The sequence below is a fragment of the Arachis ipaensis genome, chromosome B1 (assembly GCF_059453495.1).
Source record: "Arachis ipaensis isolate K30076 ecotype BB chromosome B1, ASM5945349v1, whole genome shotgun sequence".
Lineage (NCBI taxonomy): Eukaryota > Viridiplantae > Streptophyta > Magnoliopsida > Fabales > Fabaceae > Arachis > Arachis ipaensis.
In genome coordinates, this window is record NC_142436.1 from 140979556 (window position 1) to 141050671 (window position 71116).

Genomic DNA, 71116 nt, shown 5'->3' on the forward strand with positions numbered 1-71116 from the left:
GATGGTCTAAATTTGGTTAAGGAAAGTGTGGAAAAAATTAGTGGTAGTATGGTGTATTGGACTTCAACCCCCAAAAGACATGAAACCTTTGTGAGTTGGTGTAGTAAGTCAAATGTTCAATTTACAAAAAAATTAGCTCTTGATTGTCCAACTAGATGGAACTCCACTTATGTGATGTTAGAGACTGCATGGTTATATCGAAATATGTTTCCTCGATTAAGACAAAAGGATCCTAATTACAAAAGTTTGCTAAGCAATGAGGAGTGGGACCTTGCTAAAGAAATTTGTGGTAAATTAAAGTTGTTTTATGATGTGACACAATTATTTTCTGATACTCAAGTTCCAACAGCCAACATTTATTTTAACAAAGTATGTGATATAAATGTTGCCTTGAAAAATTAGTCTGCTTCTCCAAATCCATTGATTAGTAATATGGCATGTAGTATGAGGGTAAAATTTGATAAGTATTGGGAAGAAATTCATGGCATGATGGGTATTACTGTCATTCTAGATCCTAGGTATAAGCTTGCTAGGCTTGAGTATAAATTCTCAATATTATGTCAAAATCAAGATGAGTGCTTAAGTAAGATTGAGAGGATCAAACAGATATGCTATGACTTGCTTCATGAGTACCAACAGAATTCGTCTAATTCAAGCAATGCATTTGAGGATTCTACACAAGAACTACAGATGAATGCAGAGCAAGATGATGATGCTGCTTACCAGTTGTATATTAGACAAAAAAAGAGGGAAAAAGGGTTCATTTGTGAAGACTGAATTTGATCATTACATAGAGAAAGATGTTCATCCTTTTGAGTGCCGACTTTGATATTTTAGCTTGGTGGAAAGTGAATGGGGCTAGATTTCCAACACTTCAAAGAATTGCGAGAGATATATTTGCTATCCCTGTGTCTACTGTTGCTTCTGAGTCTTCTTTTAGCACAAGTAGTCGAGTAATTACTCCTCATCGTGGTAGTCTTCATGAAGATACTGTGGAAGCTCTTATGTGTAATCAAAACTGGTTGTGGACAGCATATCGTCAAAGAGGTTATTTATGTTTTAACTTTTCTATTTGTTTATGCTAATGTTAAATTTATATATAGATTGATTAATAAATAAATTTATTATCTTTGATTTTTAGGTGGAAAACCTGATTATCAAACTGCAAATGATGATGATGATAATGTATCTGAAGTCATAGACTAGTGATGGTGTTGTTGCAACAAATAGAAAGCTTATGGAGACATGAAATTAAATAATTTATTTATGTTTATGTTATTTACTTAGACAAATACTTTTATGTGTAATTTAATATTTGATGGTTATGTTGTGTATGACATACTTGTGTTATTTGTAGGATAATTTGTATTGTTTGAATACTTGTGTTATTTGAATGCTCATGGGATAACTTGTGTTATTTGATGGTTATGTTGTGTATGAGATACTTGTGTTATTTATGAGATATTTGTGTCATTATAATGTTTCTTTTTGTCAACCCGCGGGTAGAGTCGGATACCCGCGGGTTAAGCGCGGGTAGGGTTAGGGTTGGGTATTTTTCAACCCGCGGGTAGGGTTAGGGTTGGGTTCAAACCCTACCCTACCCTACCCTACCCATTGCCACCCCTAGTTCCTGGAGAAGCTACTCGTCTTGCAGAATCTCACAACGTGGTTCTGACTGGACCAAAGAACAAAGATTGGAGAGTTGAGCATTCTAGATACATTATGAGATGGACAAACTGTTTGAGTTCCGTTCTGGTTGGTGATCCTGCACTACACTATCACGTCATGAACATATTGTTGCCAATCAAGTCGTTGGTTCGCACAACACGCAAAGACATGACAACAAGGAATTCGATATGTCTGAAACTCACCACAATCACAATGCCGTTGACGGAGATTCACCGCATGCTCTAAACTGCTGGGCATCTCGCGCACCTCAAATACCTCGTTTTGCCTATCAAACAAGTTAACTTGGATGTTTCCCGCTGCCTGCTGATTTAATTGAAGTTTGTTGATTGCATATTCAGAGAATACATGTCCCGCATTCAGTCGAGCCTCAGCCTCAGCCCTCTTCCTAGTGAACAATTCATTTAGCCTGTAAAAAGTTGCCTTGACAAGTGATGTAATTGGAAGATTTCCCGCCCCCTTTAATACCCCATTGATGCACTCAACTAGGTTTGTGGTCATATAACCCCAGCGATATCCATTATCGAACGCCAAAGCATATTGCTGATGTGGGATCCGATCGAGCCACTTAGTGTAAGCCTCACCACGCTCACGTAATCTTGCATACTGCACATTAAATTCACGCACAGTCCTACAATAACATGTAAAAAAAACAAGAAAAAAAATAAGTATCACCACATAACACTAACGTTAGTATTTCACTATAATTTACGTACCCATATTTACAATAAACTTCTGTAAATACGGTGCCTTGAAATTCCTTAAGAAGTTGGATGCTATGTGCCTAACACAAAACATGCGGATAGCTCTTGGAGGCTCCCATGATCCGTTACTACGTGCTATTGCTGAGGTAATAGAGTTGTGTCGATCAGAGATAAGCCCAATACCATCCCGCGTTACCACATGTATGCGCAAATGAGTAAGAAAGAAGTGTCGTGCATCAGAAGTCTCACACTCAACAACGGCAAATGCAAGAGGCATAATATTGCCATTGCCATCTTGAGAAACTGCAACTAAGAGAGCTCCTTTGTATTTGCCATACAGATGTGTGCCATCTATTTGGACGATTGGTTTGCAGTTCCTAAATGCTCTAATGCAAGGATAAAAGCTCCAAAACACCCGTGTCATATCCTAATATCCTGGACCACCTCATCCCCTTGGTAAGCTGGTGCAGTTTCGATCTCGACTGCAGCTGATAGATCTTTTTGTACCATTACTTCAAACCACGACAGCAAAGCTTCATAAGAAGCTTCCAAACCACCAAAAATATTCACAATTGCCTTTTGCTTAGCCAGCCATGCTTTGCGGTAACTTATCGTATAATTGAACTTCGATTGCACTTCAACAATCACAGATTTCACCTTTAAAGATGGATCAACTTCAACCAATGGCTTTATAACCTCTGCAATCATGTCTGAGTTTATCTTGGCATGATCTTGAGAGATTGTTGTCCTGAGCATGTGTGACTACCATTGTACCGCCTTATGATCCAACAAAACTTTCTCTTAATAAGACTAGCCATGATAAGCCAATCGTAATTTGTTCCAAATTGTACACACTTAGCATAAAATGTGGTTGGCTCAGATTCACACACTCGATAATCCACACCCCGACGAATGGTATAATCTTTAATTTCTGCAATCACAGTTTCTCTAGAACTAAACTCCATGCCGATGACAAATTCACCATCCGTAACAACAACAGGGTTTACACCAGCCATAACAAGAAATAATTCTTACTATTACTAATAATGATAACAATAACAATAAATTAATAATAATAATAAGGGATAAGTATTGTTTTGATCCCTGACGTTGAGGGTCCGAATCGAAACCGTCCCCATTGTAATTTTGGATTTAAAATCAACCTTAACGTTTTTTTTTTGTATTAAAATCGTCCTTTTAATTTTTTTGGACAAAAATACCCTCACCACTACCAACACAATTACCTCCTCCACCACCACCACTACCAACACCAACACCACCACCACCACCACCACCAACACCAACACCACCACCACCACCAACACCAACACCACCTCTAACACCACAACAACCACCACCACCACCAACACAAACACAAACACAAACACCACCACCAACACCAACCACCAACACCAAGAACACCAAACAACAACAACAACACCAAACAACACTAAACTAAGAAGCAGAAACAAAAAACAAGAAAACAAGAAAGCAGAAGCAAGAAAGCAGGAAACAAAAAGCAAGAAAGCAGAAGCAAGAAAACAGGCGGCGAGGTTGCGAGGCGGAGGCGGCGAGGCGGAGGCAGCAAGGCTGAGGCGGCAAGGCAGAGGCGGCGAGGTGGAGGCGGCAAGGCAGAGGCAGCAAGGCTGAGGCGGCGAGGCGGAGGTGGCAAGGTTGCGAGGCCGTCCCCCTCCCCCTTCCCCTTCCCCCCACCCCCACCCCGCGTCCTCTCCCCTTCCCCCACCCCGAACCCGCGTCCTCTTCCTCTTCTTCTCTGGCTTCTTCCACTTTCCCTCCCCTCTCCTGCATCACCACCACCACAGAGCCGCCTTCGCCGTCCCCCCTTTCCCCTTCTCCTCACCCCCACCCCGCGTCCTTTCCCCTTCCCCCCACCCCGAACCCGCGTCCCCTTCCTCTTCTTCTCTGGCTTCTTCCACTTCCCCTCCCTTCTCCTCCATCACCACCACCACAGAGCCGCCATCGCGGTCCCCCCTCCCCCATTCCCCCTTTCCCTCCCCTCCCCCTTCGTATACCCTTTCCCTCCCTCCACCCAAACGTGTTTTCTTTTTTTTTTATTTTATAATTTTTTTAATATAGTAGGGGTAGTTTAGAAATAAATTAAAAAAATTTATTAGAAAGGATGCTTTTAAAATGAAATGCAACATTAAGGACGATTTTAAGTCAAAAATTACATCAGGGACGGTTTCGATTCTGACCCTCAACTTTAGGGACCAAAACAATACTTATCCCTAATAATAACAACAAATAATCGTAATAACAAATAATAACAACAATAGTAATGCGTATTATAATAAAGGCTAATAATAACTATTATAATACTAATCACAATTAAAATAGAAGATTACTTACCTGCATTGACAAACTCAGGAAATTCTGGTGCATTCATAGCATCTAGATCCAAAGCATGCAAAAAAGAAGGCTCTCTAGATAAATGTTGGCTCGTTAGTGCATTTGTCACATCTGCAACGTCAGGCTCAACTATGATATCATCTTCGTCGACATCTTCAGCTGGACCAACAATATGATAAGAGCCCTCGAATTCCTCTTCACTTTCAGTGTTGTAAACCGTCCAGTCGATGTTAGGTTCGGGTAAATTAACCTCAACTAATTCTTCGAACTCAACATATAACTCGATAACTGACACTTGTGCCCGTGTTTGTTGGTAGATCGAAAACATTCCTTGCATACTTGCATCGTCAACCACATACATGATTTGAAATTGAATAAAACCCCCAAATACTAACACAGACTATCTATAAAAAATATTTGTGACTCTTTAATATTTGATTATCAACACATTGACAAAGTATACTCTTAAATTCCTCATATGTTATTCCAAAAGGAATAACAAGATCATATGGATTTTCACATACAAAACTCACACCTTCAGATGTTTGTGGAAAGATTTGATCATTATAATATATTTTCAAACTAACACTTTCCTCCATTTTCTTTTCTTACTCTCTCAACGAAATAAACCACACTCACACTCAACAAATTCGTTCTTCTTTTTATAATACTCGAGGTATATTTTTTTAATCTAAAAAATACAGTACGCCCCTTGCATAATGTCATTCCGCCCCTGTGTTCTAGTAATACGCTGTTCTTGTATTGTCAATACGCCCCCTTGTATTATGTTTTTAATATTAAACTAATACAATACGCCCTCTTATATTGTGTGTTTAGTATTAAACTAATACAATCCACCCCTTGTATTACTTTTTAAAATTTTCGAAAAAGCAATACGCCCCTTGTATTGTCTTTTTTTATTTTAAAAAAAAAAATATTTGGGTAAAGCAATTCTCCCCCTACAGATTGTTAGCCTCCAGAAACATACAAAACACCACCACATCCAATAATAAAGTATTACACCAAATCCTAACCAATATTAAAAAAAATGAGCCGATTATGGATACATATTCTAGACAAATTAATTAACAAATATAATTTGAAGAAACACATACATTAATTACAAGAATTCCACCAAAATTATTAACCCTACTTTTTTCAACGAAGAAACATCTATCCTTAAGCATTTAGCTCTGAAAATCATCCACAATACCTTTTCTCTTATGACTTCATCCATTACTCTAAGGAATTTCAAAATTTCCAAAAAATAATTGAGTTATTTGCACCTCACAAAAGGACTAACAAAAAAATAGGGAAATATGCAGCTAAGAAAATGTGCAAAATGTTGCTAAAAGCACTTATTTTAAGGAAGCTGAATGTTCTGCACCTCAATAACTTCTCCCCAGCACTGCTTGATTGAGTAGAGTTCACCACATCCTTTGTCTTGTTGCTCACTTTCTTGCTGCATCAAACCAAATGAGAATCACGATTTAGAAACGATAATATTAAAAATTATTGGGTTCAAAATTTAAGGGTAAATTAAAATAATAAAAGAAAAGAACGATTCTCGTGAGGAAAGCATGCATGATGACTAAAAAACAAAGAGGAGGCAACTAGGCAGACTTTTGTTTCTTACCTTCCTGGAAATATACAGCTCCCGTGACCTGCAAGGTATTCCCCACAACAAAAAGTAAGAATCCCACTAATCTCTTTTGTTATAACATAATAATAAACCATGGACCCCATTTGCATACTTAAATTAAGTACTTTGATGATTCATGTAACAGTAAGATATTGCACGGTAAAAAAAAAACTTGGAAACATGACAAATTACTACGTTAAGTGAATGTAATCTAGAAACACGGTCCAGAATCTTTGCAATTGTCAGAGGGAACAGGATGCTCTCAGATCAACAAGAATTCAACTAGGGACATGCCATGGGGGCATGGAGTGGTTTTTGTTTGTTTCGCACTGCCCTCAATGCTATTACCAACCAGTCCACTCTATTTCATTTCAGCTTTGCAGTTTGTGTGGGTGCCACACTCGAATGCACCTTCATTTCTATGGATCATTACCACAACCCCAATTCAAAGTTCTAATCATTTCCCTGTCCCCAATTATCATCACTAATAAAGTTCCTTGCATTAGTCACGAGACTCAACATTTCACTGATTCATTCTGCTAATATTACCATAAAGTAACTAAATTAGGCAAATCAAGAAGGACTGTTTGTATTGTTAAGTGTAAACCCATAATAGCCAGCTTAAAATATGAACAAAAAACAACACCAAGACAAACGAAGTGAATGTGAATATGATGAGAAATTAAAGAACAATGAATGAATGCATAATTAGGCACTTACTGGGATCTGTTGTAGTGATCATAGCTACACCTTTGAAATCACAAGTCCCAGGAGCCTTCCCTTCCTTCTGGAAATAGCTATCAAAGGCATAAGAAGCATGGCTCTTCACATTGTTAGGCTGATAACAACTCTCACCGGGCTGAATCTCGGAGCAATTAGCCCGGCCCGGCCCACAAGCCCAATCAAGTGCAGCCTGCAAAGTCTTGGTATCAAAACCATCCATGGCAATGCAGTATGTCTGATTGGTAGTATCATTGGCCATAAAGGTGCCAATCCCGGAGACATGAAGCAGATACGCCGGCGTGGTGTTTCCATAAAAGAGTCCCCAATTCGCCTCCGAGACCGGCGGCGACCTCAGGTCCTCATTGAACAGCTCGTAGATATACACACTGGAAGTTGTTTCCGGATGTAGAGGGGTTCCGCCGTGACCCAAAATATGGCTAATCAAGTTTGAATTGTAGGTGTCTGCATTGTCCTTGGTAGCATAAGGCTCTTTGGAATCACCCTTTGAAGGCCACCCTGTTTCGGTAACAAGGACCACGACATCAGTGATGTTAAGGTTCTTCATTGAGAAATAAGCAGCATCGACCATGGCATCAAGGACATTGGTGTAGTGAAGCAAGGTGTTGGGGTCAACCATTTCCTTAGAAGGAGTCAAGGGTTTGAAGAGAGCATTGTCGATTGGAACCACACCCTTGTTCTGCATGAAGACGTAGTAAGGGTAAAGGTTCATCATCAAGGGGGAGCCGGTTTTGGAGAGAAACTGAAGGAGAGGGACGATGACAGAGGAGAAGCTCTGGTTGAAGAAAGCCTGAGAAGGAGGAAAAGGGTCGAGGATAATGGAAGCGGCGTGAGGGGTTGAAATCTTGATGTGCTGGTGGAGGTTGGAGGCGACGAGGGCGCTGTAGAGGGACTGAATGGCGGGGAGGATGAGAGGGGCGGAGGAGGGGACGGTGGTTAGAACTTCGTCGCCGACAGAAATGGCGGTGATGAGTGTGTCCGGGTAGAAAGAGACGACGTTCCGGTCGATCCATGAGGCGGCGGTGGTGTTGGAAGAGCCAATGGCGAGGAGCTGGTTGTTGGGGACGCTGATGATGACGCGAATCTTGGTGCGTGAGAGTGCTTTGAGTATGTCTGGGTTTGCATCGTAGATTCTTATGTGCGTTATCTTCTGAAGCTGAAGAAACGAAACCAGTTGCGATGGCGGTAGAAGGTTGGAGACGTCCGTGCCAACGTTGACTCCCACGTATGGCTGCTCGCTTTGGTTTTCCTGAGCTGCAAAATCAAGAAAGTGGTTAGTGTCAGTTGTTCAGACTTCAAAGGTAGTTGTGTTTTGTTTAAGTTAGCGTACCCACCCAGTGATGGTGTTGGTAGTTCAGTGCAGAAAAGGAAGAAGAAGAAGAAGAAGAGAAGGGTGTTAGTGCGAGTGAGCTTAGAAATTGCCATGGAGTGATGGCAACTTCACTCCCTCGTGCTCTACTACTTCTTCAGCTCCTGCAGATCCTTGCATTATCTGAAATGAAATATAATAATAATAGTAATGATGGATGGTAGGTGGGAATTTCTTTGGTTGGGTGACGGAAGAGAAGGGGAAGAAGATGAGAAAATGGGAATTGGGTGCCAAGTGGTATAAGATGGGATGGTGATGCTGCTGCAACTCACTCACTCAGGTCTTCAATCTTGTCTGTGGAGGAGCGTACTGCCACTCCGGTGCTCCTTCATATTCACTGGTCCACCACATTTCTCATCTACCCACTCTATTCCCTCTATCTGTAATTCTGTATTAAGTAGGTAACCTTACCGGTGGCGGTGAAGCCGACACTACAAGAAAAAAGAATATATATTTCACTCTAGTTAATATTTTTTGACTCCAGGGTAAATGTTGTGGCATAGTAACTTTGAGTTCCAGTTATAAAAATTCGATTTAGCTAAATTTTTTATTGAAAAATCTCCTCAAACAAAAAAGTTTTAGTTAAAAATTACTAAAATGTATTATTTTTAGTTTTATTTAATGCAGTCTGTAATAAATAAATGTTAAATAAAATAAATTTAGATGGTTTGAATTGTTTTTTTTTTTAGTATTACCGTTAATAAATATATTAAAAATTTGAATTTTGTATGTTTTGATAAAAAAAACATTAATTGATGATCTAAATAATAGCTAACATTTAAATATTTAATAATTAATAGTAGTGGTAGTTGCTTTTAATTGATTGTCTGTCTCCATCATCTTGCTTAACAGTTTAACACTTCCGTTTTTTTTTTTCTTTGTTTTTTTATGGCGTAGACAAAGCTAAAAAGAAACACCAAAAAACACAAAATAAAATTACTCACGGGATTCGATTTGGAAAAGGGTAGGGTTTAGGCACTTTTCGCAAAAGCGAGGAAATATCAAAAATCAAAATAAGCAAAGTTTTCCAAAACTTTTCAGCAGATGGGTATGGAAGATGCATGGGTTGGAGCCTTGGAGGTTAGGAGGATAACCCACCCTACTAGATTTAGGCATTTAGCTTGATAAGGTGGATTGCAATTATCTAGTTTGAATTCGGATGTTGTATGCTGCTAGGGAATGATATGGTGGACCACATCTTGCTGTAATTTTTTCACAAATTAATTGTAAACTAGTTTACAATAAAATGTATCATATTAAATCATTTGAAAAAATAAAAACGGTTTAAACTGTTTTATATAGAAAAGTCAAAAGACCAATTTTTAGCATATAAAACTGATTTTAACTATTTTATATACTAATAATTAGTTCAAACTAGTTTTGCTGGTATTGTTCACCTAGGATGTGTCGATAACACCATATTTTTAAAAATTTAAATAAAAAGTGTATAAAAACTAATTTTTAATAAATTAGTTTGTATAAGTAAAAAACTGTGAAGAGGTGAAGGATGCAGTTTGGGATTAAGAATTATCAAAAGCATCGGAAAGTGATGGATATAACATGAACTTTATTAAAAGGTGTTGGAAAGAGATTGGAGGGAAATTTATTAAAGCTGTGATGACATTCTTTCAGACTGCAAGGCTGCCAGTAGACTCCAATGTCACTTGGGTTGCGTTGGCATCAAAGTTTGTGAGTGCGAAGGACATAAAGGATCTTAGACTAATGATGAGTGGATAATTTATACGCTTTTTGGCAATGTTTTTAGGTAGTTTTTAACATGTTTCAATTACTTTTTATTCTATTTTTATTAGTTTTTATGCAAAAATCACATTTCTGGACTTTACTATGAATTTGTGTATTTTTCTGTAATTTCAGGTATTTTCTGGCTGAAATTGAGGGACCTGAGCAAAAGTCTGATTCAGAGGCTGAGAAAGGACTACAGATGCTGTTGGATTCTGACCCTCGTGCACTCGAAGTGGATTTTCTGGAGCTATAGAAGCCCAATTGGCGCGCTCTCAATTTTGTTGGAAAGTAGACATCTTGGGCTTTCCAGCAATGTATAATAGTCCATAGTTTGCCCGAGATTTGATGGCCCAAACTGGCGTTTAAACGCCAACCAGAGACCCTTTTCTGGCGTAAAATGCCGGAACTGGCACCAGAACTGGAGTTAAATGCCCAAACTGGCATCCAAGCTGGCGTTTAACTCTAGAAAAGGCCTATGCACGTGTAAAGCTCAATGCTCAGCCCAAGCACACACCAAGTGGGCCCCGGAAGTAGATTTCTGCACTATCTGCACTTAGTTACTTATTTTCTGTAATCCTTAGTAACTAGTTTAGTATAAATAGCACTTTTTACTATTGTAATCAGGAGAATCTTATCATCTTTGGACTTTTATGTTACATTTGGGAGGCTGACCATTCGGCCATGCCTAGACCTTTTTCTCTTATGTATTTTCTACGGTGGAGTTCTACACCTCATAGATTAAGGTGCGGAGCTCTGCTGTTCTTCATGAATTAATGCAAGTACTATTGTTTCTCTTCCAATTCACGCTTACTTCTTCTCCAAGATATACTCTCGTACTTAATTCAGTTAAGTCAGAATGAAGGGGTGACCCGTGACAATCACCCACTATCTTCGTTACTCGCTTAGCCAAGATCCGCGTGCCTGACAACCACAAGCGGTCTACATGATGTTCAACGTAATCATTGGACGACAGCCGGAGTATAGTCTCTTGGGTCTCTGATCCACGGATTTGATTTGCCCCTCCTGACAACAGAGCATTCGAATCCGTGAGATTAGAACCTTCGTGGTAGAGGCTAGAACCAATTGGCAGCATTCCTGAGATCCGGAAAGTCTAAACCTTGTCTGTGGTATTCCGAGTAGGATCTGGGATGGGATGACTGTGACGAACTTCAAACTCACGAATGTTGGGCGTAGTGACAGTGTGCAAAAGGATAGAGAGATCCTATTCCGACACAAGTGGAAACCGACAGACGATTAGCCGTGCGGTAGCTGTGCCTGGTATTTTTCATCCGAGACGAGAAATCCGACAGTTGATTAGCCGTGCAGAAACCGTACCTGGTATTTTTCATCCGAGAGGACAGATGATAGCCATTGACAACGGTGATCTACCAACATACAGCTTGCCATGGAAGGGAGCACGCATGATTGGATGAAGACAATAGGAAAGCAGAGGTTCAGAAGCAACAAAGCATCTCCAAATACTTATCTGAAATTTCCACCAATGAATTACATAAGTATCTTTATTTTAATTTACGTTTTATTTATCTTTTAATTATCAATACCTCATAACCAATTGAATCCGCTTGACTAAGATTTATAGGATGACTATAGCTTGCTTCAAGCCGGCAATCTCCGTGGGATCGACCCTTACTCGCGTAAGGTATTATTACTTGGACGACCCAGTGTACTTGCTGGTTAGTTGTACCGGAGTTGTGAAAAGTGTGAGCACAATTCCGTGCACCAACCAATCAGTATGGTTGGATGCATTTATAAGGTGATATCAAAAGTGTTGACAAGAAGAATGAGGAGTGTAATGCCAGGATTAGTTGGAGAATCACAGAGTATTTTTGTCAAGGGCAGAAAGATATATGATGGAGCGTTAATAGCATGTGAAACTGTACAGTGGTTAAAATTGAAAAGAATGGCGTCAGCAATCATCAAATTGGACTTCCAAAAAGCCTATGACAAAGTCAAGTGGAACTTTGTTGATATCGTGCTAGAAAAGATGGGCTTCGGCAGAAGATGGAGAGCATGGGTTACAGAGTGTATGAGGACAACATCTATCTCCGTAATGGTCAAGGGGTCACCGTTGAAACCGTTCAAGATGTAAAGGGGGTTGTGGCAAGGTGATCCTTTATCACCCTTCCTATTCGTTCTTGTTGTAGATGTGTTGAATAGGATGATTGGGGAGGCGGTAAGAAATAGGAGAATCTCCCCTCTTTTAGTCGGAAAGGATAATATAGAGTTATCGCATCTGCAATTTGCTGATGACACCATATTGTTCTGTCCACCGGAGGAGGAAATAGTGAGAAATTACAAGAGAATATTGAGGTGTTTTGAAGTGATGTCCGGTTTGAGCATTAACTTTGAGAAATTTAGCTTGATTCCGGTAAATTGCAGTCAGAAGTGGGTGGATCGGATGTGCGGGTTACTAGGGTACCAGGCGGCAGCTCTACCGGTGAAGTATTTGGGTATTAACCTAGGAGCAAACCCAAGACTGGTAAAAACATGGAAGCCGGTTATCGATAAAGTAGAGGAGAAACTTAGTTTATGGAAAGCAAAGATTCTCAGTAAAGCAGGGAAGTTGGTCCTCATTAAGTCTGTTATCAATAGCCTACCTATCTACTATCTGAGTTTGTATAAAATGCCAGTTGCGGTAGCGAAAAAATTAATTTCATTGCAACGGAGGTTCTTTTGGGGGAAGGACGATGGAAGAGCTGGGTTGGCCCTTGTAAAGTGGGAGTTGATACAAGCACCGAAGAAACTAGGAGGGCTAGGAGTGGGAGATGCCATGATTCACAACACCGCCTTATTGTTCAAGTGGTGGTGGAGATTCTCTAAGGAAGACTGTCCATTATGGAAGAAGGTTGTGTGCTCGTGCAATAATCTGAACCTGAGCCAGTTGCTATCTACTCAAGTTTTACTAGGAAAAGGGGACCCGTAGAAAGACATATGTAACCTGCAAATAAAAGAGCACACTGCTAGATAGAAGATGATTGATGGACTTGCTATGGAAGTAAGAGATGGTAGACTAACCAGATTTTGGGAAGATAGATGGCTACAGTTGGGGAAGTTGAAAGATTCCTTTTCGAGACTTTTCTTGGTTTCAAATAACAAAGGATCCGTAATTAGGGACTGTGGGTTTTGGGATGCGATAGAGTGGGTGTGGAACTTCCAATGGAGGAGAGAACTCTGGCAATGGGAGATTGATAGTTTGAATCAAATGCTAGATATCTTGCACGATGTAAGATTGATAGCAAGTGTACAAGATAGAGTGGTATGAAAATTTGACAAGGAAGGCGTTTATATTACTAACTCATTTGTGCAGGTCTTGCAGGAACATACTTTGACAGATGATATCCTTAGATATAAGTACACAAATGGAATCTGGAAAGGACTAGTGCCCCCTTGAGTTGAGTTGTTTACTTGGTTTGTGCTAGTAGGCCGAGTAAATACAAAGGATCGATTGAGTAGATTTAGAATTATTGATCAGAATGACAATATTTGTGTCATGTGTAACAAGGATCTTGAAACTGTGCAACATTTGTTTGTTACATGTGAGTATGCTTGGCAGGTATGGTGCGCATGGATTACTCATGCGGGTCGGGTTTGGTGCATCCCAAGGTCCACCAGAGAACACTTTGAGAGTTGGAGGACGATGCCGTTGAGAAAAGAAGAGCTTAAAACATGGTTACTGGGATTTTTCTCCATAATATGGAATATCTGGTTGTGTAGGAATGAACTTATTTTTCAAAGTAAGATAGCGGTGGTGGTGGAATGCATTGATAGATCCTTCCGTAGATCCAAGGAATGGAATGAAATAAACTCATGTCGTTGATGACCATGCCGGAGATGACATAGGAGATGTTATGTTTTTTATTTCCTGTTTGTATGCTCCACCTAGTGTGTTGAGCCTGTTATGACTTTCAAAAAAAAAAGTGAAAAACTGTTATTTGATTTGGTTCTTTACTTGAAAAAGTTGGTTTATTTAGGCTAGTCTAGTGCATATTCAATTTGGATCGTTATAAACTGTTTTTGAACATCCCTAACCACACCTGTAATGATGCCTAAATAAGTAAATGCCTAAGGATAGTATAAAAGTATAAAATTCTATCAAGCATACTGCACACGTTGGTATACATACTGTAATAGCGCCTCGCAAAATCTCCAATATAGTAATTAGTTTATCTCAATGAACAAAACAGGCAAATACAGCAAGTAGCTTTAATATTCTAAGAATTAAGTATAATTTTGATTTTGTTGATTTTGTTTTCAATTTTATTTTTAACGTTAAATTTGATTTTAAAATCGTCTTTTTAGCTAAAATTATTTTTTGGATAAAAATATCTGTACATTACTCTTAATACCATTGTTCTTATAAAAATATATTATTCTCATTTTTAAACCCAAAAAAAAGAATAATACGTAATTTTTTTTATCAAAGAATATAGATACAATTATCGATAGTGTCTCGCAATCTACAGCTGTACCATTATCATTGGAGCTACAATCTACTTCTATTGCTGCACCTAAACTCGGGAGTGCAATCGCTGTTGCGATTTTTTCTCTGTGGCAACACCATAGAATCGATTAATCGAACTACCAGGTGAGCTTCTTCCCATAGGAGCTTCTACTGGCGTTGTTACAGTAGCATCCACTGATGACGTCACAACTTTGGAACCGCAGTCACCCCTCCTCTTTCACTTTCTCCCATCACAGTCAGAATCCAAGAAAAGCAAAACATAAAAGGAAGAAAATCAAATTTTTTCAACGCCCCAAGTCCCAAATTCATAGTTGTCAGAATGAGACCGACCCACCTCCTCGTTGAATCGAAAAAATCAGCAAACCGATCACAAGGTTGGTCCGAATAAGTTATCTGACCACACAAGAAAACAAACCGATGAAACTCGGTTCGAACTGGCCAATTTTAACCCAAATTGGTGAATCGACAGATTTTAAAAATTTCTGACCAATTTGGAGCTTATTTTTTTGCCTTCAACCTAAAATGGCATTGTTTCTCTCTTAAAAAAAAAAGAAAGAAATCCTATAATAGCTAACAAAGCCCCAATTCCCAAACCTATCCCGCTTAAGAGTCTGAGACCTGACTCTTTCTTAATCGAACACAGTAACTTTGAGAGACTCACTCAAGATTTTGGAAGATAGTCTGCAATACATACTGTAATCGCACTTCGAAAAATCTCTAATATATAGTAATTAGTTTATCTCGATGAAAGTAACAAAATAGGCAAATGCAGCAAGTGGCTTTAATATTCTAAGAATTTAGTGCCAAGTTGGTTTTTATGATTTTGTGCTCAAATTTATTTCTAACATTTAATTTAATTTTAAAATAATTTTTTTAACTAAAATTATTTTTTGGACAAATATTTGTGTATTGCTCTCAATAACGTTGTTTCCACAAAAACATATCATTCTCATCTTTGAACCCAAGAAGAAGAATGATACGTAATTTTCTTATCAAAGAATATGGATATACAATTATCGATAGTGTCTCACAATCTACGACTGTGCCGTTATTGTTTGAGCCATAATCTACTTCTGTTGCTGCACCTAAACCTAGAAATGCAATCGCTGTTGTGATTTTTCTCTGTGGCAACGCCGTAGAATTGAACTACCAGGTGAGCTTCTTTTCGTAGGGGTCTCCACTGGCATTGTTACAGTAGCATCTATTGATGACGCCGTAACTTTGGAACCACAGTCACTCCCTCTTCATTCACCTTCTCCCATCATAGTCAGAACTCAAGAAAAGCAAAACATAAAAGGAAGAAAATCAAAATTTTTCAACACCCCAAGTCCGAAATTCATAGTTGTCAAAACCAGAGCCATTCGTCTTGATCGAAAAATCAGTGAACCGATTACATAGTTGGTCCAAGTAAGTTATTTGACCGCACAAAAAAATGACCGATGAAATTCGATTCGAACCAACCGATTTTAACCCAAATTAATGAATCGAAAAATTTTAAAATATTCGGACCATTTGGAGCTCTTTTTTTTTTCTCCAACCTAAAATGGCATCGTTTCTCTCTAAAAAAAGAAAAAAAAAATCCTAAAATGGCTAACAAACTAACAAAGTTTCCATTCCCAAAAATATCATGCCTAAGGCTCTGAGATGACCTTCTCTCAATCTCACATAGTGACTTAGAGAGGCTCACACAAGACTTTAGAAGACAGCCAGCAATACGTGAACGAAACACAATGATGTTAAGTAAATTTCTTATTAAAATTAATATTTTATGATTATGATATTAGTATGGTTTAATTTTTATGATTGTGATATACTATGGTGGGAATCTTATGGATGTAGAGCATCAAATTTGCAAAAGTTAGCGATTGATATTTTGAGTCAAATTTGCAGCTCAGATTGTGAGCTTATCTGAAGTATTTTTTAACACATTCATTCAAGGAAGAAGAATCGGTTAGAGCATAAAAAATTTAATGATCTTGTTTATGTTCATTACAACTTAAGATTACAATAAAAAATTTTTTTATTTTCTTTCTTAAAAGTATTATTTTAAATTTTTAGTCATCATAAGAATAATCAAGTAAATTGATAATATAGGAATTGAATGAGAAAGCAAAGTGATGATTCAATTTGTCTTGATGCATTTTAGGATTATTTGGGATGGATATTGAAAGATCCACCACCATTTTTAACTCTTGAAGAAGTTGATGCTTTATGAAATGATTTTGCAAATATGTCTCTTCAATTATTTTTAGATGATTTAGATATATTTTTTAAGGGATGATTTTAGTATGCTTTATAAAATGTTTTACCTTATCTTTGACTTTGATTTGTGAAACATTATTCAAATGCTAGATCAATTGAATTTGGAAGATGATCGAGATGATAACGGAGCTAATAATAATTATGTGAAAAATGCAAATCAGAATGAAACTAATCCGGATGTAGCTCCATATTTTTCAGATGAAAAAAGATACCCAAAATTTAAAATTACTCCTTGAATATAATTCATGGATTATTATTTTTATTGTGTCAAATTAAGATACTAATGTAATAATATTGACAAATTTTATGTTTATTTTTGTACTAATTATTTCTAGAATTTAAGATATAATTTTTATTAAAATATCAGTAAAAATATGTATTTTAAATTTTAATTTTAAGTTTTTTATTATTTTATATTTTTTATTTATGCGAAGTCAAATTAACTGGTTCAACCAATGATCCACCAATTGATACGATCACCGATTCGATTCTAACAATTATATCCAAATTCCTCCCTTTCCTCTTACCTGAAAATAAAAAAAACGCCAAAAGATGAAACCGATTATTACCTCAAACGGAAAGCGTAAAAAAAATTCCTAAACCAGAAAACTCTCCCACCATACACAGACCTAAATGCAACAATAATGAAAAACAAGAAAAACAGGGATAGAAGAGGGGTTACAAATGAGCGCTTACAAAAAGAAGGGGTGATTACAGAAAAAGATGAACAAAAAGAAGAATAAAAGGAAAAAAGAGGAGGTGATTGTGATAAAAAAATGTTTATTCTACTGTTATTGTTGTTGATGTTGAAAGAAAGGAAAATGCGAAAGAGAAAAGAGAGACAATGTTGTCTTTAAAAAATTTGTGACTAATTATTATATGTTAGACTTAGGAATGAGAGAACGAGAGAACGAGAGGGGGGAAACACGAGGGGGGGTAGAAGTAGGGTGGTGCAACCACGCGCAAAGGATCCTAGGATTTGGAATCGAGAAGAATATCATCGCCTGGAAAACGAATCTTTCTCTGTTTTCGTGGATAATCTGCCGGAAGATATCTCGAAGAGGGAATTGTATCACTTGTTTTGTTGGACGGGAAGAATTAACGACATCTATCTTTGCCGAAAACGGAAACATGCCACGATTTATCTATTTGCCTTTGTTTGGTACACGACCAATGGGGGAGCCTTGAAGGCTATAGCGGAGATGAACCACATGCAATTACGGGGTAATGTCATATCCGTGGGGGAAGCTAAATTCAGAAGACATTCACAGGCGAAGGAACGCTTGGTGCAGGTGGATCCTAGACGTCAGAACGTGGAAGAGAGGCCAACGGAATTTCATCGTGAGAAACAGGTGGTTAACGATCAAGTGGTGGGAGAAACGACGCCGGATTTGCAAGCGGATGGCCACAAGGCGAGTGGGGGCACGAAAAGGATTGACGTGCCTGTAGTGGAAGCGAATTTGGAGTGGTTGCTGAGGAGTTTAGTAGGGAGAACCTGGAAACCTATGGACCTGTAGTCTTTGAGAAAAATAGTTTGCAAGAATTTCCCTCAGGTAGAGGACGTTAGGGAGATAGAGGCAACTAAGATGTTAGTAATTTTTGATACGGTAAAGCATGCAGATGAGGCTTTCACCTTCAAACTGGATAATTTGTTTCAATTCTTTCATAAGGTCAGTAGATGGGAAGGTTCTGAATGTTGCAAGTCTCGGAGAGTGTGGTTGGAGTGCTACGGGGTGTCGCTACATGTCTGGTCGCCAAAAATGTTCAAGGCGATTAGTGGACTTTGGGGTGAAGTACTTCAGTGCATGGTATCGACGGAATCAGGTGCATCTTTTAGGGCAGGTAGGCTTCAAGTTGATACAGGCGTGTTTGACATCATTAGAGAGTGTGTCCAGATTAACATTGGGAACTCTGGGTTCGAGGTCTTTGTCAAGGAGATGGAGTTGGTGGCTTGTGGGGAAGATAGTTCTATTGAGCGCCAAGAGGTCTGTGCGGGGATCGAAATTTCTGGCTCACATAGCAATAGCCTGCCGAAGGAGACAGGGCAGTGGGATCCAGCGGCCGCCTTGATTGGCGGTGGTGCAAATGTGGTTGAAGATGGGAATGACAGAATAGTAATTCACGAGGTGCTACTAAATGATTCTAACGTTGATTATTTAAATTTTAAAAAGGATAGGAAGGTTTCAGATTCAGTTAGTTGCACCATCGCTGATGGTGAGGCGGATTTTAAGGGATTTTGTGTCAATGATAAGATAGAGTTTGAACGGACAGTTACGCAGGACTATGTTAACGGTGGAGGAGGGGCTTTGGATGGTCTTTATCAAATGGGCCAGTCCTATTGCTACCCAAATGTGTTGTGTAACTCTAAGGGGGCGTGAGTTGGGCTTGACTCATATTGGCCCAACACACAAACAACAGGAAGGTGGGCTGCGGGTTAGCGAAGGTTGGCAGCTAGGTCGTGTGGCTACGGAAGGGCCTGAACTAGGTTTCAGGCTGGCCAAACGGATCCATGGCCACCATGGTTTGGACGACGCGGGGCGGCTAGGATGCAGCCGGGTTACGAATGCTCTTCAGGATCGGTTGAAGGGTACACATGTATGTGGCTTGCTCGGCGGACCTGGAATCACTGATGATGTTGATGACGAAAGGGGGAAGGATTTGCTGTGTGAAACCGGGTCGGTGGTGGATGATTCCCGAGAAGTGGTGGCTGAGTCGAAGCGAACGAAGATGAATGCGAGCGGTGCAGTTGTTGGAGACCTCAGGGCTGTGAGGCTGGGGAGGATGAGGACCTTTGATACTGCAAGGATGCAGGAGCCACGAGACCTGGCAGCAGAGGAAGTGCCGAACCTTGGCTGTGGAAACTGGCTGGTGAACCGGGAACAGGTGAGCGGGAAGGACTCAGATTCGGGAGCGCACCCAACAGTAGTAGAGGACGTACAAGGTGTGGCTAATGGCGAGAGAACATTGGAGACTATGGCTGGGTCCAACACAGAGTCAAGGCGGTAGAACGAGGGAGTTGAAGACAAGTTATCGCAGGAAGAACAGCTGAAGGAAAATGAAGAAACATGGGCTTTGGCAGTGGAGTCGGGCACTATTTTGTATGATGAGGAGGAGGATATTATGGAAATTTTGCAAGCTCAGAATGAAGAAATAGCAGCGAAGAGGAAAGTGGCGAAACAAAAACAAAAGGCAAGAAGGAGTCGCCCGAAGAATCAAAACAAGGTGAGTAAAAATTTGTTTAAATGATTGTGAGCTGTTGGAATATTAGGGGGGTTGAGAGGAGATGGTAAAATAAGCATGGTGAAATCATTGGAGAAGACGTTTAATTTGAACATGTTAGGTTTACTTGAAAACAAAAAGGAAGTTGATTAATAAATATGATGTTGTAAGAATTTGGGGAAATAGTTCTGTGGGTTAGGAGTTTGTGGAGTCTGTAGGGGCGGCTGAGGGCTTGTTGTTAATTTGGGATGATATGATGTTTAAAAAAAGTAACTGTTATAAAGGTGAGAGGTAGTTGTGCATTGAAGGTGTGTTAACAAAGAACAACTTTAATTGTGCTTATTGTTTGGTGTACGGAGCGCATGGGAGGAAGGAGAAGCAGGTGATATGGGAGGAGTTGAGCTACATTATGGGGCTGTGTCAGGTACCGTTCTGTTTGTTGGGCGACTTTAATGAGATCCTGAAAGTCGAAGATCGCAAAGGGGTGAATAGTTTACCGGCATCAGCGGAGGAGTTTAAGAGTTGGGTACATGACATGTAGTTGATGGATTTACCGCTTACTGATAGGAAGTTCACGTGGTTCAGGGGTCAATCCTATAGTCGGATTGATAGAGTTCTGGTCAATATAGAATGGGCGGATGAGTTTCCAGATATACGGCTAAAAGGTGGACCAAGGAGATTGTCAGATCACTGTCCGTTGATTGTGGAAGATATAAGAGTAAGAAGAGGCCCCCGACCTTTCAAAAGCCTGGATTCCTAGTTTACACATGAGGATTTTCTGCGAATGGTCAAAAATGAATGGAGAGGTTTAGGAGATGCTCAATTTGAAGGCCTTGACGATACCTTTGCGGCAATGGCATAGGAATAACTTTGGCGACATGGATAACAAGCTAAGGAAGTTTGAGGAAGAGATCAGGAAGCTTGACAATATGGTTAGTGATGACATCTATGATGGTACGACGGAGGCTAGAAGGAAGGCATTGGTGAGCTTTTGTGAAAAGTGGTATGTCAGGAAGGAAATCCACTAGAAGCAGATGTCTCGGTCCAAACATGCTAGGAACATGGATAAGAATACCAGATATTTTCATAACATTGTCTCGGCTAGAAGAAGAAATAACAGGATAGACGCTCTGATGATTCATGGAAGGCTTGTGCGAAATCAGACAAGGATAAAGGTAGCAATTAGGGGGTTTTACAAGGATCTGTATCGACAAGAATATGCTCCGAAGATTGGTGTTTGGGATGGTTTATTGAAGCAGATTGATGGAGCTGAGGCTGAAGCTCTAGAGGTTTTGCCATCTATGGAGGAAATCAGGGAGGCAGTATGAGATTGTGAATCTTCGAAGGCTCCAGGTAGTGATGGATATAATATGAATTTCATTAAGAAATGCTGGGAGGAGATTGGTATGGAATTCACTGCAGTTGTGATGGGGTTCTTCCAAAGTGCTACGCTACCAAATGATGCGAATGTCACGTGGGTGACGCTTGCTCCGAAGTTTGTCGGGGCTAAGGAGATCAAGGATTTTTGGCTAATTAGTATGGTGGGGTGTGTGTATAAGGTGATTTCGAAGGTATTAGTGAGAAGGATGAGATCAGTTATGCCGGGCTTGGTAGGAGAGACTCAGAGTGCGTTTGTGAAGGGTAGAAAAATCCATGACGGTGCGCTCATAGCATGTGAGACAGTTCATTGGCTCAAGTCGCGGCGAAAGAAAGCGGCTATTATCAAGCTGGATTTTCAAAAAGCTTATGATAGCGTCAGATGGAGTTTTGTTGATATTGTGCTTCAGAAGATGGGGTTCGGCCACAGATGGAGGACTTGGGTGAATGAGTGTGTCAGTACGGCCATTATGTCAGTCCTGGTTAACGGGTCGCCTTCCAAGCCGTTCAACATGGAGAGGGGCCTAAGACAAGGAGATCCTCTGTCTCCCCTTCTGTTTGTGCTTGTGGTCGATGTTTTGCATAGGATGTTGGGGGAAGCCGTCAGGAACGGGCGCATCGCTCCGCTATTGGTCGGGGGAGATCGTATCGAATTGTCACATCTACAATTTACAGATGATACTATATTATTTTGTCCTTCAAAGACAGAGACAATTGTGAATTATAAGAGGCTGTTGCGGTGTTTTGAGCTGATGTCTGGACTGAGCATCAATTTTGACAAGTCAAATCTGATTCTGGTGAATTGTGAGCAGGAATGGGTAGATCATGTGTTTGGCTTACTAGGGTGCAATCAAGCTGACTTACCTGTGAGGTACCTCGGGGTTTCGTTAGGAGCAAATCCGCACATGGTGAAGACTTGAAAACCAATCATAGATAAAGTGGAAGAGAAACTCAGCTTATGGAAAGCGAAGGTTCTGAACAAAGCAGGTAAGCTTGTCCTCATCAAATCGGTATTGAACAGCCTACCAATCTATTACTTAAGTCTGTACAAGATGCCGAAGGCAGTGGCCGACAAGCTGATTGCTTTACAGAGGAGCTTTATGTGGTGTAAGGAGGACAATAACTATGATATCCCTTTAGTTAAGTGGGAGGTGGTACAGGCCCCGAAAAAGGCTAGGGGTTTGGGAGTTGGGAATGCAGTTCTTAGGAACACAACACTTTTGTTTAAGTGGTGGTGGCGGTTTTCAAAGGAGGAATGCCCATTGTGGAAGAAGATTGTTTGCTCGTGTAACAAATTGAATCCTAATGTAATGCTAGCAAATCAGACTCTACCGGTAAAAGGAGGACCTTGGAAAGACATCTGTCAGTTGAATGTAAAAGAGTGGAGGGTGAAGGAAAAATTGGTTAGTGGCCTGGCGATGGAAGTAGGGAATGGAAGAAGAACACTCTTCTGGGAAGATAATTGGGTCCAAGGTGGCCCCCTGAAAGCGAGTTTTTCAAGGCTCTTCTCTATTTCAAACCAGTAGGGATCTGTGATTAGGGATTGTGGGTTTTGGGACGGGTTAGATTGGATTTGGAATTTTCAGTAGAGGAGAGAGTTGTTCCAATGGGAATTGAAACTTGTCCATCATCTTCATGAGAGGTTAAGGCCAGTAAAGCTATCAACTGGTAGAGAGGATAATGTTGTTTGGAAGTTTGATCATAAAGGTGTTTTTTCTACTAAATCTTTTCTGCAGGTACTATAATCGGAGACTCTATCAGACGAGATTACGAGCTATAATTTCACAAGTTCAATTTGGAGAGGGGTGGTACCTCCAAGAATTGAGCTTTTTGGATGGTTTGTGCTAGTTGGTAGAGTTAATACCAAAGAAAGGTTAAGTAGACTAGGCGTTGTTCTTAACAGTGATAATATATGTGTACTGTGTAAAAAAGAGATAGAATCTGTGTAGCATTTATTTCTGTTTTATGAGTTCACATGGCAGGTATGGTGCGCTTGGTTGAGGGCTTTGGATAGAGATTGGACTATTCCTGGAACCATTAAAGAACTGTTTGAGAGTTGGACCAGCATGCATAATAGAAAAGAAGCGCAGAAGACATGGCTGACTGGGTTCTTTGCAGTGATTTGGAACGTCTGGTTGGAACGCAATGCTAGAATTTTCAATAATAAAGAAACAGGTGTTGATATCATACAGAGAAGGACGTTTTTGAGCTACAAAAAATGAATTGTCAGTGATTCTTTTGATTGTTGATGGCAATGTCGGAGATGACAGATGATCCATAACTTTTGTATGCAGATTTAGTTTATGTATGTTTGTTCACGCTCCACTCTAATGTGTTGAGCTTCCTTTACTTCAAAAGAAAAATTGTGACTAATAAAGACAATTTTAAAATTAGATTAAATGTTAAAAACGATTTTGAACTTAAGAAAATAATATTAAGAACGGTTTCAATATTTAGACTAATTCATAAGGATCAAAATTATAATTAATCCATATTTTTACTACTGTCACCTCAAATCTATCATCTACCAAAAAGGAGCATAATGCTAGAATATCATAATAATTACATTAAGTACGATGAAAGTCAAGGTTGCTATTGAAGTACAAATTGTCATGAGCTGTTTCCGATAAAATCTGAAATAATGGGATCCTAGGAGCCAAAAGAAGTGGATTCCACTAGCGATGTGTAAAACCAGTAGCATATACAGCGTGTAAATAAGTAAATAACTAAATATAATGCAACACTTTGTCGGATCAATTTTATATTACCCAACACTGATCTGGGTCTGGGTCCCGCTCCATAAGTGACATGAAATGCCAAGACTCAAAACATTGGTTATTTTGATATTCTGCATTATTTTCTTGTCCTTGCTAATCCATCATGAGCAGCAGATTTGTCCTAATTGGATGTAAAACCGCAAAGGGAGACTAATAATGGCTGTGGGTAACAAGTGTTAGTTGGAGAAAGTGAGCAAAACCGTGAAACATCATACACAGGATGTGCATATGGTATTTCTGACACCACACTGCTATTTGTGCATCCAACTATGAACTGCTGAAATGCCAGATGCAATCTTCTAGCTGGCACTGTAAAAACTAGAAAGGGTCCAAATTTAGGGAAAATTTAGGAAAAAAACTCAATTTTTTTTCAAGTTTAGGTTGCCATCTTTCTAGAGAGTTGAGACTCTTATGTAACTACAAGTCCAAATATCTGGGTTTATAAGCTTTGATGAAAAGAACTGCAACTTTCCCTCTCACAATCAATGTTGGTTGGGTCGATTCACTGTAATGTTAATTTTGTGTGTCTATAAATCCAGGATATGATACATGCGCTACCAAAAAGTGGTCAGTAACTAGCACAAGAAATAAAATAATATGGGCAAACTAGTCTTTTAACTCACAATCTAATACCATTTTTTGGGTCACGATAATCAAATACTATTGGTTTGTTTTCTTAATATTTTGTTGTGGACGATGGACCGCTGTAAAGTTGGCTTATTATCTCCTCTATCTTGATCTTTGTCTAATGAAATGAAATACCTTGTGGATTGTGCTATAAAAGGACTTCCAATTCAATACACTATCACCTCGAATTGCGAAAAAAGAAATTGGAAGGCACATCACAATAGCAATGTCATAAACATTCGTTTGAGTAAATTACTTATTTAGTTGCTATTATAAAGATAATGTCGGAAAATTTAAGAGCAATAATAGTGCCGTCAAAAATTTCAATAAACTTTATTAGTTTAGAGAGTACAACGCATACCTATAAATCACTTTACCTAAACAAGCCAGTAATCAATAACTCCACTACAAAAGACTATTATATTGCTACCACCTTACTTTGACTGAGAACTAAAACTATTCAAATACATCACACTTTCAAAACTGAGGGGATCTTATTCTGCTAAACTAGAGCAAAGCTTGCCATTACAACTCCAACGAATTACCTGAATCTTAGAATGAATGATAATCTTATTTCAGGAAGGAACTTTGAACCTATACAACTAAGTTGAATTACAACCAAGACAAATAATAATTTCTTGATGAACACTCATCGCAAGGCATTGACGAATGCCATCAACGAATCAACATCTCTTTTCTCCGAGGTATACTTTATTGGCCGAGATGAATACTTGGGGAAAAATAATATTGTAGGGAAGCTTCCTAACTGCAGTTCACGCTTTGCAAATGCTTTCTGGTCTCCATCTGCATTGAATTTTCCAACCTTCACCCCTGATCCTGATAATTTCTCTGCCAAATCAATATAAGACTCCTCCATAGCCTGTTGCAATTTGGTAGAAACATCCCGTTATACAATGAAAAGTTAAAGCCAAAGAAGCCAAAACAGAAATAATCTTCAGTAACAGTATTCAATATTCAATAAGAGGAATTCTTGATTACCTGGCAGAAGGGGCACCATGGCGCATAAAGCACAAGAAGCCACGGCTCTTTACGGATCTCCATTTTTGCCAAATTCTCAATTCCAGTCCTGCTCAAGTTGATCACATTTGGGGTGTTGAAAATGTCAACAACAGTGGAAGTGTCATTTGCATTGGCAACTCCATTAAGCTGGGCAGCATCATCCTGTTTCAAATTTCCTTTGTGAAGACCACACTCTTTAGCTTTGGCATCCTCCCACCACCACCTCCCCTCCCTTTCATGCTGTCCGGGTAAAACTGCCCTTGTGCACGGCTCACAGCCAATGGAAATATACCCTTGTGAATGCAAGGAATTAACAGGCACATTCATGGTCCTAAGGAAGTTCCATATGTCATGCCCTTTGACATTTGCAACAGGGTTCCACTTTACAAGGCTGCCAATTCCACCATCCAATCCCTCGAAAACAGGATCAACCTGAACAACAGGTATTTCAGACCGAGTACCCGGTGACTGATCTTTTCTCTGCCCAGTTATCCATGCTTTAAGGCCCTTGAGAGCCCTCCTTAAGGGCCTCACCTTCCTCACTCTGCAGCACTCTTGATGCCCATCCTCATAGAATGAGAAGAGCCCCTTGCTTCTCACCAGGGCCTGAACCTCAACTGCGTCAGGGAACATGTACTCGATGTGGATTCCGTAATGCTTCTCAACAGCATCAAATAATCTGTAAGTTTCTGGGTTGAGTCTGCCAGTGTCAAGACTGAACACCCTAAAGGGTCGACCCGTCAAATGCGCATACTCAATCAAAGCAACATCTTCAGCACCACTGCAAGATCAAAGCCGCAGAATTAAAATCCTAGATAGCACCATTATATTTGAATCTAAAACTATGCATTACAAATTTACAACTTTCAGGAACAAGAACTACAAAGTCCAACACAAATTAAGCTATATTCAATAACAAGACCATTCGAATAAATAATTTGTGGGAACAAAAAGTGCTTACCTGAAGGCAATAGCAATATCATTGCCAAATCTTTGGAGGGCTTTATCCATTATTTCAAGAGGAGAAGCATTCTCAAGGTCGAATGCCAATCGTTCATAATCCTCCTCTTCAGTGTGGGTAACCTCTGCAAAGTTCACGGGGAAGCAAAAATTCAATGATAAACAACATAAGTGGGGAGCTGAAAACAAAAATTAATTTATCATTTAGAAACAAGGGCGGGTACCGGAAGCAACGATAGTTGCAGCGAGAGGGACAATAGAGTCATTGCGATTAGGTTCAGCGTTGAGGGGTTTCAGCAATCTCTGTTTTTGGGACAAATTAAGAACACCATTGGGGCGTGGTTGAGGCCTCTCCAAAATCCTAATCGAACCGATTTGCGGAGCTGAATTTACAATTCAATTCAATTCAATTTGAAAAAGAAAAAACAAAGAAAAAGACAGAAATTTAAATTGAGAGATTGAATTACCTTTGGAGTCAGAGCATGGAAAGGAACAAGTAGAAATGGCAGTGGAAGAAGAACAAGAAGAAGGAGCAGCAGCAAGAGAGAGGGCCATTAGATTAGAGATTAGAGATTAGAGAATGGAATGTAATGTAATTAGTGATATATCTTATTCTGATCCAATTGGTTTCGTTTAATCGTTTGATTAGTTTTAATTTTGTGTTGTGTTGGGAAGTTCGTTAGCTGGTCTTTACCGTATTTATAAATGAATAGAAACAATGTTAGAAATGGGTGGCGGCCTTTCAGGTTCATTGAACCTGGACCCTTTTTTGGGCATTTTGCGCACGTGTCATGCACCCTCCATTGCGCTGCATGACTCATCCCTTCCGTCAGATTCCGCAAGGATCTTCTTTTGTTTATTTATTCTGTGTTTGATAGATACTCCTATTAAGTATTAATTACATAAACATAAAAAATGTTTTTAAAATCTTAATATTATATTCTTAATAACTACTATAGCAAAATCCATATTATTGTTATTATTATTATTCAAGTGAATCACTTTCAAAACGAAAATGATTACATTCTAAGTTGGATGGAAGGTCAAAGCAAAGTCTTCGGATGTTTCTTTCTTTCTTCCTTTGTAGAAAAGCTTCTTTCTATTGGATTATACGTGCAAGTTGCTTTGGCAATTCAAATTAATGTTGCCGACCCGGCCTTAATTAATTATTAACTACTGATTATATTAGTGTGGTGTGCTGAGTGCTGACATGAACGCTTACCACTTACAAAACGCCAGAGCTTTTGGTCAACGGAATGAATTTCCTCAATTGGGCTGTATGCGGCTGTTGTTCAGCCCAGTTCGTAAATCCTACCCACATCTATCAATTGGGCTTAAAATGTATAAAAGGTAGCCCAAACTAGAAACATCAGCATTGCTTTATATTCTGAGACACTTCAGTCCAAACACAAAGCAACAACAAAAATAAAAAAGCAGCAATGTTCCCTGACCTACTACAATACAAAGGCAACTTTATTTTCTTTACACAAGACTACAAGAGTCACCAAGACACCAACTAAAGTGTTTTTGAGATCTACCCTACAATACTGTTAGCAATTTATCATTATAACAAGCCAAGTCCTCATGAGTCATGACCCAAAAAAGAAAAAAAAAAGCTAAGTCTTCATTCATTTCATACATTGTTAAACCCGCATCATATGTTAAAACGGTTGAATCCAGTGGGGGAACTTGAAAAAATTTGTTGGAGGGGCAGAAATCTTAATAAAAATTATATAATCATATTTATATTAAAACAAAGTTTATAAATATAATTATTTTATTTTTAAATTTATTATTAATATGTAGGATTATATATGGTTAAGATTAACAAAAAATAATTCTGATTTTAATTAATAAAAAAAATTGTTTAGGATAATAAGTCAATTTGATTTTAAATAAAAAATCAATTTAAAAAAAAAATCAGTTTTTACCTAAAAAAAAAAAGGGTAAAAAACGGTTATAAACCAAGGGGAGATGATATTTACCCAGATCAGCCAAATGAGATTTTCGTTTAGGTATTAACCAAAGCGAAATATTATGTAATTCGAATCAATAAAATTCGAACTACACTTCAACGTAATTCGAATCGACTTATGTCGAATCATTCATGGCATTGCTTGTAAGTAATTCGAATCAAGTTCCATCGAATTACAATAGCATAGTTCGAATTATATCAATTCGAATTACTAGCAACACGTGACACATAGGGAGTTCGAATCATATTGATTCGAATTACTCCTTTTTCGTTTCATGTGGTAATTTGAACTGAGTTGATTCGAATTACATATATATAGTGCGAATGATGATGATTCGAATTAGTGTGAACCAGACCGGTATATATATGAGGTGAACGTCAGTTGCTCTCAATAGAGGGATTCCAGATGGCTAGTGAGGACAGTTTTGTGTTGTTGGTTCACCACAGAGGATCGATTAAGAGAAAAACTCGGTCCGGTGTGAAGTTCACCGATAAGGATCCTCTCTGTATCATCGTGAGGCCTACGACGAGCTATGATGACATTGTTAGGTCAGTACTGCTGAAACTTGGTCTGGAAGGTGTAAAAAGGGTTAAGAAGTTTTTCTATCGCATTCCAACCATGGTGCTCCAAGATACCGTGAAGTACGATTGTTTCACGATTGGCAGTGATGAGGACTTGCAGGTCATGTTTCATTGTCGCCGGTAGTTTCCCGAGATGAGGACACTAGAGCTGTTGGCAAAGTTGGTAGATGTGGTATCCAGCTCGGGGGGTTCGAACCGGAATACCAACACTTTAGTCACGGTGGCCGGTTCTAGCTCGAGACCTGTCGTTGCTTCTTCCTCTGTTCCTGCGTACGAGCCACACATCCATCCTATCGCATCCCCTTCGTTCGCTGTTGATTTCAACGGCAGTGTTGGCGACGAGGTTGGAACTGGGGATATCTTCCGACCTCGGTAGACTGTGCCACATCGGCTGGTGTTGGTGACGGATAGTTTGATGATCCAGAGGACGATGATGTTGAGCCAGATATGATTGCTGATGACAGTGGCGATGATATCAGAACGAGTGACCCGGGAGGGGCTGCAGGTGGTTCTAGCTCTGGCACACGGCAGTACCCTCCACATTTTTCAGCATTGGACCTGGATGCCATGAGGCAGGAGGCTCTTCCTGGCCAGCCTGCTGGATTTGGCGCTAGAGATGCGGAAGGGTCTGCTGGTCTGACAGAGTTCCAGGTTGGTCAGCAATTTCAGGATAAAGATGAGGCCCTATTGAGTGTGAAGACTTACAGCATCCGCCGAGGGGTACAGTACAAGGTAGTGGAGTCTGACTATCGCCGGTACATGGGCAAGTGTTCTGAGTTTGGTAATTGGTGCACATGGTTGATTCGGCTGAGTCTCCGGCAGTGCAAGGGGATTTGGAAAGTCAAACGGTACAATGGACCGCATACGTGTCTCGCAACCTCCATCTCCAGCGACCACAGGAATTTGGATTATCATGTGATAGCGACCTTCATTATGCCAATGGTTAGGGCGGATGCATCTGTTAACATCAAGGTGCTCCTAAATGCCACGGCCGCACACTTTGGGTTCAGGCCGACGTACAGGAGGGTCTGGCTGGCCAAGCAGAAGGCTGTTGCCATCATCTATGGTGACTGGGATGAGTCATACAACGAGCTCCCGAAGTGGGTGTTAGGAGTCCAGCTGACCATGCCTGGAACTGTTACAGTCCTTAGGACTAACCCTGTTCGAGTTGGGGGACAGCTGGATGAGTCTCAAGCTTATTTTCACAGGCTGTTCTGGACGTTCCCACCTTGTGTAGAGGCATTCCGTCATTGCAAGCTGTTGGTGAGTATCGACGGCACCCATCTATATGGCAAGTAAGGGGGAACGTTACTTGTCGCGATTGCACAGGACGGGAACTCCAACATACCCCCTGTTGCATTCGCACTAGTCGAGGGTGAGAATGCTGAGTCGTGGTCCTTCTTTCTCTCCCACCTGCTTCAGCACGTGACACCGCAGCCGGGTCTGCTGGTTATCTCTAACAGGCATAACGGCATCAAGGCCGCGCTTGAGGCTCCCAACGGGGGGTGGCAACCTCCAGCTTCATACTGGGCATTCTGCATTCGACACGTAGCAGCAAACTTCGCCCTCACCTTCAAGGGCAAAGACGCTCGGAGGCTTCTTGTGAACGCCGCATATGCGAAGACCGAGGTCGAGTTCGATTACTGGTTTGACATTCTGCGCTCTGAAAATCCGGCGATGTGTGACTGGGCGAACCGAATTGAGTATTCATTGTGGACACAGTATTGTGATGAGGGGCGCAGATTCGGGCACATGACGACCAATATCCCCGAGTGTGTGAACTCAATCCTCAAGGGAGTCAGGAACCTCCCTGTGTGCTTGCTAGTGAAGGCCACATACGGAAGGCTGGCCGAACTATTTGTCCGCAAGGGGAGAGAGGCCGAGGCCCAGCTAGGCACCAGACAACAATTTAGTCAATACCTGGTGAAGTGTATCGAGGCCAATTTGAAGACGGCGAGGTGCTTCACCGTTACTGTATACGACAGGGATAACTCGGAGTACACCGTGACAGAGACAACTCCGACTGGTTCGTTCTCACTGGGTAGCTACAGGGTCTCACTTAGTTCTCAGACATGTGACTGTGGATACTTTCAGGCACTTCATTTCCCGTGTCCGCACGCGTTGGCATGCTGTGCCTACTCACGGGTTACTTGGCAGCCATACGTGCACCAGGTGTATCGTCTTAGTTCGGTCTTCAGTGTCTATCGGATGGGATTCACACCTCCCATTCCAGAGGGTTTCTGGCCACCATATGACGGGCCGACCGTGATACCGGACCCTAACAAGAGGCGTGCAAGGGAGGGTCGTCTCAGGTCCACTCAGATACGAACCAATATGGATGAGGCAGATCCGAACTGGCCTAAGAGATGTGGCCTGTGTCGGCAACCCGGACACACTCGTCGGAGTTGCCCACAGGCTGGAGGGTCCAGCCATACAGGGAGAAATGAATAGGAATATGTGGTGTTGTGTTCTTAGTTGTATTGGTTTGTTCTTCTGTACTTTTTTTTTAGACAACGATGTCGTAGGTTTGCTCAGTACTCGGTGTTCAGTTATGAAAAATTGTTACCATAAAAGGAAAGTATTTTACATGTCTTACTAGTCGATGAAATAAGTTAATTAAGCAAAGTACACATGTTTTCATTGTGACTGATCCAAAATAATGCAAAACGAAACGCACTCATACATGAACTGATAAACTAAGGGTGGCAACGAAACAACACTGATAATGGAATACATAAACGAAAATATATAACATACAACACTGATAATGAAATAACATAAAACAAGATACACATATCATCTGAATAGGTGCGACCCCGTGAAGCAACGACGTGGAACCCGTGTCCTATGACTTCTCCGGATAAGCGGCTCCTCATCCTCGATCTCATCTTCCTCGTCCTCTGAGGGTGGCTGTGCAGGCGTCCTGGGCTGGACATGTACGGGTCGGGATGAAGACGGACCGACAATTGAATGTGGCCCAGCAGTATGTGCAGATGGTGGGGTCCCACCCAAAGCGAAAGTCTGAACAGGAGCCACGGATGGGGGCTCATTTAGATCAACATCTAGCGGTGCCTGTGTCCCCGACGTCTGACCCCGTCGACGGGCAACCTCATCCTCCTGCATGATGATGCTGATCTCATCAAGGAAATGTGATCCACCGAAATCCGCATCAATCCCATCACCGGCAAGAAAGTCTGAAAACATGGATCCAGGACTCACCCATGGCGTACTCTTCTGCAGTGTCTGGTCGTCAACGGGAACACCAACGAAGTAATCTCCGAGCGGCCCTGATCCAAGTCCAGCTTCACCATGGCTGGAAGGATCTCCCATACCAGACCCATACCACTCGCCACCATGCCCGCCATGATCAGGCCTAACACCTCCCACTGCAGCTCGTTCTCCAGCGGTATCCTCACCACGATCGGCGTGATCTTGCCTAGCAGCAGCTCCTCTCCTCTTGCCGCCACGCCCTCGTCGTCGACCAAGTCCCCTACATGTATCGTCTCCCTCCTCCATAGCCTGGTCCAGCCACCTCCACTCACGCTGGCTCCGTCGTGTCCCGACTCGAGCTCTCCTCTCAACTCGACGCCTATCAGGAACGTCGTCAACTCGGTCCATATCAGGTACTCGTCCGGCACCCCTCTGCGTCACCTCAAGCGGAATAGGAATGGCTCTCGGGTCCCCCAAGTACATCTCAGGTGACAAGAACCTCTTTCCGTGCTGATGCCACCAGTCCAGGAAGTCATGGGAGGGTCCCGGGTCATCAACAACGTCGAACCGTAGAACGTGATCTGCACGTGTCTCCCAATGAAGATGCCAGTGCTGCAAGTGGGACGGGAACCAACGATCACCGCCTCTACCGTCCTTCGACATCAAGAAGTCGATGTTCAAGGCGGGCTGTGGGTGGGCCTGTACGCCTCCGAACTGCAGTAACACCCTATCAACCTGATGCCACTCAACTACCGCAAAATATATAAGTGACGTCACACACCGCCATAACATCGTATGACGAGGCTCCAACACCTCTGGATGGACCACCTGAAGGACGTCAGGTGTGCTATAGGGCATCCATATGAACTGAAAAAATCAGCTCAAATTCGTTAGACCAAATCGTTAGACCATATATATTGAAAAAAGCACTAACTACACATAGAGGGTTATCGTACTCACATCCCTAGCCTGTAACATGTCGATCCTCAGTTGAGTCATTTGCACCCGAGGTCCCTTCTCGCTAACGCCAGGATTGTAACCTGACCACCTGCACACGATGTCAATATGGTAGCACATTCATGAACGATTTGAAACCGTATAAAATTAAAGGCGAAACTGGAAATAAATAAAATAAAGATGCAAAGTAGACTGCGATCGTGATACCTCGAGGCCAGTGGCCAGCTAAACGCATCATACCCAGCAGGCCTAAATCTCGGAAACCGCCAAAAGATCCAGAACTGAAGTAACTGTAACGGCCCAGCTAACTTCACGACATGTCTGTTGGCCACTCGGCACATGCACCGGTACAACCATGCTAGTGTCGCCGACCCCCAGCTGTAGCCGCCCATCTCCTCAAGCCTAGCCACGAACGGTAGCCATCTGATGTGAATATGATTGCCGGACTTGTCGGCAAACAGTTGGGTGCTCAACAACATCATGATATAGGCACGATTAAAGCGCCTCACTGTCTCCTCATCCCCCCCCTCGGGACACTCGCCAAATGTCTCCTGGAACCAGGTGCAGTTCACTGCGAACTTTTGAATCTGGTTCGCCGGAGGTAACACACCGAGCAACTCCTGGAACCACTGCTAAGCTGGCCGGCCACCCTGTATGTATAGGTGGAAGTCTGTCAGGCAACAACTAACGTAATGTCCGTCCACAGGCAACCCCAACTGGTACGCGACATCCTGAAGTGTGATCGTGCACTCTCCGAACGGCATGTGGAACGTGTGCGTCTCTGGACGCCACCGCTCGACGAATGCACTCACAAGGGGCTCGTCTAATCGGAACCATCTGTTGTTCAGTCTCGCAAAATGGTATAATCTGACCATCTGCAAGTACGAAACGTACCTCTCATCAAGTCGCATCCCCTGCTGCCACCGCATGCTCGATATGCAATGTCGTGGCTGCGCATTACATGGACCCCATAATTAGAACGAATTACAAAACTACTCACATATAAAATTTACGACAGAAAGAACCAACAGATAACACATGAAATAGAACATATGGTAAACCACTAGCAAAAATGCATACTGAAACGGCAAACATAGACCGCTTCTAAAACTTCCACGCAAAAGCAAAATGTAGTAAACCACTAGCAAAACCGCATCATAAAACCACATCCAAAAAACCACTAGCATAAAGCACATGCATATCCACTAGACAAAACCACATGCAAAACCACTAAGTTAACCACCTCCGATACCACCACCCTAAACCGCTTAAATAAACCGCTAAAATAAACCATCGACAAAACTGCTTTCATAAACCACTAACACTAACATAAACCACTATCAAAACCCACTAACATAAACATAAACCACTATCATAAACCACTATCAAAAACCACAATCATAAACCACTATCAAAAACGCTATCATAAACCACTATCATAAACCACTATCATAAACCACTAACATAAGCCACTATCATAACCCACTATCATAAAGCATTATCAAAAACCACTATCAAAAACCACTAACATCGTCGTTGATCACCCCGGCGATATGAGCAACTCCATCCAAACGATACAGCCTCCCCGGATCGTCCCCCATCGCCTGAATATGCCGCTCGAGTCTTTGTCGGCCCGATTCTTGGTCGTTTTCTCTGGAATTTGGTGGGGTATGAGAATACAAAATTGATTCGAATGACCTTGGTTCGAACTCCTTATATAGGCGAAACTCTTGTAATTCGAATCAACTTATTTCGAATTACCACATGAAATGAAAAAGGAGTAATTCGAATCAATATGATTCGAACTCCCTATGTGTCACGTGTTGCTAGTAATTCGAATTGATATAATTCAAACTATGCTATTGTAATTTGATGGAACTTGATTCGAATTACTTACAAGCAATGCCATGAATGATTCGACATAGGTCGATTCGAATTACGTTGAAGTGTAGTTCGAATTTTATTGATTCGAATTACATAATATTTCGCTTTGGTTGATACCTGAACGAGAATCTCATTTGGCTAATTTGGGTAAATATCATCTCCCCTTGGCTTATAACCGTTTTTTACCCTAAAAAAAAATAGTTTTGCACATAAAAATCTATTTTTATTTAGTAAACTAATTTTTTTTATTTTTCTTTTTAAAAAATTGATTTTTTATTTAAATTATATAAAATCAATTATAACTTATAAATTATTTTTAATATTTTAAAAAATTAATTTTACTTTTGATAATATTTATCTCTTAAAAGTCTCAAGATTAATTATTTTTATTATTATTTTTATTACAAATTAAATAAACAAAACAAAGTCTTAAATTTCTAATAAAATAAAAATATTAAAATTTATTAATGTAAACAGGGTTATACAATAATGACATTAAATTTGTAAAATTAATTTAAAAATAAAATAATAACTTTTTATTAATAATTGATATTACTAGTAGTTATATTATAATTTTTATTACTCTAAAAATAAAATAATGCATGAAACTATATAAGAAGCTAAATATAATTTAGTATTAATTCTGTAATGATATTTAATTTGTAACGTTGATTTAAAGATATGTCACTTGTTGATTTAAAGATTTGCTATTTGTTATATCAAATAAGATAGGATAAAAAGTTTGAAAAAATAGTAAAGATGAACATAAAACTCACATACATAAATTGAAAGTATATCAATTTAATCAAATAAGCTAATTTTATTTTTTTAAAAGTAGAATTACTAATACTTTTACAAAAACTTTGGGGCCATGGCCCCTTGTCCACACAAAGCTCCTGGTTGAATCTATTTACTGAAAATGAATAGGAAATAAGGTGTTGAACTAGTTATATTTAAGGGCAAAATACTATAATAAGCCAACATGAATCCAAATTTACCTATATGAGCCAAAATGAAAATCGATACAGCAATGAGCCAGATCATATTTTTATGTAATTCGAACCAGGCTAGTTCGAACTTCATCTTCAAATAAATCGAACCATAGCAGTTCGAACTTTAAAGAAAAAATTGAAAGTAAATCAAACCAGACTAGTTCGAACTAGGTATGCAAGTAATTCGAACCACTCCAGTTCGAATTATGGGTAAATGAGGTCTTCATGTAATTCGAACCACCCTGGTTCGAATTACGCTTAAGCTAGGTTGTTAGTAATTCGAACCACCCTGGTTCGAATTACTAGTGATTGGGCTATATAAGAAGTTCGAATCAGTCTCATTCGAACCATTCTCATCTTCCCCTGCCCCACCAAATCTCAGAGAAAACGACCCAGATTCTCTCCGAGAAAGACCTGAACGGAATACTCTGCTCATGGGGGACGATCCGGCACGGTTATATCGCTTGGACGGAGTCGCCCATATAGCTGGGGTCATCAACGAAGAGGTTAGTACGGAAATAACTTTATTTTACCGGTACATGTGAGTTAGTGGTTTGGCATGCGGGTTAGATGTTGGTTTAGTTGGTGGTTTATTTTAGCGGTTTATGTTAGTGATTTCTGTTAATGGTTTATGTTAGTGGTTTTTGTTAGTGGTTTATCTTAGTGGTTTATGTTAGTGGTTTATCTTAGTGGTTTATGTATGTAGTTTATGTAAGCGGTTTACGTTAACGGTTTACGTTAGTGGTTTATGTTAGTGGTTTATGTAAGCGGTTTAGTTGTGGTTTTATAATGTTAGATCTTTGATGTCAGTAGGCTATGGTGGTTTCTAATTTAAGTTTCTTATGCAAATGGTTCTCGTTATTGGATTTTTAAGCGGCTATGCATAGTAAGATTTTTTGGTTTAAGGATTATCGTGTTGATTATGTTTGTCACCGGTAATTAAGTTGGTTCTAATAATGCGGTTCATTTCTTCCGCAGCCTCAGCGATGCATCAGGAGCATGCGGCGGCAGCAGGGCATGGTCCTGGATGACAGATACGTTCCGTACCTGCAGATGGCTGGTCTTTACCATCTTACAAGGCTGAATGATAGATGGTTCCGGTTGGACGAGGCCCTTGTCAGTGCGTTTGTTGAGCGATGGCGTCCGGAGACGCACACGTTTCATATGCCATTCGGAGAGTGCACTATCACACTGCAGGACGTGGCATACCAGCTGGGTTTGCCAGTGGACGGGCGTTACGTCAGCGGCTGCCTATCAGAGTTCCATGTATACATCAATGGTGGCCGTCCAGCCTGGGTTTGGTTCGAGGAGTTGCTTGGAGTGGTACCTCCTCCTAGCCAGGTTCAGAAGTACGCGGTCAACTGCAGCTGGTTTCAGGAGACGTTTGGTGAGTGCCCGGAGGGAGCTACTGAGGATACTGTGCGTCATTATGCCCGTGCGTACATCATGATGTTGTTGGGCACGCAGCTTTTTGCGGACAAGTCGGGCAACCGCGTTCACATCAGATGGCTTCCGTTTGTAGCTAGGCTGGAGGAGATGGGGACCTACAGCTGGGGTTCTGCAGCACTGGCATGGTTGTACCGGTGCATGTGCCGTGTGGCGAACAGAAATGTTATCAAGCTAGCGGGCCCACTTCAGCTACTTCAGTCATGGATTTTCTGGCGATTTCCTCGGTTTAGGCCTGCAGGATTTGAGACGTTCAGCTGGCCATTGGCCTCGAGATACTTTACTAATCTTTGTCTATTTCAATTTACTACACATAACCGCGTGTTCATTCATAATGTATTGGATACCCTAAGCACACATATAAGTAGCGGTAACACATGTGCATGTTGCAGGTGATCAGGTTACATCCCTTCCAGTAGCGAGAAGGGTCCTAGAGTTCAGACGTGGAGGCTCTGATAGACCGGTTGCAGGATAGAGAGGTCAGTATGTTACTTAATAAGTTTTTTTATTTAACCACGATTTACGAGTTGGGATCACGAGTTGCCCTGACATTGTATCGTTCTGGGTGCAGTTTATCTGGATGCCGTACAGTAGCCCTGACGTACTTCAGGTCGTGCATCTCGAGGTTTTGGAGCCTCGGCATATGGTGCTGTGGCGGTCTGTTACATCGCTTATCTACTTTGCCGTCATAGAGTGGCATCAGGTAGACAGGGTTCTTCCGCAGTTTGGAGGGGTGCAGCCCCGTCCACAGGCCGCCCTGAACATCGACTTTCTGATGTCGAAGGACGGCAGAGGCGGCGATCGATGGTTCCCGTCCCATTTGCAGAAGTGGCGTCAGTATTGGGACGACTGTACGGAGAGCGTGATGAGATTCGATGTTGTTGCTGACCCTGGTCCGTCGCATCAGTTCTTGGATTGGTGGAGTCAGCACGGGAAGAGGTTTTTGTCTCCGGATCCGCAGTTGAGCGATCCGAGAGCTGTTGCTATTCCTGTTGAGGCCTCACAGCGGGGAGCTGGGCGAGTACCTGAGATGGATCGGCCTGACGACGTGCCGGACAGGAGGCGGGTTGATAGGAGAGCTCGCGTGGGCACACGTCGTAGCCAGCGTGACTGGGGGTGGCTTGAGCGTGCTATGGAGGCTGGCAACGAGGCCGGCCTCGCTAGGGGTCGACGACGACATCATCCTGGCAGAGGTAGAGGGCGTGCTGCGGTTCATGCCGCTGCACCTGACCCTGAGGACGATGACGATGATCAGCATGGGCCTGAGGGCGGGGATGGTGCAGGGGCGGCTTCAGTTGCTGGTGGTAGTACCCAGGATGGGGTTCACGGAGGTGAGTGGTATGGCTCCGGGATGGGTGACGGGGCTGAGCCTAGTGACGCTGGACTTGGGTCCGGTCCTTTTGGACATTACTTTGTTGGAGTACCCACCGACAACCAGCCTCAGCAGGACGGTACTCCATGGGTTATTCCCGGATCACAGTGGCAGGACTTCCTTGGGGCAGATACGCTTGATGCGGACTTCGGCAGTCCACGGTTTCTAGCGGAGATTTCGGCTATCATGCAGGAGGACGAGCCGGGCAGGAGGCGTCCTCAGACCCCTGGAACGCAGGCACCCTTAGATGTTGATCTGAACGAGCCTGCTACGACACCTGTTGGTGACCAGTTTGCTTTGGGAGGTACCCCACATTCCGCTTACACCGCTGCATCACAGTCTGTCGCCGGGGGCCGTCTGCCGCACCACTCCATTTTACGCCACCCGCACAGCCTGCCCCGCATGAGGACGCAGATGAGATAGAGGATGAGGAGCCGTTTATCCGCAGAGGTCAGAGGCCACGGGTTCCCCGTCGTTGTGGGACAGGCTCCCACTTGTTTAGATGATTTACATTTCATGTATTTTGGACGTTAGGGTTCACTCATGTACCAGACCGATGTGGACTACTGTTGTCACTTTAGAGCTATTTTTCCTTGTTGTGTCCTCATCTTATTGTACTTAAAAATATGGTATTTACCTAGTGGATTAGTGACTATGTATTATCATTGAATCATATAACACTTTAGTTATCAACTTTTGCAGTCATGGGATTTCTAATTATATTCAAATTCAGATGCAACTTTTTCATTACTAGAAGGTAAAAAGATAAACAAATTACATAAGTCATCTTACATAACAAGTAACAGGAAAAATAAAATCAATAAACACTAACAATAACAAGATCGCTACTACTGGCCCCCCGTGTGAGACGGTCCTCCAAGCTGTGGGCAACTCCTGCGGGTGTGTCCGGGTTGGCGACAAAGGCCACACCTCTTTGGCCGATTCGGATCTGCCTCGTCCATATTCGTCCGTATCCTGGTGGATCTCGGACGACCCTCTCTCGCACGCCTCTTGGCAGGATCCGGGATCACGGTTGGCCCGTCGTAAGGTGGCCAGAATCCCTCCGGTATCGGCGGTGTGAATCCCATCTGGTACACACGGAACACTGAACTAATCTGATACACGCTGTGAACATAAGAGGACCAGGTAACCCGTGAGTAGGCACAGCATGCAAGTGCGTGCTGGCACGGGAAATGAAGTGCCTGGAAGTACCCGCAGTCATAGGTCCGGGACGCAAGCGATACTCTGTAGGTACCCAATGAGAAAGAGCCCGTCGGAGTGGTCTCGGCTACGGTGAACTCGGAGTTATCCCGGTCATACAAAGTCACCGTGAAGCACCGCGAATTCTTCAAGTTGGCCTCTATACACTTCACCAAGTACTGACTGAATTGCTGTCCGGTTCCCATCTGGGCCTCAGCCTCTCTACCCTTGCGAACAAAGAGTTCTGCAAGCCTTCCATATGTTGCCTTCACCAAAGAGCATACAGGGAGGTTTCTGACACCCTTTAGGATTGAGTTCACACACTCCGAGATATTCGTCATCATGTGACCGAATCTCCGTCCCTCGTCACGATGCTGAGTCCATAAGGAATAATCAATCCGGTTCGCCCACTCACACATTGCCGGGTCTTCAGACCGAAGAATATCAAACCAGTAATCAAACTCAACCTCGGTCTTCGCATATGCGGCATTCACTAGAAGCCTACGTGCATCCTTGCCCTTGAAGGTAAGGGCAAAATTAGCCGCTACGTGTCGAATGCAGAATGCACGGTATGCAGATGGAGGTAATCAACCTCCGTCCGGAGCCTCAAGCGCAGCCTTTATGCCGTTATGCCTGTCCGATATAACCAGAAGACCGGGCTGCGGTGTCACGTGCTGTCTAAGGTGGGAGAGAAAGAATGACCAAGACTCTGCATTCTCACCTTCTACTAGTGCGAATGCAATGGGTAGAATGTTGGAGTTCCCGTCCTGTGCAATCGCGATGAGCAAAGTACCCCCATACTTCCCATAAAGATGGGTCCCATCAATGCTAACTAAGGGCTTGCAATGGCAAAATGCCTGGATGAGCGGTGGAAACGTCCAGAAAAGTCTATGGAAAAAAGCTTGAGACTCGTCTACTTGTCCACTAACTCGAACGGGACTCGTCCGTAGGATTGCAACAGTACCCGGCATCGTCAACTGGACTCCCAAAACCCACCTGGGAAGCTCATTGTATGACTCATCCCAGTCACCGTATACGAGGGCAATTGCCTTCTGCTTCGCCATCCAGACCCTCCTGTAAGTCGGCCTAAACCCGAAGTGTGCTGCCGTGGCATTTAGAAGCACCTTGATGCTGACGGATGCATCAGCCCTAACCATTGGCATAACGAACGCGGAAATCACATGATAATCCAAGCTCCTGTGGTCACTCGAGATGGAGGTCGCAAGACAAGTGTGAGGTCCATTGTACCGCTTGACCTCCCAAATGCCCTTGCGCTTCCGCAGACTCAGTCGAATCAACCAGGTGCACCCATTCCCAAACTCAGAACACTTGCCCACATAACGGCGATGATCAGACTCCACAACCTTGTACTGTACCCCTCGCCGGATGCTGTAAGTCTTCACACTTAACAGGGCCTCGTCTTTATCCTGAAATTGCTGACCAACCTGGAACTCTGTCAAACCAGCAGTCCCTTCAGCATCTCTAGCTCCGAATCCAACAGAGTGCCCTGAAACACCCTCTTGCCTCATGGCATCTAGGTCCAAAGAGGAAAAATGTGGTGGATACTGCTGTGTGCCAGAACTAGAACCACTGACTACCAATGCAGGCTCAGTCGCTCCAACCTCGTCGCCGCTGTCATCCTCAATCATATCCGGCTCGACGTCGTTCTCCTCTACATCACCCAACACTCCGTCACCGACGCTAACCGGTGGAACTCCCTGTAAAGCGTTCGGCAGAATATCAACTGATCCTACCACGTCGCCTACTCCATCATTCAGATCAACAACAAAAGACAGGGAAGCGACTGGTTCGACCGCTGGCTCGTACACAGGGACGGACGAAGAAGCAATGGCAGGCCTGGAACTCGAACCGGCTGCCGCTGCTTCAGTGGTGGCATTCCGGTTCGAACCCCCTGAGCTGGATACCACATCAACCAACTTTGCCAACAACTCTGATGTCCTAACCTCGGGAAACTGCCTCCGACATAGAAACATGACTTGCAGGTCCACATCACTACCAATCGTGAAGCAATCATACTTCACCGTATCCTGCAAGACAGTGATTGGAATGCGATAGAAAAACTTCTTCACTCGCTTCGCACCTTCCAGACCAAGTTTCATCAGCACAGATCTAACAAGATCATCATAGCTCGTCGTTGGTTTCACGACAATACAGAGAGGATCCTTATCTGTGAACTTCACACCGGAGCGAGTTTTCCTCTTAATGGATCCTCTATGGTGAACCAAAACCACAAAACTCTCCTCACTAGCCATATTACACCCTCTATGAGGGCAACTCACGTTTAGAACCATATATATACTGCACTGTCTACCACTAAATCGAACTGGACTGGTTCGAATTCAGTTTGTGTAATTCGAACCAGCCTGGTTCGAATTACTTGATGCAGCTTCTCCCCATATAATTCGAACCAGCTTGGTTCGAACTATGTGCTACGTTTTCCTCCCAAGTAATTCGAACCACCCTGGTTCGATTTACTTGAATGAATTTCTCTCTTAATAATTCGAACCACCCTGGTTCGAATTACTCATGAATAGAGTTCGAACCACACTGGTTCGAATTATATAAATATAGGGTTTGGCTCATTGCAGAAACGAATTTCACTTTGGCTCATTTAGGTAATTTGCAACTTCTCTTGGTTTATTCTAGTTTTTTGCCCTATATTTAACATTACTAAAAAATATTGTTCCTCTAATATTTTTTTAAATAAAGTATATTTTTTATTTTTAAAATTTGTCAAAAATTTTAAAATATTCTTAAATTTTATTTTATTTTAATTGTTTCATAAGTTTTTAATTTGCATCTAATGTATTCTTAGCAACTAACTTTTCAAAAAGTTTAAGTTCAATCTAGCAATATTAATTGTATAGAAAATATATATATATATATATATAAGCATCATGTCATTCACGTGTACAAAAAAAATTGAATGCGATTGAAAAGGATGTGCAAGGCCAAGGGTGTCCATAACATTCAACGGATGAATTCTTGGCTAAAATTGTACGTACGAATTAGCAAATCATGGATTGCCAAGTGTCGTTGCATTAATTCAGTGAAATTATGAAGATAAAAATAACAACAGGGTCTTTCCATTGACCAGTATAGTATAGTTTCACTCTCACTCACTCTCACTGGTTAGCTTGTCCTGCACAGAAGCTGAATTGAATTGATATGGCTGATTTGTTGGAATGGCCGAAGCAAGATAAGCGCCGCTTACTTCATGTGGTTTACCGTGTTGGTGATCTTGATCGCACCATCAAGTAGGTTCTTTATTCTGATATGTAATGTAACTTGCTTAGTCACAGTGCAATGATGAATGAGATTTCTTCACCGTCTTTCAGGTTTTATACTGAATGCTTTGGAATGAAGCTTTTGAGGCAAAGGGATGTTCCAGAGGAGAAATACGCCAATGCTTTTCTCGGATTTGGCCCTGAAGAATCTCATTTTGTTGTGGAGTTAACATATAGTATGCTATTCTATCTTTTCCTTTTCTAGCTTGTGTTCTCTCATTCTATGTACCTTGTTTTAAAATCGTTTATTCTCAGATTATGGAGTGAGTTCATATGACATTGGAGATGGCTTTGGACATTTTGCTATTGCAACACAAGATGTAAGTTACCAGCCAAATCTTCAACTGATTTCTTCATTGTGATGTGAAGAGAATGAGTCACATTGCCACATTTGTGTTCAATTTTGTAGGTATACAAATTGGCTGAACACATCCGGTCCAAGGGTGGAAACATCACAAGGGAGCCTGGTCCGGTTCAGGGAGGAACCACGGTCATCGCCTTTGTTAAAGATCCTGACGGTTACACTTTTGGTCTCATCCAAAGACCTACCATCCATGACCCTTTTTGCCAAATAATGCTTCGTGTTGGTGACTTAGAGCGCTCAATTCAGTTTTATGAAAAGGTATTAGTCAAAATGCTGTATGTGATAATAATAATAATAATAACAATATGCATTCAGTATTAACCAAAATGCTTATTATTGGTGCAGGCTGTGGGTCTTAAGTTGTTGAGGAAGGTTGACAAGCCTGAGTACAAGGTGAGGGCGCTTCTTGTTCTTGGAATTGATATAGCAATGATGTGTGGAAACTGGAGATTCATATAGTTGTTTTTATGTGAAATTAATATTAAGATTCGTTACATGATTTGATATATTTGACTAAACTCTTATATAATAGTTGTCAACTATCAACTTCATACGAAGATAACATTCATCGTAGCTTCAAGTCTAAGCAACTTAAAGTCTCTAGTTGAGTGATGTATTGTGTAATGTCACTACAGTACACTGCAGCACTTCTTGGGTATGCAGAGGAGCACGAAACAACTGTGTTGGAGTTGACATACAACTATGGTGTCACTGAACACTCTAAGGGAAATGCTTATGCACAGATTGCTATTGGTACCGATGATGTATACAAGAGCGCGGAAGTTGTTAGCGCCATTGCACAAGAGCTTGGAGGCAAGATTACTCGGCCACCGGGTCCAATTCCCGGCATTAACACGAAAATTACTTCTTTCTTGGATCCTGATGGATGGAAAACTGTAAGTTCATGTTTTTTATTTGCCTTAGATTGAGTTCGGCTGTAATATGCTCTCTTCCTTAACATGTGATCAAAGAAGTGAGGTTCTTCTTTGCTGTCCACATTTTCTTGTTCTGTATTTGCTTCCATTATGATTCATTTTGAATGAAATTTTGTAGGTCTTGGTTGACAATGAAGATTTCCTGAAGGAACTGAACTGAAGATCGTGCTTTAGTCCAAATGAGAACTCCTTGTGCTTTTTGTATGAATAAGTTTTTAGTATTGATCAGTGAACATCGTGTGTATCAGTGTACTTGTCTTGTCTTCACTCTTTAGTATGCTTGCTATTTAGCTTGTTCTGTAATAATTGACCCAAAAAGAACATTGATATCAATATTTCCAAGCTATTTATGATTATAATCAAATGGTCCCAATCTGATATGAAAATCAAAATCCTTTGCTTCTGTTCAAGACTTGTAAAACATTGGTAATGAAAATTCCAAATAGCTCTCAATGGGATTCTCCATAGCATGATTTAGATCAACTCTCAATCAAGCTGGAAAGAGTTCCACTAACCTGATGCGTTTTTCTTTTTAAGTAAACTATTCAACTTTTGACACCAAGATGGTGTACGTTTAGTCAACGAGTATGGAATTTTAGGTTCAAATTTTATTGTCATCATATAAGCAATAAAATAAAATGTATATATAATTGCTGGTTCAAGGCTTAAATCTAACCAAAGAAGCAAAGGAAGAAGAAAATCTTGGGGGCGGCTTGGCCATTCATTTATTTGCCATCATGATGTTCGCTATTAATATCCTATAATATAAAATAATATAAAGGGATCCAAAAAAAAAAGTAAATGAAAAAGAGGGTTTGAGGAGTTAGGTGTTAAAGGTGACAAACTTTGATCTTTCAAGATGCCTTGTCCAATCTGCTCTTGAAAACTCGCTTTATGATACCCCAAAGCACCTCCTTGGGAGATGAAAAAAGAATTTTGCTAGTGGAAATGCTCTTAAATGATGGATACTTTCTCCCCATGTCTCTCTGATTCAAGATGAAACTAACTCTGCCAGTAGCCGCTTATGCCAAGATCAATGACACTCTGAAATGTACAGCATGCACAGTTGCTCCTATTTAAGCCACTTATGATTCTATAAAACTGTATCCATTGGATAACAACCAAGAACACGAAGAAATCTTGCAAATTCCTGGGGAAAAAAAAAGATGATGTTACTGACAACTTGAGTTTCCTTTTGAAAGTTATCTTTGAAGATAGATAAAGTCAACACAGAAAACATGTCAATATTCTACCTTTTGCCAAGGCATAGTGAGGACAGGTGGAAATACAAGTTTTGTAATCAAGCATGGATGCAGTGTAGCAGTAGGAATTTTAACAATGTATCATTCATGCAATTTGATGTGGAAAGAGAGTCGAAGTTAGCAGTGTAAATTTGTCAAACTGATATGCTACCTAACCAAAATGAAGGGCCAATAGATGGAGCTTTCCTAGCAACTAGCAAGTAGCAGCGTTGTAGTATTTGCTGTTGGATCGGGCAAGTCAAGAAATTAATAAACTATGACCAATTGCGGATGTGTGATAGTGATTCTTTGGTGGAAGGATATATATGATGGTGATTTTTCTACTACACATTGCTCCCTAAGGAAATATATACATCACTCTTTTTGGGAATTTGCAATTAAAAATGACAAAGATGTCTATTCATATATCTAAGAGTAATAGATAGTGATAATTTGTTAGCAAAAATAATTATCATAGGTATTTTACTTAACTACTGAAGTGTGACATTCATTTATTTATTATTTCTTTTCTTTCACTTGACATCTAATCAATATACTGTTTGAAAAATTTGCATTTCTTGTTAACTTATTCATTATCAATAATTGAATATATATATACCCCTATTGAGAATTGGAGAGAAAATTAATTTGGCAAGGAACACAACTTGAGTTGTTAAGATACCTGCAAATGTCCTAAGGCATATTGTGATCGAGGGTCTGCCATCGAAGCTTCAAAATCAATGTAGAAGAGGTAGTCAAAGTACCTGGGGTAAAAAAAGTAAAAATAAAAAAACTGTTATGCCTAGTTTTACAAGATATTTGTATTACCAGAATCATAATATTGTAACCACAAAATAAAACTAAATAACTAAACATCAATCTCTAAACATCTTCTTTTCAATTTTTTTAATCAATGACTAGGGAAATAGGCATTTCAGAATAAAGCTATACCATATTTGATAATTTAGTGATTTGGACTGACAAAGAGGTTTTTGCATATCATTCACATACTCCCACTATCTTCATAATGTTGGCAAGATATGTATGCACTACTGGTCAATTTGCATCTAAACTTAAAAGTTTACATACTGAATTATACTACATCAAACATCAGTTAGGAAACAAAATCCACTACTCACTTAGCACTCCCTTCATTTGAATCATCAACAACCCGAAGTGGACGCTGCTTTAGTGGGCGACTCTCTATCTGAATTTGGAACAGAGAAATAAGATCAATGGCTGTGTCTTAATTTCAGATTTTCAAAAATCAGTTAATATAGTTCACCTTTGACAAATTAATATTCCTCATAGAAAAAACTGCCAAGGCTTTGAAAAGTACACCAGGGCCTTCTTCGAGACTGAACACAATGCTAGTCTGAGACAAAACTCACGAATATATCAGCAAAATTTATAACTAAATAACTATAAAAAGATAAACTATTTTTACCTTGTAGGGCCTGTCAGTTCCTGGGATTATAGGATCCCTTGCAAGGATCAAGAAACGAGTAATATTTACATCATCATCCTATCAAGATGGCAAATGAATCAGCTCAACCTAAAACTCTTCATTTGATAGTAACAACAGACATTTTTTTTTCTCCTTTCTTGTGGTTACAACAAAATATGCTTTGCAATAAGAGATAAAAAGTAAGGAGTGACCATAAGAAATCATTTTAAAGTATCCCTTAATGAACACTGTAATAATTAAGCAATTTTGTGACCGAGTTATAGTTCCTTTTGTCAACACTTTAACTGCTATCACGAAGCAAACTGCTGCCTTATTAATTTTATTCTTGGAACACTATCAATTATCAGAAAAAATGGTTCAAGTCCTATACATCAATCAAAGGGAAATGATTATCTGTCATTTTTAAATATTAGTACAAAGTAATACTGATAAAACAGTAAATAAACATTGTCCAATCTCAGCTCAGATAGGAAAAGCTACTCCTAACCATAGTGAAAATAACCTTTGAATCAAATTCCATGCAATAAGAACCATGTGATTTAAGAAAGCAAAAAGCTGAGGCCTCATGTTTTCTGTGCTAAATATTTCACGAAGTCCTACCTGAATTCCTTCTGCAAGCACATCAAGGCCATATATCTTTGCAGCTCGGCAACTTGCAATAGCTCCAGTATCTCTTACACAATCCAAGGCCACTGTCTGTCCACAAGATCCTACTTGTTAGGACATGGTACTATAAATGATCATTGACCAAGGAAATTTTACAATATACCTTGGCTGCAGCTGCAGTATCAGGCGAACCAATTTTAACGACACCTAAATCATTAAGCATATTCTCACATTGTGCTAGAGCCTGCACATAAAATTATTTCTCTAAGATAAACTGTCTGGCTGCTTAAAGCATGACCATGCGTACTCCATTCTGTTCTCGGAATAGGTGACCTAGTGCATAAACTCCATTTGATCTTAAAGATAAAAAAGAACCTTATGTAATATAGCCAACCTGAGGATGACTCACAACAGCTTTGAGCTCCTCCTTTCTTACACCAGGCAATCCTAAGAGGCAGTGGCTAACTTGCAACTGCACCTCCCCAACAATATGCAGCCTATGACGAAGAAGTAGGTCATAATTACGGTGGATGCTTCCACCAACAGAATTTTCGATGGGTAGAACAGCTTTATCCACCAGCCACAATTCAACTGCCTACAGAGAAGAACACAAATATATCAATGCAGCTTTGCAGCGGTTAAAAGTTAATACATCAAATGTGGGGCTAGAGAGAGAAGACATAATAAAACAAGAAATAGAACCTTGAATGCAGCTTCAAATTCGTCACATGGCACAGTCTCACATTTTGGATATGCTTTCAATGCTGCGTCCTCACTATATGCTCCTGGAAGACCCTGTATCAAGCAATTAACAGGTTAACAAATTTAATGTTGACATGAACATTTTACTTGAAAATAAGCTATACAGAATTATACCTGATAAGCCACTCGCACCTTTGATCCATCTCTTGGAGAAGAAGAAACATCAATTGCTGTCAATGGCCCTGCAATAAAGAAAGTGATATAACTATGCTGAAAGTAAGAGTAAGACAGGAAAGAAGATTTTACTGATAGGATAAAAACAATAGTTGCATCCATTATACTATGAAGTTGTGTTTACCTGTACATGCATATGCATATAACGATGAGTGCATGGTTTAAAGTGTTTTTTAACAGATAGGATACAATGTTATAATTAAAAGCATCAAATTTATGCTTAATTACTCTACTGTAGAAAGCAAGATCAAAGTTATACTTAACTATTTATTATATATCATATTAAAAATATTTATTCTTCGTACCATTATGCTGAGTCAATATGTTAGATTGTCAGCATAAGTCCTCTATTACTCACCAAAATGACACTAGATGAAATGATCATGGTTAACCACCAAGAAACTTTGGAATTCTATGACACACTTAATTTATCCCTTTTGTACATAATGTTCAATCACAAATGTCAGACTTGCACCAAAACACCATGTGTTTGAAGGGAAGAGAGCATCAAAAACAGAAATGCAGCTGAGAGAGATGCCTTGGGGGGGATAAAGTAAACTGAAAAGTTCATAATATGGCATGTCATCTCTTGTCCAATTACCTCTCTACCTACCATACCTCTTAAGCTCTCTACAAATTTTAACAAAGAATAATTCAATAGCATATGAATATCATTCAACTGCGAGTAGCATAGTAGGAAATTACAATAAGCTCTTCAAGAAACACCAAATCCATTAACAGAAACAAGAGACATTACAACAATCATGTGCAACTGTGCATCCAACATAAATTGGGGGTCTCAAGTATATTGAAATAAAATATTGGAGCCTAATTTGTGATCATAATAAACATAAAATAGAAAACTTTGCTCAATGCTGGTATCATATGGTTAACAAGCAAGACAATTCTATGAGAAACAAAGTAATCTTTCAAGCCATTACCCCAAATTAAGACATAGCAGCCAATAATCACAATTTGATTACAGTTACAACTCAATGGTGGCAGAACAAAAGAATTATATTAAAAGACAAAAAGACAAACTTGATAAAGAGGGAGACAAAAAGTTAAAAACTTGAAACTCACTAGGAAGGAGGTTTACATCCTTGTGAAAGGCCTTAGAGTCATTGTAGTGAGAAGCATCAGCAGCAAGAGATGAGTCAACCAAGGGCACAGTTGGCTTTTCATCTTCAACAGGAGTTAGAGCTCTCTGAGCCACAAGACCCAAACTAGTACAACAACATTTCCAATTGCAGCACTTGTCAAGGTCATACCTTAAATTCAGGCCCCCAGTAAGGCCACAATTGGAATCATGAGAACCCAATTGAGGATAAGAAGAAGAAGAAGGACAGATGGAAGCAGAGGCCTTAAGAGCCATCAAAATGAAAGAAGAAAGCTTGGAGGGTCAGGAGACAGAGATAGAGAGAGGAAGAGGACCCATCAGAATCAGAATGGTGTGTTGAGGGGGTTGGTGAGTTTTGGTGATTCACAGCATCAAATACATTGTTGATGATGGTTGGCGCCTCTGGACCCCACACAAAACTATGACCTCAACCCGGCAATGTATGAAGAGATATCACAAGTTCTGTTCTGTGGATTGAAGAATGTGAATGTTAGTTAATTCAACAATGAAGAATGGTAGAGTCTGAGAAACACAGGAATTTACCAAGAGAAAGAAATTGAAACAGGTAGGTGAGCTAAACGGTGACCACCTACACACACATTTTCTAGTCAAGTCTTACGATTGTATTAACAGGAACGCATGTCTGCCATTTTTTTTTTACTAAAGATAAGAAGATTCGAACGCACAATTGAAAAACTATGTCATTTGAACTATAACTCATTAACACCTATGTCTGCCATTTATTGAGTCTTTGTGTTAACAAAAAATAAAGAATACTTAACTAGATTTTGCTACAATGTGTTTTAACTTTTAAGAATACTTTTTAATTAGACAATAATAAAATTTTTTTGACTTTTTTAATGTATTAAAAAAGTTAAACAAAAATTCTTAGAATAATATTTTTTTTTTATTTTAATTTTTCACGATATATTTTATCCTACCAAATAAAGATTAATATATCGTAGATTAAAATTTTATTTAAGTTTTTCTTCTTTTCATTATAATAATAATAACTGTCTTTAAATTTTCAATTCAATAATAATTGTATATAAGGTAGTATTTGGATCCAAGAGGGGAGTCAAATTACTGAAATTAGGTAGAGGCAAAATAACATGTTGCTTTAACTTAATTTTCTTCTTAGATACTATATATTATTTTAACTGTAACTATAGTATGCATAAATTAAGAAGAAAACAGAATAATGAATATATAACTGAAAAACTTAAAAATGTATATAAGATTAGACTGCCATCTAACAATAATAATATTTACTACATATAGTAGAGATTAAAAAAAGAGTTTGACATACAGATTTTATTCCTAGAATGCTCACATAATTCATAAAAAATATATTTTACTATTTGTAAAACTTGAACTTAATAATTTTCTTTTAGAATGTAGGAAATTTCTCATCATGACTAAATTCAAATTTATTTTTGGGCAAAAAATCATATTAAGCCACATGCAGAAAAGTTTAACTAAAATACGCCAAACAGAAATTTGTTTCAGCAATAAGTCAAGAGGCATTTTTATATAAATCGAACCACCAAGGTTCGAACTCTATTAGCAAGTAATTCGAACCATCTTGGTTCGAACTACTACTGAAAAAATGTGAATAATTCGAACCGGTTAGGTTCGAACCAGGAGACCATGTAATTCGAACCGGTTGAGTTCGAATTATGTGGAGATTTGGGTATTGTAATAAATCGAACCAGGTTGGTTCGAATTATGGGGAGACTGGTCGATTGTAGTAATTCGAACCAGCCTGGTTCGAATTACATGTATCATGGTTCGAACCAGGTTTGTTCGAACCAAAGAGAGGTTGATTGTAGTAATTCGAACCAGCCTGGTTCGAATTACATGTATCATGGTTCGAACCAAGTTAGTTCGAATTAGTAGGAGTCAGAGCTCTATATAAACGCTGTAAACGTGATTTGCTCTCATTAGAGGACGTAAGATGGCTAGTGAAGAGGAGAGTTTTGCTGTTTTAGTACACCACAGAGGATCCATCAAGAGGAAAACTCGGTCCGGAGTGAAGTTCACAGATAAGAATCCTCTCTATATTGTGGTGAATCGAACGACAAGCTATGATGACCTGGTTAGAGCTGTGCTGATGAAACTTGGCCTGGAAGGTGCGAAGCGGATTAAGAAGTTTTTCTATCGCATTCCAGTCACAATCCTGCACGATACGGTGAAGTATGATTGTCTCACGATTGGTAGTGATGAGGACCTCCAAGTCATGTTTCTTTGTCGGAGGCAGTTTCCGGAGGTCCGCACACCAGAGTTGCTGGCAAAGCTGGTTGATGTGGTATCCAGCTCAGGGGGTTCGAACCGGAATACCGCCAATGTAGCCACGGCAGCTGGCTCCAGTTCGATGGCTGCTGTGGCTTCTTCCTCCGTCCCAGTTTACGAGCCAGCGGCCCAACTTGTCGCCTCTCCGTCATTTGCTGTTGATTTGAATGACGGCGTCCGCGACGAGGTATGATCCTTTGATGTTCTGCCAAACGCTTTACACGGCGTTCCACCGGTTGGCGTCGGAGACGGAGAATTGGGTGATCCTGATGAGGACGACGTTGAGCCCGAAACGATTGAGGATGATAGCGGGGACGAGGTTGTAGCAGCTGGGCCTGCATTGGCTGGCGGTGGTTCTAGCTCTGGCACACAGCAGTATCCACCATATTTTTCTTCGCTGGACCTGGACGCCATGACGCATGAGGGTGCGCTAGGGCACCCTGTTGGATTCGGAGCTAGAGATGGGGAAGGGACTGCTGGTCTCACAGAGTTCCAGGTTGGTCAGCAATTCCAGGATAAAGATGAGGCCCTGTTAAGTGTGAAGACTTACAGCATCCGGCGAGGGGTACAGTACAAGGTGGTGGAGTCCGATCACCGCCGGTATGTGGGCAAGTGTTCCGAGTTCAGGAATGGGTGCACATGGTTGATTCGGCTCAGTCTCCGGAAGCGCAAGGGCATTTGGGAGGTCAAACGGTACAATGGCCCTCACACTTGCCTGGCCACATCCATATCAAGTGATCACAGAAGTTTGGATCATTCTGTGATTTCGGCGTTCATTATGCCAATGGTTAGGGCTGACGCATCGGTTAGCATCAAGGTGCTCCTGAACGCCACGGCAGCGCATTTTGGTTTTAGGCCGACTTACAGGAGGGTTTGGATGGCGAAGCAGAAGGCCGTCGGCCTCATCTACGGTGACTGGGATGAGTCATACAGCGAGATACCTAGGTGGGTATTGGGTGTCCAGCTGACGATGCCTGGTACTGTTGCGGTCCTCAGGACGAGCCCGGTTATAGTTGGAGGACAGGTGGACGAGTCTCAAGCTTATTTCCACAGACTTTTCTGGACTTTCCCTCCGTGCATCGAGGCATTCCGGCATTGCAAGCCGCTAGTCAGCATTGACGGCACACATCTATATGGTAAGTATGGGGGAACGTTGCTCATTGCGATTGCACAGGACGGGAACTCCAACATTCTACCTGTCGCATTCGCACTAGTAGAGGGTGAGAATGCGGAGTCGTGGACATTCTTTCTCTCTCACCTTCGGCAGCACGTGACCCCACAGCCCGGTCTGCTGGTTATATCGGATAGGCACAACGGCATCAAGTCTGCGCTTGAGGCCCCGGACGGAGGTTGGTTACCACCATCTGCATACCGTGCATTCTGCATACGACACGTAGCGGCTAATTTCGCCCTTACCTTCAAGGGCAAAGACGCTAGGAGGCTTCTCGTGAATGCAGCGTACGCGAAGACTGAGGTTGAGTTTGATTACTGGTTTGACATACTGCGGTCTGAAGACCCGGCGATGTGTGAGTGGGCGAACCGTATTGATTACTCCTTGTGGACGCAGCATCGCGATGAGGGGAGGAGATTCGGTCACATGACGACGAATATCTCCGAGTGTGTGAACTCAATCCTCAAGGGTGTACGAAATCTTCCTGTAGCATCCCTGGTGAAGGCAACATATGGTAGGCTGGCCGAACTCTTTGTTCGCAAGGGGCGAGAGGCTGAGGCCCAGATGGGCACCGGACAGCAGTTCAGTCAGCATTTGGTGAAGTGTATTGAGGCCAACTTGAAGACGGCCAGGTGCTTTACTGTGACGTTGTATGACCGTGATAACTCCGAGTTCACCGTAGCGGAGACCACTCCGACTGGTACTTTCTCATTGGGTACTTACCGAGTTTCGCTTGCCTCCCGGACATGTGACTGTGGGTACTTTCAGGCGCTTCATTTCCCGTGTCAGCACGCACTTGCATGCTGTGCCTACGCACGTGTGAGCTGGAGCTCCTATGTTCATAGCGTCTATCAGATTAGGTCGGTGTTCAATGTCTATCGGATGGGATTCACACCTCCAATCCCGGAGGGCTACTGGCCACCCTACGATGGGCCCACGGTGATTCCGGACCCAAACAGAAGGCGTGCGAGAGAGGGGAGGCCTAGATCCACAAGGATACGGACGAATATGGATGAGGCAGATCCAAACAGGCCAAAACGGTGTGGCCTTTGTCGCCAACCCGGACACACTAGACGTAGATGCCCACAGGTAGTAGGATCGTCTCAGACAGGGCGAAATTAGTTTCCATGATGTTATTGTTAGTGTTATTTACATTTAAGTTGTCTTGTTAGATGCATTGCTTGACCACATATCTAACTTGTTGAGATTAATGCATTGAACTTTGGTATTTGTGAGTAGTAATGAATATGTTGTCTTCCATTACAAGTTATGCTACAGGACTCGTTGATGCTCATTTTAATAACTAAACGAAATCATTATACCTTATCATGTTTCATTTAATACATAAACAGACATAAACAGAGCACTACATAACAAGAAAACTACACCTAACTATCATACATGACTGAAATAGAGGAAACCAAATACATGAAATGTGACTCATCTAAACAGATGCGAACCAGTACCACAGCGACGTGCTACCCGTGCCCTCTGACCTCGACGGACATGCGGCTCCTCATCCTCTATCTCATCCTCCTCCTCCTACGGAGCAGGCTGTACTGGTGGCGCAACACGCAACGGTGCTGCAGACGATCCTGCGATAGACTCTGATGCAGCGGTGAAGGCGGATGTAGGGGTACCTCCAAGACGAAACTGCTGACCAGCGGATGAGGATGGAGGCTCGTTCAGATCAACATCTAAGGGGGTCTGGATCCCTGAGGTCTGGCCAGCTCTGCGGGGGGTCACGTACCCTGCATGATGGCGGTGATCTCATCTAGGAAGCGTGGACTCCCGAAGTCCCCAACAAACGAGTCTGACCCAACAAAGTCTGCCCACTGTGATCCTGATATGCGCCAAGGTGTACCACCCTGCTCAGCCTGATCATCCGCTGGCACACCAACGAAGTAATCTCCAAGCGGGCCCGATCCAGGTCCAACGTCACCAGTGTCAGCCCCGTCACCGAGCCCTGTGCCATACCACTCACCTCCATGACCGCCATCGTGTGTACTAGTACCTCCATCGTGTGTGCCTCCTCCAACGTGGCCAGGCTGGTCGTCATCGTCGTCCCCATGGTCAGCACCACTCCTCGCCGTATGATCCGGCCACCTCCACTGACGCTGGCTCCTCCGTGTCCCTACACCCATCCTCCTCTCAACCCTGCGCCTGTCAGGCACGTCATCCGGAGGATCCATGTCAGGCACACGCCCCGGACCCCACTGTGAGGCCTCAACTGGTATAGGAACTGATCTCGGATCCCCCAGCTGAGTGTCCGGGGCCAAGAACCTCTTCCCATGCTGACTCCACCACTGAAGGAACTGATGAGACGGTCCAGGGTCGGCAACAACGTCGAACCTCAATACACTGTCCTGACGAGCGTCCCAGTATGCATGCCACTTCGGCATGGAAGAGGGAAACCATCGATCGCCGCCTCTCCCGTCCTTGGACATCAGAAAGTCGATGTTCAAGGCGGGACGCGGAGGGGCCTGTACCCCTCCAAACTGAGGAAGAACACGATCTATCTGATGCCACTCTATGACAGCAAAGTAGATCAGCGCAGTCACAGAGCGCCACACCGCCATGTGCCGAGGCTCCAAAACCTCCGGGTGCAACACCTGAAGTACGTCGGGGCTACTGTACGGCATCCATATAAACTGCAGAACAAACCCACCCTTATCAGGGCAACTGTACGACCCAAGTGTAAAATATTTAACTAAAAGAGCATCAGTTATTAATTAGCATACTAACCTCCCTGGACTGTAACCGGTCTATCCTAAGCCTCCACACCCGCACTCTCGGACCCTTCTCGCTACCGGAAGGGTTGTAACCTGCCCATCTGCACCATACACATGAGTTACATATACTAATATATGTCTTTACATTATGCAATAGAGTATTAACATACACGCAATTCTGTAAGTCATATTGAAAAAGAATAGGCCCAGTATAGTACCTCAACGCCAACGGCCAGCTGAACGTCTCATATCCTGTAGGCCTAAACTGAGGAAACCGCCAAAAGATCCAAGACTGCAATAGCTGGAGCGGGCCCGCTAACTTCACAACATGTCTGTTTGCCACTCTGCACATGCACCGGTACAACCAGGCCAGTGCTGCCGAACCCCAGCTGTACGTACCCAGCTCCTCCAGCCTCGCTACATATGGAAGCCATCTAATGTGAATCCGGTTGCCAGACTTGTCCGCAAACAGCTGCGTGCCCAGCAACATCATGATGTACGCACGGACATATCGGCGAACAGTGTCATCATTTGCATCCTCAGGGCACTCACCAAAGGTCTCCTGAAACCAGCTGCAGTTCACTGCGTACTTCTGAACCTGACTGGGAGGAGGTATAACTCCTAGCAACTCCTGGAACCAGACCCAGGGTGGACGGCCGCCATCGATGTATATATGGAACTCTGACAGGCACCCGCTCACGTAACGGCCATCGACTGGCAAACCCAGCTGGTATGCCACGTCCTGGAGTGTGATCGTGCACTCTCCGAATGGCATATGAAATGTGTGCGTCTCGGGACGCCATCTCTCCACGAATGCACTGACGAGCGCCTCGTCTAGCCGGAACCACCGGTCGTTCAGCCTTGCAAGATGGTATAGCCCTGCCATCTGCAAGTATGGAACGTATCTGTCATCAAGACGCATGCCCTGCTGCCGCCTCATGCTCCTAATGCATCGCTCGGGCTGCGCATGAAAAGAACCGCATACTGAGATATATAACTACACAGGTTTTACAGTAAACCGGTTCACATAAACCGGTTTACAGTAAACCGGTTTACATTAACCATTTTGCTAAATTAAACAGCATAACATTACATGAAAGATAACTAACTGGAAAACAAACCCTAAACCACACAACTAAACCGCTAGCATATACCACAATTAACGAGAGCCATTAACAAGAAACAAATTCAATAAACCGGCTTACTTAAACCACCTAGCATTAAACAACTACCCTAAACCACATAAAAAAACCGCTTGCAAAAACCGCTAACAAAAACCGCTAACACAAAACAACCAACATAAACCACTACCAAAAACCACTGACTTAAACCACTAACAAAAATCACTACCCTAAACCACCACCCTAAACCACTAACATAAACCACTAACTTATACCGCTAGCTTAAACCACTATCATAAACCACCTACATAATCCCCTCACCTAAACCACCTACATAAACCACTAACATAAAGTACCGTCTAACCAAGATACAAAACCACTAAGGCACAACTAACGCTTGAATCAAAAATATTTCCGTACTAACCTCGTCGTTGATGACCCCGGCTATATGAGCGACTCCGTCCAACCGATATAATCGTGCCGGATCGTCCCCCATCAGCAGAGTAGTCCGTTCAGGTCTTCCTCGGAGAGAATCTGGGTCGTTTTCTCTGAGATTTTGTGGGGTAGGGGGGAGGGATAATGGTTCGAATGAGGGTGATTCGAACTCCTTATATAGTCGAATCACACCTAATTCGAACCAGCCTGGTTCGAATTATGAAGGAGTGCACTAGGAGTAATTCGAACCGGCCTGGTTCGAATTACATGGAATCGAATTCAAAGCATAATTCGAACCACCCTGGTTCGAATTATGTATGAGAGAAGTTCGAACCATAGTGGTTCGAATTATGTATGGGAGGAGTTCGAACCTTAGTGGTTCGAATTATTCAAATACGTACAACACTAAATCGAACCATGTTGGTTCGAATTATGAAGGAGTGCAATTCGAACCAGCTTGGTTCGAATTATATTAAAATACACTTTGGCTCATTGCTGAAATGAAATTGGATTTGGCGCATTTTGGTTACAAGATTCTTGCTTTGGCTCAATATGGTTTTTTGCCCTTTATTTTTTTTACACATTTTTAATTTATTAAAAAATTATTCAGATAATATAAATAATAAAATTCTACAACCAAACAAAATACTTAACTAAGTCTAATAAAATATTTTAAATTTACGCGCGTATGTTCTTCACCCTGTCGCGCTCTTCTTCTTCTTCTTCTTCACCCATGTCGCGCACATTCTCCTCTTTCTCCTTCTTCGTCATCTTTCGCTTTTGTTATTGTCGTCGTTACCACCACCATCTCCTCCTCCTCCTCTTTCTCATTCTTTTCACATTTAAAATTTTTTCTCCTTCCATTCCTCCTCTTTATTCTCCTCTCTCTTCCTCCTCCTCCAACATCATCGTCATCATCATCACTATTATTATCGTTATCGTTATCGCGTGTTTTTTTCTCATCGTCGTTCTTTCATTGTTGCTATTGTTGTTGTATTTTTTCTTTTCCTCCTCCTATTCCTAGTGATTTTGTAGCATTATATGTTCCTTTTTCTTTTTTATTTGATTTTTTTTATTCTTGTTAAGAGAATAAAATAAGAAGAATCTTGAGAGGTAAAATAAGGAGAAAATGAACAAGAAAAGAAAAAGATGACGATAATGATGAAGAAGGAGGAGGAGGAGAAAAAATTTGCTTGTGCGTCGTCATTATTAACTAATTTTGGTGCATTCTGGAATTAAACAAGGAAGTGATGCTATGTATACAAGTTTTTTTTGTAACAAAGTTGGTGTAAGCTCAGTAAAAAAAATGCGTGTATACATCACTACTCCTTCTTTTTTACGCTTTTTGCAGCATACAAATTTTTGTTAAATAGCACAAGAACTTATTGAAACAGCACACAAATTTTCGAAGCATAACATATAAAATTTTACACATAACACAAACTTATCGATATAGCACAAATATTTTTGCACATAGTACACAAATTTTTGAAATATAGCATACAGATTTTTACATATGGCACACAAATTTTTACTACGAATGTATTTTGTTAGTTGGATGAGTCAATATTCTAGTTATGTAATCCTCTAAAAATTTCTATAGTACAAATCAAAATTTTGTTCTATGACTTAAGATTTTGTGTTGTACACCAAAATTTATGTGTTACATGAATGAATAATAGTGCATTTAGATTATAGAAGGAGAAAATAAAATTGTGCACTAAATGCAAAAAAGGATTACAGTAGAAGAAAACTAGATGGAATTGAGTTATGAAAATAAACTATTGTATTCCTTACAACTAAAGAAGTTTATACATACATAAGACTAAATCAAGGAACTAACTACTACTTCAATAGAATTTAACCACCTAAGAAACTAAAGAACCACTTTAGATTTCTTAATTTTTTAAGTTTGTAATTTGCTGTGATATATAGAATTTGTTTGGGTGAACTTCTAAAAAAAGATCTTTTTTCAAGTTATCTTTTTTTAAAAGATTTTATGAAAAAGTAAAAGTAATTTTATGTTTGGGTATTTCATGCAAAAAATTCTTTTTATCTATCAATTATGTTTGGATATAACAATATAAAAGTACTTTTTGTTTATTTATTACATGAAAAACATCTTTTTTTTAAGAGAAAAAGATCTTTTAAAAAAAGATGTAAATTACAACTTCTCAAAACAAATGTTTTTTTAATTTTTTTAGTGCTTTTACTTTTACTACTAGAAATTTGCCAAACACGCTAAAAAATAAAAAAAAGATATTTTTTCATTGAAAAAAGATTTTTTTTTTTTATCAAAATAATGGCGCCCAAACAAGCACATATATCAATACTTTGTATACTACATGTACTTCATTGGTTTAGGATATAAATTTTTGTATATAGTACACAAATTTTTAAAGCATAGTACACAAATGTTTGCTGCACCAAAACTTATGTGTTATGCATCAAAATTTTTGTACTTTAGTTTTTTGAATATTTATAGAAGAAGAAGATGATGAAGATGATAATGAGGACAATAATGATGATAAAGAAGGAGGAGGAAAAAAAGAAGAAGAAGAAATTAAACAACAACAACAACATCAAGAAGAAGAAGTTAAAAAAGAAAGTGGCGAGTGCGTGAATAGTTTTTATTTTTAACAAATTGGTTAAACTTGGTTACTCAAAATACTTGGACACCTAGCATTTTTGTAAATAAGGTGCATTATGAGTTTAATTTAGGTGCATTCTGGTCTAAACTTGTTTTAAACTGAGTTTTTTGTGTGTCGTCATCACTTAGGAATTTCGGTGCATTCTAAATTTAAATAAGGTGCACACAATTCAAAAATCTTCTTCCTCCTCCTTCTCATCTTCTACTTCATCTTCTTCTTTTTCATTTTTTTTCTTTATCTTCTTCTTCTTATTTCATTTTCTCATAATTATTCTTGTTTTACTTTCTTGAAATGAATAAAACCAAGAAAAAGAGAAAAAAAAAAGAGAATAAATTTTGGTCTATTTTTGCTAAAAATTCAATCCAATAAGTATGAATCTACATTCATTCAACTAAATAAAATTGCAATACAGTACAAACATGTTCATTCAAGTCTAATATGAAAAGCAATGTTACTAAAAGAAGAAGTAAGCACAACACAAAAAAGAAAAAAAAAAGAAAGAACGAAGAATAAAAACAGAAAAAATGCGGCATTAAAGAAGATATTTGTGTTTTTTAGCAAAATTTCGGTGTAAAAATTAAGACATTTATGTGTTATTGTTAAGAAATTTCGGTGTTATCTTTCTGATAAATTCTGTACAATTTAAAACTCTTCTTCCTCCTCCTCATCTTCTGATTTGTTTTATTCTTCTTTTTCATATTTTTTTCTTCATCTTTTTCTTCTTATTTCATTTTCTCATAATTCTTCTTATTTTAGTCTCTTGAGACTTGAGAGAAATAAAATAAAAAAAAAAGAAAAAAAAAATAACCGACTGCAATAACATGAAAAAGAGAAGGAGGAGAAGAAACAAAAACAAAATGCAACAACGTATAAGCAGCACCAATAGAAGAAAGAGAAAGTGATGCACGAAGATAGCAACATCAGTGAAGTAGATGTTTCGTTTGCGTTAGTGAAGCGTGCGTGTGTACACGCTGCATGTAATGAAAGTGATTTTTGTTATATTTGAACCAATTTAATTGAACTTAGTTGTAAAAAAATTGAATGTATAACAAGACTGTAATATAAATGTTTGTTGAATAACTATACATGGTAGACTAGGCCACGGGTTATGGTGTTGGATGAGAAGGACAACGTGAAAAGGAAGATGGTGCCATTTGCAGAAAGATTTTGGATCCTCTAAATTTTAGATTTTTAATTTAGAGGATAAAGTGAAATCTCTCACTATTGAATGTTTTCTCTCTCATATTTTCTCTTGCTCCACCTATGAAATAAATAGTGATAGATGATACTTTACCCTCTAAAGTGAAATTCAAACTTTAAAAGATCTAAATCTTTGTAGAAAAATGATGATAAAGTTGATTATTTGTTATTATCTATACGTAAAAGATTAGTCATTAATTAATTATTTTTATAAAATATATAAGTAAATAAAATAATAAGATAAACTACTAAAAATGTACTTGATTTTTGAAAATGTCAACAAAAATAACTCTTATATTTTTTTAATATTATAATTTTTTATAGGTGGCAAACAATTTTTGTATTCAACAAATCGCTTATGTATTTAATCCACATTTTTGTAAAAATAATTGAATAACTATTTAAAAAGAACATATAAAAAATCAAATAAAAATCAACCTCTAGAATTTTTTTATTTTTTAAAAATATTCTTAGTCAATGATAAAAAAATTAAAAAGAAAAACTAGAGTAAAATTATTAAATTTTAAAAATAAAATTATCTTATTTTTCTAATGATATATGTAAAAAATTATATCAAAATATAATTTCTAAAGCATTTTTTGAGAATATATATGCTATGTTTTACAATATTTTAAGAATATTTTGTCATTAATAAAATAAAACTGTAGAAGTTATTTTTGACAACATTCTTATAATTCATATGTGGAATGGGTGGTTTACTCAAAATTATATATAAATATATAATAACTAAATTAGTGTCTAATTTTTAGTGCACTTATAATGTTTTTAGGAGTAGACAATCTTATTTTAAACATATTTTTAGACTTTATTAGTATTATCTATATGATGTCACTCTTTACATCTATAGTTACTTTGAAGAGTAAACTTTAAGATAATATATTTTGTATATTTTATGGAATAATCTGTATCACATTCATGCCAACTTTATCTAGCTACTAATGTAAATTATATAAATATAAAAATGTTTTAAATTTTCGTTTTTTAAAATTAACTGTATATTCTTTATGTGGCTAACCTTGCATAGGAAATTAATGAAGGCTGCTAGAAGAAGAAGACTATTTGGAAGGGGGATGATTGTCATCGCTGTAATAGTTTGACTAAAATTAAAGTCATGTTCTGTGAGACTGTCTTACTGCCTCACGCATATAGATTCACATAATTAATCCCTATAACATCCAAAGTTTTTCTAAAGCTCCTTTCGATATTTGAATCCGATAAAATCTAATATCAGAGTTAGGACATAATAACTAAATTTCATAGATCACAAAGTTTTCAGTTATCTACTGGTGTGATTTTGGAAGTGGTATAATTACAAAATATTCTCACCACTCTACAAATGACCGATTAATGCTACAACGATAATTTTTCAGACGATTGATTCCAAGAAGAAGCCTTAAAAAAAGATGATTTTTTTATCAAAAGAGAAGAAGAGTGGAGATTGAAGTTGCTTAGAATCTTCTGTAAAAAAAAAGCTGGATAAAATTTATCTCTGATAGTATGTCCAATGAAAATCTTGGAATTGCACGATGCGACAAACTGGCAATAAATCATTTGGAGAGGTGCATGGGTTGCTGGATTCACAATTAACTTGGGGTTCTGTTCTGCTTATCATGCTAAATTATAGAGAATCTGTTATGCATTGAAAATAACATGGGATCTAGAATTTAGAAGAGTGAAACTAGAAGTGGATTCAAGGGTTGCCTATGAAACAATCATAAAAGGGAAAAGATTAAATAAGCATCCAAACAATTTAATCAGAAGTATTAATGTTTAATTAAAGAAGTAATGGATAGTAAATCTCAATTATATTTTTAGAGAGTGTAATCAAATTGTATATTAACTTGTCAAAATTCATATCAAAATATAATTTCTAAAATATTTTTTAAGAATATATCTTTAGCGAGTTAGTGTTAGATATTTTTGTTATATTTTAAAATATTTTAAAAATATTTTTGTTTGTTGAGTATAGAAATAATAGAATTATTGAGATAACTTGACTAAGCAAAAAAAAAAATCAAGATTTATTGTGTTAAGACTCTATTTTAGCTAATCAATTCTGTTATTAATTGGTCATTGGGCCAGGAATGATTGAGTTCTATATATAGGATTTATGTGGCCTATTTCATGTACAATATAAACTTCTATTTCATTGAATGAGAATATACACAATACCAATTTCATTGTCACTGTTGCAGAATCTTCTCTGCCACGTTCATCATCAATCTTCATCTTCTTTACCTTTGATCTCTAGTACTTAACATGGTATCAGAGCAAGACTCCAATCCAGAAATAGATTCACCAGAAATTACATCTTCTAAAACTCCTACCATGATTAACAACTTTCCTCTTCTCACAAATAATTCTCCGAAGTTCATGTCGATCGGTGACAAGCTTGATGAAGCAAATTTTTTTACTTGGGAACAACTTGCTTTATTCACAATAGGAGCCAACGATCTTGAAGATCACCTCAAGAAAGAATTGGTCCCCTCCATGTTTGATTTTGAAGCAGATCGTGCATCCAACACAGTTTCAAAAAACTACAAGCAGTGAAAACAACGTGATAATCTTCTCATTACATGGCTTCTTCAATCCATGGATGAATCTTTCTAAAAAATGATTGGTTGCAAATTTGCTTATCAGATGTGGAAAAGAATTCAAGAGCACTTTGCAAAGTTTTCGAAGATCAAAATCAAGCAATTGAGGACAGAATTGAAAAACATCAAGAAAGGAGGAAGTTCAGCTGGTGAGTATCTCAAGAAAATTAGGAAAATTGTTGATTCTTTGGCTGCCATGGGTCATCATTTAACACTTGATGAGCACTTTAAAGCCATTACTGAGGGTTTAAATGAAAAATATAAGGTATACATTTCGATGATGTCAAAATCAGACTCTATGAGTCGAATAGATGCTGAGGCATTGATCTCTCATGAAAGTATGTTGAAAAATTTTAAGAAACCTGGTCTTAGAATCATTCAATCAAACTTCACTCAAACCAGCTATCAATTCAACAATAGAGGAAATGGTAGAGGTCTTGTAGCAAGAAGAGGAAGAGGAAGAACCTTTAGAGGTGGCAGATCAAATTGGAATTCCACAAATCGTCCTCAATGCTAACTCTGTGAAAGATTTGGACACACTGCAACTTCATGTTTCTATTAGTTCGACCAGAATTTTCACACAAATTCAAACGACAATTCCAATTCCTCATCCTCAATAACACCACCACCAAACTCTTTTCACAATCACAGAGCCTATTTTATAACACCTAAATCTGATGCTGAATCCTCCTGGTTCCCAAACATAGGAGCCTCACATCATATCACCAATGATCAGACCAATCTTTACTCCTCTTCGAATTTTCAAGGGGCAGAACAGGTAGTGTTAGGTAATGGTTCTCAAACTCCTATTACGGTCATTCATATCTCATCTCTTTAGATAACAATCACAGATTTATTTTAAAACAATTACTTTATGCACCAGATATCTCTCATAATCTAATCAGTGTGCATCAATTCACAGTTGACAACAGTTGCTATTTTGAATTTTATCCTGATGCATGTTATGTAAAATTACAGGGCACCCATCAAATTCTGATATGAGGATATCCTAAGCAAGGAGTGTATGAATTTGAGAGGGTTGCTATAACTAAATCATCTAAAATTTAGTCCAATCCTCTTGCTTTTACTGTTGTTTGTACTGATTTTCATGTCTGGCATCAAAGATTGGGTCACTGTGCCCCTAAAATTGTATCTTCAGTACTTAATTCTTATAATCTTTCTTCAATTCGTATGAATAAAATGATATTAATTATTTATCTCTATGCAAGTGTTGTTGTATGTCTAAAATGCATTCACTGCCTTTTATGATAATTTTTAATTCAATCATCCATTAGAAATGGTCTACACTAATGTTTGGGAACCCTCATCAGTCATTTCTCATCATGGTTTCTCATATCATGTTTCATTTATAGATGCATGCACAAGATATCTTTGCATCTACTTAATATCCTCAAAGTTACAAGTGTTCGCTGTTTTTCAGCAATACAAAAATCAGATGGAAAATTTTACTGGTTTAAGAATTGAACAATTACAATCTGATCATGGTTAAGAGTATATGTCTCATTCCTTTAAATCCTTTTTAGCAACAAATGGCATCATACATCGATTTTCATATCCCTACACTCACCAAAAAAATGATAGAGTTGAGAGAAAACATAGATATTTAGTAGAAGTAGGCCTTTTCATTATTAGCTACTGCATCCATGCCTCTCAAACACTGGGATGATGCATTTTTAGCTGCTGCGTTCATTATACCTTCCACTGTGACATCAAATAAATCACCATTTGAACTTTTACATAAACAAGTACTAGATTACAATTTTTTTAAAGTGTTTGGATGTGGATGCTATCCTCTACTTATACCTTATAACTCTAGTAAATTTCAATTTAAATCTAATTTGTGTGTCATTATGGGATATGCCCCACATCACAAGGGCTACAAGTATATGAATTCTCAAGGTAAGATATTTATTACTCGTCATGTGCTTTTTTATGAAAAGATTTTTTCATATAGTTCTATGTTTTTAGAATAGTGCAACATGCCAGCCAGAAATCCTACTGTCACTTTTGTATTTCCAGTTCCTATATCGACTACCACTACCGATTCTACACCCAATCCAGTTTCTCCTTCACTTATCACTCACACATCTCCCGCATCAATTCCTAGTACCACCCCTCCAGCCTCCTCCTCAGATACAGTAACTAATTTTCCAACCCTAAATTCTATCTCCATGGGAGGCATTGAAATTCCACCTCTATCTGTTGTCAATCCCAACACCACCAATGTTCATCCTATGGTCACATGCTCAAAAACTGGGTCCCTAAAGCCTAAAATTTTACAATCCACAGTGAAAGTTTCTCCTGATCTTCTCAGTGAAATACCCCCAAATGCTAAACTTGCTCTTACAACAACACATTAGACCAAGGCCATAGAGGAGGAATTGACTGTTCTGCATCGAAATCGGATTTGGACAATGGTTGAACCACCACCAAATAGCACAGTGATAGGCTGTCGTTGGGTCTTTGCTATCAAACGACATTTCGATAGAACAATTCTCAAATATAAAGCACGACTTGTGTCCAAAGGCTCTCATCAACAAGAAGAAATTGATTATGATCAAGTCTTCAGCCCTATCATCAAGCCAGCAACTATTCGTATCATTTTAACACTTGCAATTTCTCAATCTTGGCCAATTCGTCAATTCGATTTCAACAATGCTTTCCTCAATCGTGAACTTTAAGAAACTATTTACATCCAACAACCTCCCTATTTTTCCCAAGGCTCCCCAAGTCAGGTTTGCAAACTTCATTGGTCAATTTATGGTTTGAAACAGGCTCCTCGAGCCTGGTTCACTAAATTGGCTAACACCCTGTCTCGATTTGGCTTTCAAAATATTAGGTCAGATCCTTCTTTGTTCTTATGATTCACTAAAATTTATACTATGTATGTCTTAGTGTATGTTAATGATATTCTTGTTACATGTAATAATGATTCTGAGATTATTAAACTTATATCACAACTTAATTTCATTTTTGCTTTAAAGGAAGAATTCAATTTCTTTTTAGGCATAGAAGCAACAAAAACAACATCAGGATCTTACATATTATCGCAATCAAAGTATATTAGAGACCTTTTAGTTAGATCTAAGATGCATGAATCTCATTCTATGCCTACTCCCATGATTACAAGTACTAAACTCTCCGCTCATGGCAGTGATCTATTTGATAATCCAACTCATTATAGATCAATTGTTAGGGCCCTTCAGTATGCTACTCTAACTAGGTCTGACATTGCCTATGCTGTGAATAAGGTTTTTTCAGTATATGCATAAACCTCTTCTCCCACATTGGAAGTGTGTTAAGAGAATTTTGAGATATTTAGTAGGTACTATTGATCAAAGACTTTTCTTTCAATCTTGTACTAATTTGACTTTTGTTTGCCTTTGTAGATTCAGATTGGGGCTCGGACGTTGATAACCATCAATCCATAATTGGCTTCTGTGTCGATCTCGACACCAATATGGTCTCTTGGGCAAGTAGGAAGCAATATTCTGTCAGCAAGTCCAGTGCTGAAGCTGAGTTCAAGAGCATTGCTGCAGCTGAAACAAATTTTCGGTGGATATTGAACTTGTTCACTGAACTTCGACTCCAATGTTCAAACACTCCAGTGATTTACAATGATAAAATCAGTGCTGTCATGCTCACAACAAATCCTATCCTCTATAATAAAATCAAACACTTTGACCTTGATTTTCATTCAGTACGGTGACGAGTAAATCGCAATCGGCTTGTCGTAGTTCATATCCCAGCCACAGACCAAGTTGCAGATCTCTTGACAAAGTCTCTGTTTCTTCCCACCTTTGATTGTTTCAAGAATAAATTTAAGGTCTTGTATAAAAAGATCATGAGTTTGAGAAAAGGTGTTGAGTATAGAAACAATAAAGTTAATATTCGCATTTAAATTATTAGAACGTTATTAACAATATTAAGTAACAGAAATTAGGAGTAAAAAAGATGAAAATTGATGATGAATGTGGGAGAGAAACAATAACAATAAAATTGGTATTGTATATATTCTCATACAATATAAACTTTTTCTATTTCATGAATGAGAATATATACAATACCAATTTTATTGTTATTGTTTCTCTACTACATTCATCATCAATTTTCATCTTTTTTACTCCTAATTTCTGTTACTTAATATTGTTAATAAAAATAGAAATTATTTTTATTAACGTTCTAATAATTTAAATGCGTAATTGATGATTTACTCAAATATATAAATATATAATAACTAAATTAGTATTTAATTTGTAGTGTGGTTATAATATTTTTCAGAGTGGATAATTCCCATAAAATTTTTCTGATATTATCTATTATATCACTGTTTGTACCTGTGATTATTTTGGCGGATAAAATTTAAGATAATATATTTTATATATTTTATGGGGTCGGTGTCACATTGATGCCAACTTTATCTGACTGCTAATGCAAATCATATATCATATCATATTATATAAATATAAAAAACGTGTTAATTTTTGTTTCTTAAAATTAACTGTATACTTTTTTATTTTACTATAATTATCGGTATTATGTTGTTTGTTTTTTATTCTACTTTAATTTCTCATTTTTGTCTGTTTGACACAGATCATAGCAAAGTTTTTCACTTCTCTTGGAAGAAAAAGAAATAATAAGATGGCATCTAGCAATTAAGATAATGTTAAATAATTATGGTGCTTTGACTCTCAATTGCTTGCTTTCACTTGGAAAATAAGTTGGTCAGGGATGTAGAAATACCTACCAACCAAGTAATCAAGTATCAACAACTACTAATTGTCTAATTCTGTGGTCCAAATTACGAACATGCACTCTTAATCATATTGTAGATATCGTCATCTAGTCCAGGGATGAAAGTGAAACCATGACTATAGTCATTTGTTTTGGGTTGAATCTCAAAACATGGTAAAACGGTAAGACCGAATTCCAAAGGCAAATAAACACAATGGAAAGAGAGAGTATGACGCTATAGCAAGTCATTGTTTGGTTGATGCAGTAAATTTTTCATTTAGTGGTGGTTGTGTTGGTAGGTGGCTGAAGAAATCTCAAGTCAACCCAATCCTTGTACGTATTTTCTTTCCTTTTTTTTTTTAAAAAAAAAATTCTTAAACAGTTTTTGATAATTACTAAGGCCTTCGATAAAAAAAAATAATTTTTTGACTCTTGATTTTTATTTTCATGAAATTAGTTAACTTTTTTGTTAATATTCATTTTGTTAACAAAATGGAGTTATATGACACGTTAAATTATTGATTTATTCATTAAATGTCGATTAAGATTGATAATTTTTTTTTATTGGAGTTTTGTTGTTTTTTGGAGATAAATATCAGAAACTGGCATTTTTTTTTTTATTTTTTGTTACCCTTTTATATATGTTGACTAAATTTAATTTATTGTGTAAGAACATATAAATATTAGTGAATTTAAATTTTTTTTAGTTGTAGAAATTGAATAGAGGATATATTTTTTAATCTTCTCATTATTGTTCAAAAAAATTGTTAAGACATTATATTATTAGAATTATGTTAAATTTTAGGTTACTCAATTTAAATTAACTATCATAATTTACATAATTTATTATTATTAGAAGTGTATATTCTATTTTATAATAAATAATAAAAAAATTGATACAATATTTTATCTAAAATAAATAAAACAAATGAGAATACTTATGTCAAGTAATTATGTAGATAAAATATCAAAAATTTAAATTTTAACATTTTGAAATAACTATTACAAATAGATAAGACTAATAATAACAATTAGCAATATTATTCTTATTAAAATGTATATTCTTTATCAATTTCTATAAGTAAAAAAAATAAAACTCACTAATATTTTTTAGTTCTTACACAATAAATTTTGTTAATGTATATAAAAAATTAACAAAAAATAAAGAAAAACTATAAATAGTCCCTGACAATTATCCCTAAAGACAACAAGACCCTCAACAAAAAAATATATCAATCTTAGCTAATATTTAATGGATAAATTGGTTGATTAACGTGTCGCATAAATACGCTGATGGAAGAGCTAACCAGTCTCACGAAATTTAAGATCACAGGCTAGAAATTTTTTTTTGCCAAGAGTCTCATGGGCTTCGAAAAAACTATGAGGAGTCGGGACAAGAATTCACCTTTTTTTTTTGTCTTGAATCATGTACTATGTTACAAACTGGCATCAAGTTCATCGCTTTTTAATGGCCAACAATTTTATGCTCGACAACATTGTACTGGGTTTGTATCTGTTGAAGATCTTGTAAGCTTTAGAGCCCAAAATCTGTTCTTTGTGGGCTTGGA

At 39.5% G+C, this 71116-nt stretch overlaps 7 protein-coding genes and 1 pseudogene across 7 annotated transcripts; 4 read left to right on the forward strand and 4 right to left on the reverse strand.

Annotated features, from left to right (window-relative positions):
* Positions 1-1770: 1770 nt before the first annotated feature.
* Positions 1771-2814, reverse strand: LOC107612843 (uncharacterized). Its single transcript, XM_016314602.1, has 2 exons — positions 2432-2814; positions 1771-2317 (listed from the first exon to the last, which is right to left on the reverse strand). The coding sequence occupies exons 1-2, from the start codon at positions 2812-2814 to the stop codon at positions 1771-1773; spliced, it is 930 nt and encodes a 309-aa protein (XP_016170088.1).
* A 2987-nt stretch (positions 2815-5801) lies between these two features.
* Positions 5802-8921, reverse strand: LOC107630458 (glucan endo-1,3-beta-glucosidase 1-like). The gene is made up of 4 exons (XM_021118889.2): positions 8478-8921; positions 7123-8397; positions 6397-6424; positions 5802-6222 (listed from the first exon to the last, which is right to left on the reverse strand). The coding sequence occupies exons 1-4, from the start codon at positions 8566-8568 to the stop codon at positions 6048-6050; spliced, it is 1569 nt and encodes a 522-aa protein (XP_020974548.1). The 5' UTR covers positions 8569-8921; the 3' UTR covers positions 5802-6047.
* Positions 8922-25309: 16388 nt separating this feature from the next.
* Positions 25310-27847, reverse strand: LOC107636252 (5'-adenylylsulfate reductase 3, chloroplastic). The gene is made up of 5 exons (XM_016339776.3): positions 27448-27847; positions 27205-27363; positions 26982-27105; positions 26000-26801; positions 25310-25880 (listed from the first exon to the last, which is right to left on the reverse strand). Exons 1-5 carry the CDS (start codon positions 27533-27535, stop codon positions 25650-25652), a joined length of 1404 nt encoding a protein of 467 aa, XP_016195262.1. The 5' UTR covers positions 27536-27847; the 3' UTR covers positions 25310-25649.
* A 1727-nt stretch (positions 27848-29574) lies between these two features.
* On the forward strand, positions 29575-31988 carry LOC107612815 (uncharacterized). Its single transcript, XM_088503135.1, has 4 exons — positions 29575-29637; positions 29949-30163; positions 30485-30800; positions 30960-31988. Exons 1-4 carry the CDS (start codon positions 29575-29577, stop codon positions 31986-31988), a joined length of 1623 nt encoding a protein of 540 aa, XP_088359261.1.
* A 7068-nt stretch (positions 31989-39056) lies between these two features.
* LOC148578639 (uncharacterized) lies at positions 39057-39921 on the forward strand (annotated as a pseudogene).
* A 3606-nt stretch (positions 39922-43527) lies between these two features.
* On the forward strand, positions 43528-45597 carry LOC107636242 (lactoylglutathione lyase GLX1). The gene is made up of 7 exons (XM_016339768.3): positions 43528-43876; positions 43958-44082; positions 44162-44226; positions 44316-44528; positions 44616-44663; positions 44906-45166; positions 45324-45597. Exons 1-7 carry the CDS (start codon positions 43788-43790, stop codon positions 45363-45365), a joined length of 843 nt encoding a protein of 280 aa, XP_016195254.1. The 5' UTR covers positions 43528-43787; the 3' UTR covers positions 45366-45597.
* A 296-nt stretch (positions 45598-45893) lies between these two features.
* ADT1 (arogenate dehydratase 1) lies at positions 45894-51200 on the reverse strand. The gene is made up of 12 exons (XM_016339757.3): positions 51120-51200; positions 50540-51043; positions 49397-49464; positions 49223-49315; positions 48915-49115; positions 48684-48764; positions 48515-48610; positions 47894-47971; positions 47732-47821; positions 47586-47653; positions 47129-47210; positions 45894-46355 (listed from the first exon to the last, which is right to left on the reverse strand). Exons 2-12 carry the CDS (start codon positions 50829-50831, stop codon positions 46299-46301), a joined length of 1206 nt encoding a protein of 401 aa, XP_016195243.1. The 5' UTR covers positions 50832-51043; positions 51120-51200; the 3' UTR covers positions 45894-46298.
* A 3403-nt stretch (positions 51201-54603) lies between these two features.
* Positions 54604-55161, forward strand: LOC148578640 (uncharacterized). The gene has a single exon (XM_088503136.1). The coding sequence runs from the start codon at positions 54604-54606 to the stop codon at positions 55159-55161; it is 558 nt and encodes a 185-aa protein (XP_088359262.1).
* Positions 55162-71116: the final 15955 nt, after the last annotated feature.

Coding starts and splice junctions, on each gene's coding strand:
- LOC107612843 (XM_016314602.1), bottom strand. CDS start 2,814: ATGACACGGGTGTTTTGGAGCTTTTATCCTTGCATTAGAGCATTTAGG. Junction 2,318..2,431: donor TTAAGGAATTTCAAGGCACC/GTATTTACAGAA, acceptor ATGTTATTGTAG/GACTGTGCGTGAATTTAATG.
- LOC107630458 (XM_021118889.2), bottom strand. CDS start 8,568: ATGGCAATTTCTAAGCTCACTCGCACTAACACCCTTCTCTTCTTCTTC. Junction 8,398..8,477: donor ACTACCAACACCATCACTGG/GTGGGTACGCTA, acceptor TTGATTTTGCAG/CTCAGGAAAACCAAAGCGAG. Junction 6,223..6,396: donor AGCTGTATATTTCCAGGAAG/GTAAGAAACAAA, acceptor GGTTTGATGCAG/CAAGAAAGTGAGCAACAAGA.
- LOC107636252 (XM_016339776.3), bottom strand. CDS start 27,535: ATGGCCCTCTCTCTTGCTGCTGCTCCTTCTTCTTGTTCTTCTTCCACT. Junction 27,364..27,447: donor TCCATGCTCTGACTCCAAAG/GTAATTCAATCT, acceptor TTGTAAATTCAG/CTCCGCAAATCGGTTCGATT. Junction 26,802..26,981: donor GATATTGCTATTGCCTTCAG/GTAAGCACTTTT, acceptor TTGATCTTGCAG/TGGTGCTGAAGATGTTGCTT.
- LOC107612815 (XM_088503135.1), top strand. CDS start 29,575: ATGGTGCTCCAAGATACCGTGAAGTACGATTGTTTCACGATTGGCAGT. Junction 29,638..29,948: donor GCAGTGATGAGGACTTGCAG/GTCATGTTTCAT, acceptor GGTGACGGATAG/TTTGATGATCCAGAGGACGA. Junction 30,801..30,959: donor TCCGTCATTGCAAGCTGTTG/GTGAGTATCGAC, acceptor CACCTGCTTCAG/CACGTGACACCGCAGCCGGG.
- LOC107636242 (XM_016339768.3), top strand. CDS start 43,788: ATGGCTGATTTGTTGGAATGGCCGAAGCAAGATAAGCGCCGCTTACTT. Junction 44,083..44,161: donor TGTTGTGGAGTTAACATATA/GTATGCTATTCT, acceptor GTTTATTCTCAG/ATTATGGAGTGAGTTCATAT. Junction 44,664..44,905: donor TTGACAAGCCTGAGTACAAG/GTGAGGGCGCTT, acceptor ATGTCACTACAG/TACACTGCAGCACTTCTTGG.
- ADT1 (XM_016339757.3), bottom strand. CDS start 50,831: ATGGCTCTTAAGGCCTCTGCTTCCATCTGTCCTTCTTCTTCTTCTTAT. Junction 48,611..48,683: donor ATACTGCAGCTGCAGCCAAG/GTATATTGTAAA, acceptor TCTTGTGGACAG/ACAGTGGCCTTGGATTGTGT. Junction 47,822..47,893: donor GAACTGACAGGCCCTACAAG/GTAAAAATAGTT, acceptor GTTTTGTCTCAG/ACTAGCATTGTGTTCAGTCT.
- LOC148578640 (XM_088503136.1), top strand. CDS start 54,604: ATGGGCACCGGACAGCAGTTCAGTCAGCATTTGGTGAAGTGTATTGAG.